General features: G+C 36.0%; 1 protein-coding gene across 1 annotated transcript; it reads left to right on the top strand.

Moving 5' to 3' along the window:
* The first annotated feature begins 49434 nt into the window (after positions 1–49434).
* TYRP1 (tyrosinase related protein 1) lies at positions 49435–67574 on the top strand. Its single transcript, XM_014565031.2, has 8 exons — positions 49435–49604; positions 50042–50506; positions 51590–51912; positions 54426–54630; positions 58524–58691; positions 60922–61101; positions 65574–65720; positions 66526–67574. The coding sequence occupies exons 2-8, from the start codon at positions 50122–50124 to the stop codon at positions 66729–66731; spliced, it is 1614 nt and encodes a 537-aa protein (XP_014420517.1). The 5' UTR covers positions 49435–49604; positions 50042–50121; the 3' UTR covers positions 66732–67574.
* Positions 67575–72089: the final 4515 nt, after the last annotated feature.

The following is a 72089-nucleotide window of genomic DNA, read 5'->3' as shown; positions in this document are numbered from 1 at the left end:
TGGGTTTTCCCTTTCACCAAAGTAGCTAGACTCTGGTGGTACTGAAAGTATCGCACTGAAAAACACTACCTGGGGCGTGAGGCAACCCCCAAAGTTACCTTTAGTGGGGAGCAGCTGAGGGGAAAGTGAAGGGAGATCAGTCAGAAAATGCAGCACTAACATCAAGGAATGGGAAGTTGCAGTAGGCAAGGAAGTAGAGGAATGGTTTCCTAAGGAATTAATAATAAGCACACAGGAACCAGCATGTTGGCTCTGCTATAAAGAGGGAAGAGAAGGTCTCATTTTCTTAACACTAGTCATACACATCTTCCTTGACCATTTCTTCCCTTGACCCCGGCCATGACTTTGGAGAGGCTAGAACCCACATGCAAATGGCAGATGTGGAAGGTCACGGAGATCAACGACTACAACAGCAACAAAATTAGACCCATAGATTTTAGTTTTTTTAATAAAAATATAGTAAAAGGTTGAAGTTAATGGTTTTGATAAAGAAAATGTCAAGATTACACAATATAACACTACTGGCTTATGAGTGAATACATTCTTTCATTCAAAAACACACAGAGTGCTTAGTGTGTCTGATTACCATATTTTACTTTTACAGTTAAAGAAAATAAAGATAGTAACTTCTTATTTTAATGATTTTGAATCTTGAGAAAAAATTTAGTGTAGATAATTAAACAGCCACCAACAACACACATAAACACCAACACGTGCACACACAGACAATTTAAGATGGCTTTTCTAAAGATATATTGCGGTCTAATGATCCAGAGAAACTGGTGTGATGAGTGATTGCTCTGTGGAGAAGGTAACCTTTACACTGAATTTTGAAAGATGACAAGAAGTCACCCATGCAAAAAGGAAGTAGGGGTAAGGCAAATGAGATATTACCAGGTGAGAGTTTCCACATTAGAGTTTAGTTGAAGTGTTCTGCAACTTAATAAAAAAAAAAATCAGGATCCATGGATCTTGAAAAATAACAGAAGGCACATGAACAGACAAAAAGCACCAGTAATAGAAAAAATACTAAAGGATAAGATAAAGAATGATAAGTCACAATGATGAAGGACTTTCACCACTACTGATCTTTTTTTGAAACTCTTCTTCCTTTGTTTCTTTGATTTCTGATTCCTGTTCTCCTCTTACCACAAATTGCTTCCTGATATTCTCTTTCCCTGACAACTTTTCCTCAAGCCACACCTTAAATATTCATTCATAAATTCATTGTTTCAATAAACATTTTGACTGCCAGAAAATAGACAAAATAATAAGAATGTCCCACTTATAAGGAACTCACACTATAGTGAAGAGAACAAATATGGAGACCAGATAACTTGCATTATGATATGAGACATGCTGTCAATTGCATGAATAAACAGCTTTGATTTCCAGAGAATGAAACTGACCTAAAAGAAAGAGCATGGTCTCTGGATTAGGTGACACATACTCAAATCTCATGTCTGCCATTTGTTAGCTACGTGCTCTTGTTTTTGCGTTTTGGGTTTTTTTCAGTTACTAGCTCTATCCACACCTCATTTTTCTCTCATGTGCAATAAGGAACAACAGAAGCATCTGCCTCATTGCATCACAGCGAGGATTGACTATGATTAAGGATGTAAAGTGTTCTGCAGTGTACCTGCCACAGATAACCACTGGATAGGTCACAGTGATGGTGATCATAATGGAGAGGAGAAGGAGGAAGAGGAGAAGCAAGAAAAATGGAAGAATAAAGGTAAGTTTCACAGAGAAGGTAAAGTTTAAGCTTCGTTTTAATCCATGAATAGTAGTTCACCCTTGAGTGAGGTGGGAAAGGGAATCCCAGGCAAAGGGATGGTGGTGTCCCAAGGCTGTCTGTTCAGGTTAACCTAGCCATGCTCTCTTTGAGAAATGACATCCCCCACTATTTTGACTTAAACTCTCAACTAGCTAATGTGTTCTAAAAATGACAAAATGATTTTTCTTCTGAGCTTCCTATTAGACCTCACTATTTTGATGTCCTATAACCACCACAAACTCCAACACTTTGAAAGTAAATTCATAATCTCTCTCCCCTACTGTTTCTCTTCTTCTTATATTTCCTTAGAGAACACAGAAATTTCAGGGCTGTCACAGACTTTCCCCCTCTCTGCCCCCTGCCTTCTCCATTTAAATCATCACTAAATTCTATGTCAAATTTAGCTTCCAAATATGATTCCCTCTCTCCAAATCCATTCATCAACTCTTGCCTGAACATCTTAAATAGTGGTCCAGGTATTCTACGTCCAGTATTTCCTTTATCCAGCAACTGGCCAATTATATTTATCCATGCATGCCACAAAGATTAATTGAATCACTAAAATAAACCAGGAATTCCTTCATGTGCTAGAAAATCAATAATGAATACCTCTGAGCTACTAAGGTTATTTCTTAATACTGTCATAGTATAATCTTCTCAAAACTAATCATGTCAACTATTAAAAATCTCAACTCCATTCTGCCTACAGAATATGACTAAGTTCAAATTCCTTAGCATGTCACAGAAAGTCCTTTACATTAAGAAGTCAGTCTATTTTAAAGAAAACTTTTTTTTTTTTTAAACAATCAATCCATTTCCAACTAACCAAACTATGCCAAAGTTCTCTCCAATCTCCAAGCATTCTATGCTCTTTCTGGTCTTTGTATATGGTAATTTTAACCTTAGCTCTCCCCCATCCATCTCTGTGTGAGGCATAGTCCAACTTTTAATAACCTGTTTGATATCTTCTTTATGAAAATGAAATCAGTCAATGAGTTTCTACTCTACCTTCTTCCTGCTTTCGTCCCATTGCTAATCACTGAACCCATTAGATTTTATTTTCTGGCTGTTGAGCTTAATGCTTTCTGATGACCAATAGAAAACAATTCTCTGCATCTCCCACTCCATTTGATCTTGTCCATACCTTCTGCTACCCTGTTTATATTCAGAAAATACAGGCCTGCATAACAGTAATAAAACATACAGAGAATGACCTAAATTGATCCACATTTGGGGAGATTTCTAAAACTATAGAGCACTTTATTCTCCTTTTCCAAAATGCAATTTCTGAAAGAGAAATCAATCTTATGTTAAGACAACTCAAATCTTAATGATAAGTTAGACACAGAATCAGTATTAAATATAAGATAATCACTTAGCCGATCATGGGACTATTCAGCTCTGTTACTAAACACATTCTTCTAATTTCTTTAAATGAAGGAGATTTAATGACTGAAATTAACCCCTCGCCCACATAGTGTATACGAATACTGAATTCAATTACTTATTCAACAAATATTCTTCAGATAATTACCATGTTCAGAGCATATTATGAGGCCTAGTACATATGGAGTTAAATATATAATCTTTGCTCCCAGAATGCTCACAGTTTAGTAGGAAGCTGAGAAAAGAAAATCAAACAAATACGACATAAAAATGTAACTGCTGTAATAAAAGTCTACATGGCGAACTGGGTAGTCAAGAAGCTGAACCAACAAAAGGGAGGAAGAAGTGTAGCCGGGGAGAAGAGCATTCCAGATCAGGTAAGGACAGGTGTCCAGTGCACGCAATTACAGAAGAGGGCAGAAGTGTTCAAATGGCCCAGGAGAGGTGCGTGCACACGAGCTTACCTGTAGAGTCCCTCCTGAACTGCTAGTTCCTCGAGCTCAGGGAGGGCGTCTTATCCCTCTCTGTTTCGTCCGCACTGTATTGACTAGTACATGCTCCACAAACGTTTCTTAGACAGATAAATAACTGTCTAGTAAGAGCTAATAAGCAACTGATAGCTCCCAACTTATTTGAAAATTCTAATATGTGAGATGGGATTAAGGTCTCTGACTAGGAGTAGCAATGCTTATATAAATACCTATTTTTTAATTTGATCTTTAATGTTTGCCTGGACACTGCGGATTGTAAGTTTGGGGAGTGACGCTACAACAGAGACTATCAAGATCAGGCTCAATTCATAATAGACCAGGGGGCTTTTTGGGGGGTTTTTTTTTGTTTGTTTGTTTTTAATTTCCAGGCAGAATTAATTAATGCTGTCAAGGTAGAACTGAGTAAGGCAGATACATACCAATGCAGCAGAAATTAATTAATTCTTTAGATGAATAAAATGTATGTATACCTGTATATGTTTATACATACACACATACTTGTTAAATGTAATAAAAATAGTATAGTTTATTATAAGCCTAACAGAGTGGTAAAGTGATAATTGGGAAGAGTTTGCCTCCTCTAATATTCAGTCTGGAATGATTCCTATAATGCCAGGTAAAGTGGCCACAATTCATGTTTTGTCCACTAATGTACTACCATTATTGACCTCCTTCCCTTTAAAACTATGAAATTCTAAAGACACCCACACAGGTAGACAGGCAAATCATTATTACTGTTACATAGGCTGGTAAGGGTGGAATAGAAAACTGTGGAAACAACATGGATATTGGAGTCAGTTAGACCTAAGCTATAAATCTAGATCAGGACTGAATGACTTTGGGTACAGTGAAACCCCATTCCCTTCATTCCTTTTCATATTCCTGGCTAATTCTAACTCATGTTTCAGGTTCAACTAAAATCCATGCTCTAAAACCTGAGTAGTTCCAAAATGGAAATCTTTCCATTTCTCCCCACTCTCCCTCCATTCCCTATTGCCTCAATAACTTGCTTCTGTAGTTAGTAAAAGTATCTATTTTTTACCCCATTTCTCAAGCAAAAATCTTATGTGTCTTTGCTGCTTTCTTTCTTTGATTCAGACACCATATTCAATACATCAAGGATTCTTGGCAACAACATCTTTGACATAACTTCCAGCACCACCACTTTAGTCCAAATCCTCATCACTGCCCGGATATGGTAACACCTCCTGTCTAATCTTCTGCCTACACTCCTGTCATCCTGCATGTTATTCTTGACATGACAATTAGAGCCACCTTTTAAAATATAAATCAGATTATGTTACTTGCTTGCTTGAAATCCTCCAAAAGTTTTCCATCCCAATGGAAAGGAGAGGAAAGGAGAGGAAAGGAGAGGAAAGGGAAGGGAAAGGAGAGGGAAAGGAGAGGGAAAGGAGAAGGAAGGGAAAGGGAAAGGAGAGGGAAAGGAGAGGGAAAGGAGAGGGAAGGGAAAGGGAAGGGAAAGGGAAGGGAAAGGGAAAGGGAAGGGAAAGGGAAAGGGAAGGGAAGGGAAGGGAAATCCAAAGACTTATCAATTCCTACCAGACCCTACACAAGCCGTCCTCTGGCAAATTCTCAAACACAGTTTTCCACAGTCACTTCCTCACTCTAACCTTGGCTGGCCTTCTTGCTCTAATTTGAACAATGCCAAGCATACCCTCACCTCAGGCCATGACACTATTTCTCAGATCTCTCCTCAGGTCTCCACATCTTGCTTGCTCTTGGCGCTCAGGTCATAGTTGCCTTCCCAGAGAATCCTTCCTTGCCCACACCATCACAGGCAGCCTCCCTTCCCCTGCCCTGTTGCCTGTTACACCAGTAACTCTCCCTTATTTTTGCCTAATGTTACACATCTGTTTTTGTTTACTATGCATCTCCCCTGGATAATAATACCTAAGATAGCAGGAGTTATGCCTCCTGTGCACCATCTCAGTAGTAATCATAGTACTTTGCACATAGTGGATGGTTTGTAAATGGTTTTTGAATAAATAAAGTGTTCTCCGGATTGTTCCCTCTATGCCCTCCAGAGACGTATCCCAGTGTTCTCTGTGACGTGTGTCCATTGTAACCAGTATATCTTTCTTTTCCCCCTAGCACTTACGATGCACCTGTTTACTCTTCTTTATCCATAATTAGGTTATATTCTCTTTAGGATCAGAAGATCACATCTATCGTGTTTTACCACTGAGTGTCCAGTGTTGACCTCAAAACTCCCCGGCATATAATAAATGTTCAGTAAACACTGTAGAAGAAAATAGTGCTTGATCATGGTGTACAAGACTTGCTCTGTCCTAAGTAAATGAGGCTCGTGATAATAACAACACAAGTTCTCACTGTATACAACTGGAAACTTCTGAATGAGTGCCTGCCAAACGAGGGGGGAAAGCTGATTAAGAAGTAAATATAGGTGTGAAAAACAAGACATTTGTCATTTGTATTTTAATTTTAGAAGATGCAATCAACTTAATTTAGATTTATCATCCACAGGGAAGACACTCGGAGACAAGGAAGATGCCTACTGCTTATTTCCAGTACAACGGAAGTCTTTTCCAGTCAGGGAAAACAACGGGCATTAGCAGCAGTATATTTATTTCTCCTCTCTTCTCTGTATCACTGGACGCTAAACAGAAGCATATTTTCAGTCTAGGGCTGTTGTAATACACTTGCATTCAATGCAGGGCTGAATTTAAGCATGTGTTTATAGAATGCTCCTGACTAAACAGAAAGAAAAAATAAAGAGGTAAATTACCTTGCAATTGAAAAGTGATTTGCTAACCTATCAGGAAAGCTGTCAAGAGATTACACCATTATTTTCAAGAGTAGAGACAGGTGATGATCTTAATCTCTAGAAAGACCTAAGTCAAACGACCATCAAAGCAATGAAGTAAAAATCTGAACTATGTGACTCCAACACTGAATCATTTTGAATTGCTGTTTGGGGTGTTTACTGAAAACAGCAACGTTTTTCTTGGAAAGCTATCTGAGTTTTACATTAGGGTATGCAGAATTTGGGGTTTCATGTTTGTTCTCTCGTAGAAATTTCTAGTAATATAAATTACTAGAATTACAGATTCTGGAATTAGCCCAGGTCCTCTGAACAATGCAAGTATTCATTATTAAACTTTGGGAAGAATAAACATTATAGCAGTCTGCTATGTCATTAGAGTGTATGAACAAATCCTTCAAAGGACAAAATCATTTCAGTGCAACCGAGGGTACCAAGCATTATTGTGTTGTTATAAAAACACAAAGAGCAGATGGAGATTTCAGGTCCAACACCCTCCACACGCAATGAATCCCTTTCTTTCCTGCGTGAACCTCAGAAAACTTTAGTCACTTTTCAGACTTCAGAGGATCTTTAGTCACTATCCACCTTCAATCATTAAAGACATCTTCAGGAAAGAGTACTTTTCATTTTGAAGACGTTGGAACACACTCAACGACAAAAAAAAAAAAAACTGTTTCTCTCTGCTGACACCAAAGTATAAGTCCTGTGAGTCCAAATGAATGAAATGCAGGTCTTGGTTTGATACAGTTTCTCTAGCCCCCTTGCTCTTTTGGCATTTCAAATCTAGGTATGATTGTGAACTTATTTACACATCATGGTACAAAGCTTTTGGCTGGAATCTTGAAAATAATGTGAAGTGTTGCTAATGCATTATTCACTGCAGGTAACACTTTCCAAATAAAGCACTAGATACACCATAAGGCAACGGAAATTCTGTGGAGACCACAAAATATGCATTGACTCCTCTAAATGAATTAATTTCCCTGTTTTATTTTTCTAGCAAAGCCCCTTTCCTCTCCATTCTTGCTTTCCAGAGTCTTACCAGTTTATACAAAGTCACAGAATTAATAACTTCAGATGATAATCCATTTGATAGTAATGAGACAAATGCTTTCAAAAAGGGTTAGTTTATGTCAACTTTTGTACATATTTCTATGACATGAGCTTAAAATACCGTAGGAAACATTTGATGCCTTTAATATCTGTTATCTGTTTACCAAAAGACCTTCCCTAAAGAATATACATATAAATCTTAGGAGGCAGGATATATGTAACATTTGATGCAATTGTGTCACATAGTTGTTTTTTTTTTTTAATCTATTTCAGCCACTCAGCTTCTCTTTTGTTTCCTTAGTTCCAAGCTATCTGCAGTGTTCCAGGAAAAAAAAACCTTTGGTGTGTCAATTAATATTCTAGGGCACAGACATACTTGCATACGAAAACAAACCATCAAACCTAGTTAAAAAAAAAAAAAGAGGAAATGTCCCTTGAATGGTACAGTGATGAGACAGGATGGAAGCAGGCAGGGAACAGCCATTCAAGGAATGCTACAGCAATTAACATCAAAATGGTGAAAGATTCAACCCCCAGTAGGCCCTGAGGCTCAGATGATTTGAGATTTAACTTCCAGCAGATCTTGAGCTTCATTATACGCCCATTGTCATATATTAACATGGTGAATAACATGCCCACAAGCACCACAGCAGTCCCAAGGCTAGCCACAAAAGGTCAAAGAGTGGGAAATGGCCAACTTCCTGGGAATCCCAGCCCCTTCCCCAGGCTACTTAGACTGGTCCTTCCACTTATTAGCATATGAAGCCACCAAGCCCATAAAAACCAGCAACACGTGCTCGCAGCCGCCCCTCTCTCTCCCTCTTCGAGATGGCCCACATTCTGTCTATGGAGTGTGTACCTACTTTTAATCTGAGCACCCAAATCCCACACCTCGTGGCCTTTCTCTTGCCTTTCAATGTATCTCTCTGAATAAATCTACCTTCACTCAACTGTGGCTCACTCTTGAAGTCTTAACTGCGTGAAGCCAAGGACCCACACTTGGCGGGGCACGTCCCACGGGCTCAACCGAGACCTGGGACACAGCCCTCCTCACGCCCCACATCTGTTTTCCTACATCAGTGATACAGCAATAAAATGGCAGGAGTCAGAACTTTACAGTGTTGTCATATTAAGGTTACTGTGAATCAGGTAAATCAATATAAAATGTTTGTTTTATTATTTGTTGTTTTCATTTTTTAGTTCCTTACACTCTTTGAAAAATTTATTTTTAAAAATTTTTGAAAGAACTAAAGGAGGAGCAGAAGGATGTACCTTCAACATATCAAATCCGCTTGCCCCCAAATGACTGCTTTGAAAAGCTATTTCTTAGCCTGTCGTTCCAAAAGATAATTACTAACGCTTTGCTCCAACCTTAATTTCTCTGCCTCTGTCTCTGTCTCGCTCTCTCTTGCTCTCGCTCTCTCTCTCCCTGTCTTTCATTACCAAAGGTACTTGGAAATAAGTTAAAATTCTTAGGGAATAGGAACCATTATTAAATAATTCCAGACACCTAACATGACAAAATATGACCTAAATTTATACTTCCTATGCTCAGATCTAAGTTCAAAGCTCTAAACTAGCAGCTATAGTATCTTTATAGATTCCAAGGGCATGGCTATGAATTTTTTACCTTTAGATGTATTTTTTTTACTGTTTGTAAAAGTAGGCTCTCATAAATCTGCTAGTTTCAGAAATCTGCTGCTTTTTGAATAGTGACCCTTGTATTTCGATTTAAACCAAATGGGACCAAACTTATTACTTCTATTCTGAAAGGTCATTTTTCATCAAGATCGTATTAGAAAATAAATCATTTAAAGCCATCCTTTGGATGGTTCCTTGCATGAATGTCTTAAGAAGAACATGTAACAACAAGAGGCTCTCTGCAAAGCAAAGCTGATTTGTTAATCCAAAGTGGTCTGAAGCTGCCACCTTCTGGCACTTAGGTGACACTTCTCTGAATTCAGTATTCTGCTGAGGGAACATGACATAATTAGAACATTCACAGTACCTCCATCAATATCACAGAGAACTCTGTTAAGCACAACAAAGGCAAAATGTCAACATCGTGTATTAGTGTGTGTGTGTGAGTGTGTGTGTGAAATATTAAAATGCTATTAATAGAAAGAAGTTGCAGTGGTAAAGACCTAGAAACCAAGGAAGTTACTACTAAAATCAGACAAGCTCTAGGGTGTTCACAGATGCCTCAGGAAACTGTAAGTTTATGTGGGATGGAGGTGGAGTTTTTAATTTTGTTTTTTATTGAAGTGTAGCTGACTTACAGTGTTAGTTTCAGGTGTACAGCAACGTGATTCAGTTATACATATACATACATTTTTTTCAGATTCTATTCCATTGCAAGTTATTACAAGAAAATGAATATAGTTCCCTGTTCTATACAGTTGAGATGGAGGTTTTCACTTCGTTAGTGTCCTCTTTCCAGGCTGGTCAACGTAATTCCTTACTGAAGAATCGGATTTTAAACTCAGAAAATACTTAGAAATATAATCCAAAATACTCTCTACTTACTACGTATTCAAAAATAAAAATCCATACTGTTACAAAATTTTAAGTATAAATAAATAAATTACTAAATTAAAAAAAATCAGTGCTTTTCTATCAAATGAAGTCTGGTTGACTATACTGATAATTTATGACAAATGATAGATTTTTCTCTTTGGAACAAACTCGTGGGATCATCTAGGAGAAATGCTTAGAGCCTGAGTAAATAGGTCAGCTGTGAGAACTTCCTGAGCTCCACAGATGACCACTTTCTTGTTTTCCCGAGGTCATTTTCCTTTTGTAATAGCCAAGAGGATATATGAAGAGTGTCACTATTTTTTCCATTTTCCTGTCTTTCATATAATGCTCTCCTCTAAGTGAAGGGCGTCAGGGTTAGATACTTAGAATGTATAAAACAGCTCCAAGAAAAGAAACTGGCAACTTCTGTGATGCTGAGTAATTAAACAGCCCTACGGAGCCTGCTGGAATCACAGAACATAAGCGACGATTAATGAGGCCTGAAAGTGGAGGGCCCCGCGGTCTCTGAACAACGCGCAAGGTGTCTCACTTCAGCTCTCTCCGCGTGGAACAGATGCCCATTTTCAAGGCAGGCAAAACTGTCTTTGTTCCTGCATTCATTCGGAAACAGTTCTGTAAAATCTTGGACAAAAGATTTAGCTTTAAAAAAATTAGTTTTTTTTCAGTTCCCACACCACAGTACTGGGCCTGGCCTTCAGGCTAGAGTGCACGGTGCCGGTGAGTGGTGCATGTGTGCTCTGACGTTGTTTCCTACTTTCCTTCCTCACCTGGGTGACCACAGGTCAGGAGCTTACACGCAGCCCCACCGCAGGGTGCAGCAGTCTACACAGGAAATACGGCCTCGCGTCATTTCTCTTCTCCTGGCGCCCAGCCCTAGACGTGGAGCTCCCTTCAGGGAGCTTTGAAGGTTTGCAGTATCTCTGATGAAGGAAACAGTGACTACAGGAAAAAAGTGGTTTTCTCAGATTTGTTCTGGATTCCTGATTGTTGCCACAAACTTATCCCCAGAAGACATGGAAAAATGTTTTGTCTTATTTTTAAATAGTTATGACACATAACAATGTCATCTGACTATACTACGGTAAGGACTTCATGTGTTTAATGTGTCTTTTCTTGTTATCAGAAATGGGAGCTTTTTATAAGGGCCTCTAAAATGTTTTTAAGCCCCTTTGTTTGTGTGTGTATCTATATATCTATATAGATACACACATACACATTTAAATTAGGATTCTTGTATGTTCAAATTTAACCTAGGATTTTTGGATTACTGTCTCCTTCCTCTAAACATTTAAGCTCAAACCACTCAAGTGTTGGATTACGCAGAGATATTTCGTGCTGGATCAACATGGCCCAATACATGTACATATTGAAAACATCATAAATTCAACCTAATAGCAGACACCACTCTATGAACCATATAGTACAAGCAATAAAGCAAATGAAGGCTGACTGTTTATTCAGATCGTTTCATATTACTTCAGTGTGCGCTCAGGTTTCCTTGCACTCTGAAAGGGGACTTCACACTCTTACCCCCTGCCCTATGCTCCAGGGAGCTCTCAAATAATCCTTGGCTACATGTTCAGTCTCTCTCTCTCTCTCTCTCTCTCTCTCTCTCTCTCTCTCTCTCTTTGTCCCACCCCTTCTCCTAGATATCTGAGAAAGACAAATCTAGCCAACAAGACTGCACATTTCATGAAACACTCACGCATAATCTGTTGATTTAGTGTGTATTATGTACAGTGTAACATTTAATGATACTCATTATAAACACCGCTGATCATTATATTTCTAGGCTTTTATATAGTGGCAAGAACATTACTTTGGAATTACAAATTAACTCCTTTATGAAATGTGCAAGGATGTGCCCTGAAAAGTAAATGTCCTCCAAAATGAGAAACCTCTTGAATAATTCTTGGTAAGGAATGATGACAGGCTGTAGACAGAGATTCTGGTACCTCCTCCTTTGTTACAGTTATTATCATAGAACCTCATATCACCGTATTTCCTCCTTTCATTATTTAAGTTTGTACAAATATGTAAAAAAAAAAAAAAAAAGGTGACAATTCTGTATGGTATTCTCAACCTTTACAGATGTATTTGTTCCATTAGGATAGAAAACAAAAATTATGTGTGTGTATGTGTGTTTATAATTCTATTTAGTTCAGAATTTTTTTAATGTTTTTGAAAAATCACATGATATATTTACTTAAAAACTAATAATTAAAATTAAAGTTTTAGTTCTTACATTCTTTGTTTTATTCTCTCAATACTATTTAACATGCTATAATTTTTTTCAGCTAATTTGTTAAAACTCTCCTTCAATTTCCCATTTAAGAGCAGACTATATTTTATATTTAAATAAATGTAAAATTTAAATACATTTTTATTGAATTTTGATTAAAGACGGCAGTCAGATAGACTCTCTTTTGTTCTAGGACTTGCCAGGATTTTCTGATCAGGCATCTCATTAAGAGAAAAAGTTTCTTAGCAAGCACTACTAATACATGTAAATGTATTTACTTATACATGATACATACTTAGCAATCTGTTAATATATTCTTTAAAAATCACATATAGAAATGTGCAACCTATAATCATTGATAAGATGAAATAAGTAATAATTATTTTATTTGTTTAATGTATCAAATATTTCAAAAAAGATTGAGTAGGGTTTTTTAATCAAAAGTGTTTAACTCTTTGTGACATAAGAATTCAAATATCTGAGTCTATGGTTTGATAACTTTCATTGCTGAAAAGAATTATGTAAACCCAAACAGTAAAAAAGTCATTGTTGACTGTTCATACCTAAAATATTCATTTTTTAATTTCAGCCAAAAAATATTCAAAGAAATTTGCCAAAATATAGTTAGCAAAAGGACATCTTTTTTTGATTTCAATCAGTTCTGACAACCTACTATAATAGTTTTTATTTTATGTTTTTTAAGCTGGGTGAACTCAATTATGATTTATGATCATGGACATAATGACTAATGAAAAGAAACAATGTCAATCTATATAATAAACATAAGTTATGCTGAATTACTTTTATTTCATCTAAAATATGTAAATTTAAATTTAAGGTATTTCCTTAAATACCCCAACAGAACATTTGCATGCTGATGAGGAAATCTGACCCTCATAATCAACAAATCTTCATGACCTGAATTCTCAAAGTTTGAAAACTCAGCCAACAAAGAAATCATTAACGTGTGAAACTTCTTGGGACAAATCCTGTGTCTTTAGAGACCATCTGTGATTTAGTCCCCAGTACAAATATTGTAATCCCTTTAGGGACCCTAAATCTTTATAATAAACACTGTGTGACCTCTTTTAAATACATGCTTTCCACTCCCGTTCAAATAGCCTCTATGGATTTTGCTAATATAGAAGTCTAGATTATACCTTTTTCTCCTTAATACAGTACCATAATTGCACATGCCATCTCCTCCACTGCTAACCACAGGCACATCTTAGAGGGTGTCTTGGATGCCACTGGAATGATAGCCTGAACTTGTGATCTCTTAAGGGACTGGGGTGTAGGGGTTCCAGCTCCAACTGATGATCACTCTCCACCATCACACTGCACGTGTCTTATAAACAGGCTAGTCTTGCATTTAAATGTTGAGCCTGTGCCTATGATGTTTTCTCCCACGGTAACCCTGTTGGGCAGGGGGTGGCGGTAAGTGGGCGGGGGTATTTCATTTTGAGATTCACTTATCTAAAAGTGGTTAGTTTAAAAAAACTTTTTAATAGTAAGTCCATTTGCATTTAAAGAATAATTAAATACCACTTCATTCTTATTAGCTAGGTAACAAGAAAGCTCTTATAAATGAATACAATAAAACTTAAAATGTCAGTGTTTCTGAAATCCTATCCCTGTTTAGTAATTTCACTGTGTGCCTTTTTCCATCACAAACGGTGAAAAGGTCACATCTGATTGAAAACCCCATCAGAGAGAGTATCAGATTCAACAATACAGTAACCAGATGATAAAGATGTCTAATTCAGCTGACAGTCATGCTTGGTTATTTGATGTTTGTCGGCTTCCAGAAACCTTATCTTTATTTGGAAGTACGTACTAAAAGATTCTTCAATGACTTGCTATCACAGCACAAGCATTATTGTGCATTTAATGTGATTTCCTGCTGTCTCTGGGAAAAAATGAAAACGAGTTCAAATCAAGATGTGAAATGATGTGAATGGCATATCAAAAAGTCAACAGCCGAGCTTTAAAAACTGTTTTTACTGCCCAATAACACTACTAAAATGACGAGAAATTTTTAAGCGTAATCTACAAAATAGACATATAATAGACTTCTACAAAGTAACCACATACATATTTCAAATAAGAAGAAATGAAATTTCCTAGATTTTTTTTTAATTTTGAAAGGGGAAAAAAAAAGTAATCTTGGTTGAATGAGTTTCACATGCACAGCAGATTTGTCCTCCATTACCCAGAATGTGAATCAAAATTGCATGATACATCACTGCTTATTCAATCTATTTCATGCAAGCATAAACAAGAACGCAACAGACAGCAAAGAAACTACTGCCAGACTATATTTCTAGGCGTTTCGAAAATTATTTTACATAGTATGCTAAATATATCAAATCTCATAGGAAATAAGAAGTGAAGAAATGAGACTACTGTCCAGATAACTTAGATTAAAATCTTGTTAAAATTCAAAAGAGTTAATAAATGATAAGCCTGGTTCTCAGATGAGCGCTACCAGTAGACACACAGTCGGACCAAGTTTTATTTCCCGATGCCACTGTGTACCCCTCGTGTTGAGGGATTGTCAGGCTGGGTCCAAATATAATCTGAAACAGCCTCAAATGATGTGCCAGGACCTCACTGGACCTCCCAAGAACTTCCAGGGACTGGAATCCTCCCTTACACCCTGGCCCTCAGGGATAGGTTTCGGAAAGATATTTAAATTTGAAGTTAATTACAAGTGATGAAGAGAAGACTGGTAAGGCATGTTTGTTTCTGTTGTTTTGATTATATATTTGTGCATATTGTAATCATTTGTATTAAAAAATTAATATTCTGAAAATACCAAAAAGCCTCAAAGAAAACCTATGTTTTTATATGTATACATTCATAGAACAAATTTTTATTTACTGTCCAATGTGGGACCAGGATTGTGCAAGATCTAGTGAGCAACACCTAGTCCCTGACCCAGGGATTTTTATTCAAGAATGAGATACTGATGAGAAGGTAGGCAGTTATGTGCCACAATGTGTGTCATAAAAGATAACCAGGGACGTTTTTTAAAAATTATTCAGTTCAATTTGGGCTGGGAATGAGATTAGTCAGGACAGACTTTCTAGTCTAAGTGATTCTCAGAAGACTTAAATGAAAGGAGCAGAGAAGATGAGGAGAGAGGTTTCCAGATGATGTAAACTGTTCATAATCCAACAAGCACAGAGCACTGAAAGGGTGGGGATGCTGGAAGTATTTAATATGGCTGGAGTGTGGAAACTGAGAGGGAACTTGGCAAAGATAAAACTGAAGAAAGAAGCACAGGCCTTTGAACTTCACCTTGAGAACAGAGATGAGCCGTCTCAACAATGCTCAGTGATGGGCATTATTATGTGTATTGTATAAAGAGGAATTTGAAATACAAACCTCAAAAGGAATTTTTCAAGGTAATTTAGTGTATCAGTCTGAGTTCTGGCAGGAAACAGATGGCACCCTCCAGCAAGGTAACAGAAGAAGGTTAAACAAAGGGACTATGTATTTATAAATGCAAGTTCAGGATACAGGGAGATCAACAAGGTGCAGGTCCTGGTAGGAAGTGCTTACTATCTCTAGGCTTAAAGGACCACAGGGATAAAAATTACCAGAATCCAGAGAGAAAAGATGTGTGGAGGGGACCATGTGACACTCTGTAAAGAGAACTCCCCTACCCACTATGAAGAGCAATTTTGAAAGGAGCAGGGGAAATGAAAACCTTTCTTGAACCCAGCAGGAAACCAAAGTATAAGGGATGGTCTTAGGACATAAAAGCATGGTAGAGAAAAATAAAAACGGGGATATAAAGAGGTAACTAAGACAAGCAGAAATTAAGTAACAGAGCTTAAACATAAGCCTGGTCCTCTGTCTCCAATTCCAAAATCACTAGGAAAAAATCATTAAATTATAAAGAACAAAAGTTACCTTTATAGGCCACTATTCCTTTTCCATTTCAATATAGTTAAGAAAGTCTATTAATAACATATTCAAAGAGTGAAATTATTTTTTAAAAAAATACTTTGAAACTCCTTGATAATTTAGAAGTGAGTCATAGAATTTGGGCAGTAGGATGCAAATTTATGTTCCTACAAAGAATACAGGGGTCTTGGTGCTGCAAATAATAAGAGAAAATAATGAATTTATATTCATTTTAAATGGAAATGACTATTAAAGTAACTTCAATTTCATGATATAATTTAGAAGATAATCAGAATTTATGTCATTTCAAAATCATTTACTTCACTGGTAAACTAATTTGCTTGTGTAAATGCCTTAAGGAATGAAGAAAATTTGTTTTATTATTTCTTTTTTTTCTATAAGATACTAAAGTATGTTTTCTACTTGCAATAAATTAGGTAAGTTTAATTTCATCATGTTGATCTTTAGATAAATTTAACAAAAGTGTTAACTGCAAACTTTATTTTCAAAGGATAATGTTTAGCCCAAAACAATATACTGTAATAAAATTAACAAAAGCAAACTATTAATAAATTATTTTAATAATTAAAAGGATAATCATTCTTCCTGAAGCATGCTGTATAATGGCCTCAAGGAGGAATAACAAAATTAAGGTACAGAACAGAGAACAGAAGCACTTGACTGGGAGACCGGAGGTAATTATTTCATTTCTACCAAGGCATAAACTAGCTTTTTAGCATGTTCAGTTCACCTAACTTCCCTAGGCCTTAGTTTTTCCCTTTGGAAATTGAGGAAGTTAAATTAAATAACTGCTCCAGCTCAGAAATCCTATGATTCATGGATAATTAAAACAACAATTAAATGTGTTATACCAGTAATACAGAGGCAAAGAGCCCTGGGTTCCGATTCTTCCACTTAGATGTTGGTAATAAAACTTAAAATCTTAAGGCTCAATCTATTTGCATGCAAAATAGGGATAATATATTAAATTCTTCATAGAACTGTTGGGAGAATTAAATGGGAAATATATATATATATATAAAGTGAGTCTAATAGTGAATATTTTCATTTAAGAGAACTAACAGATGTCACTGCCACTCTGAATTTGAAATAGTGCACCAAATATTCCCTACCCAATTTCTGAAGCTCGTTGATAACAGTTTTTTATCTCACCGACTGTTGCTCCTAGTCCCTCCGGGAGAAATTACATGTGTTTTATGGTCTTCCTATGCTTGATCAGAGAGAGCATGTTCACTAGAGTAAGGATAAAGAGTATAAACATGGAAATGCAACTGAGAATAAAACAGCAAACTAACAGGAGCTAGTGTTTTTTCCCCTATTTCCCCACCCCCAACCTCATCCCAATGATGACCCAGTGATGTCTTCAAAATGTGATGAAAGTTTAAAAATTGGAAAAGCTAGTGAAAATCTGTCAGAATTTTCCAGGGAGACAAAATGTATTTGAGTCCTATTCTTGGAGATGCCCAAGAAGAGAGGCAGGTAATACCAGGAAACTTTCCCTGCGGGAAATATTTTTGCTTGTACTTTTTTTCTTTTATGCACATTTCCCCTGGGAGGATGATCGCCTGCCCTTGTGGCAGAAAAGGCGCCACAGCACCTGCTACTGCTGTGCTCGGGTGGTGGACGGGAGAGTCACTTCACGTGACACTCATTCCTGCCAGGTGGTGGATTAACAAGAGGTACAAGTATTTCCCACGGCCCTTAAGGGCTTCCTCCACCACCTCTACTCCAAAACACAAAACTAGATCTCAGTAAACTCTTAAAAATGGGCATTATCTGAGGCAGCTTCTGTCTGAAAAGGAAGCACATGAAAAATGACAACACAGATTATACCTCCAGAGACACACCACTCAAGTATTACAAAAGAAAACAATCACACAAAAACATACACACAATAAAGCCGAACTTGAGTTCTCAGGGGAACAAGACTCAAAGTAACTCTGAATACTCTCAAAGAGAAAGAGAAAACAGTAGGATGACTTATAAACAAGCATTTGAAAAGAAGAAAATTGGAAATACAGGGCATAGAAATATTTTAATTTTAAAATTTTGAAGCATGGAAAAGAAGTGTCGAAGAGCTAATGAGTACACGAGACTGCATCTGGGAGCTGGAAGACACACTAGATAGACTACCCAGGAAATATTCGAAAGGGATGAAGAGGTTATAATGTCAAGTTAAGACACAGATGGGCAGAAATAGAAGTGTCAAAAGTCTGTACAGAGGCAATCACAAAAAAGAACGTAAAATAATGAAAAGGATAAAATATCTGAAAATATATTAAACTCAGAAATTCCCAGAATTAAGCAAAATAAAAAGTAAAAGGTGAAAAGAGGAAAAAGCCCAAATACTTGTAAATCACCAAGTAAGATACATAAGAATAAAACCTAAACAAAAATAGTAAAATTTTAAGACTTTTAAAATAAAGAGAAACCTCTAAACACTTCCAGAGAGAAAGAAATGGTCAAAGAATCAAATATTGCAACAGATTTCTCAACAGCAATAGTGGATTATAAGAAGAGAATGATGCGGTATACACAAGGCACTGAAGGAAATTAAGAACAAATTCAGAATTTTATGTCCAGCTAAACTATTATTTTAGTACCAGAACAAAATACATTCTCGGTCATCTTAGGTCCCAGGCTGTACCCAAAGAACAACTTTGAAAATGATCTTAAAATGTATTGGCAATAAGAAGAATCAATCCAAGAGCTACATCAGAAAGAAAGATAAGTAAATAAAGAATTTGAAAAAAATGCAACTCACCCTACATCTGGATCATACTGGACTTGTGGTAGCTCACCTCGGCCCCTTAGAACAATTCATCTCCAATACTTTACCACAATGCACTGTTACCGCTTTGTTGCTAGTCTGGTTCACCATGTGACGGGAGCCAATCCAGAGCAAGGATACTTGGAAAATTTTAGTTATATAAAATTAATAAAAAGTGTTTATCCATGGGTAATACTCAACAAATGATATATTTAACATGTGTAAATTTCACCTGATAAACTTTTCTCCAAATGAAAAAATTAATGCAATATCATACTGTGGGATTAGTGATAGACATACAGTAGTCAGGTTCTTTTTCTTCTGCATACTTAGCAGTGATCTGAGCTTAAGCAAAAGAGAGGAAACGTATCAAAGAGCTGATAAGTCAGCGAGCATCTGTACTTTGAAAGATATTTGTACATTGTATTAATTTTCATCATAAATAAAAGTCAAGTGCCTCTTCTGGCTTTGACTTGAACTAGAGGCTTTGCTCCAATACCTTTCAAGAGTTTTTCCCTTTTCCTTGATTCACCAAAAGCTTTTGAAACCTAAAAATTTTCAATCCACTTATCTTCAGCTTTCACAACATACACACTATAATTCATCATTAATATGAAAATAATGCTTCTTGCATAAATTACAGACTCTTCCATAGACGCAAAAGAACATACATCTAAAAAAACAGTCCTACTCACGTTGGTATGACAAAAAAGGTGACAGTCATAAACAACCACCTGAATAATTTTAGAACATAAATTTTTTTTTCCATTTTTATAATGATTGCATACATCTTGTCTCTGATTGTTAGTTAAAACTTTTCCCTAAATTACAAAAAAATTTCTATTTAGTTGTAAAGGGTTAGGAGACTTGATCTGGGTCTTATTCCTAGAAATTCTCTAGCATATGTTTCACATTTTAAAGAGTATGCATTTTACTTACTTAATCTAATTTTTAAAAATTTAGATTTTAAAATCAAAACTATTAGATATTTCTCAACACGAACTCACACTCTGGAGAGTGAGAAAAAAGAATCATTACAAAGATGCTAAGCTATTTATCTGAATCAACTGATTTTTTTTTTCTCACTCTCATTGAATTTGAAAACTTATAGCCTAGAAAGGATAGAAAAACCATTAGAGACAAACAAGATTAGTCATTGCCCACCTTCCATAATCCATGTATCATTTTAAATTTAGAGACAAGAAAAACATTTTTCCTTAATCACTTCTAATATTGGTTTTAAATTATTACTTATACTCTTTTTAAAAATTATCCATTGTACCACTTGCTGCTAAAAAGAGCTTTTAGATTTTGAAGCTTATGGATAGTCAAAATCAAGGACAATCCATAGATGATCTAGAAGAAATAGTCTTAGGAATTTAAATCTCATGTGTTCTTATTAACAATGAATAAATAAAAGTTTTTATTTATAAATAATTTCAAATGTACAGAGAAATTTCAAGAATAGCATAAAGAACACCTGTTTACCCTTTACCAGAGTCATCCAGTGTTAAAATTTGTCCCCATTTGCTTTATAATTTGCTCTCTGTCATATCAAGATCAGTCAATAGGCATCTGGACATTCACAAGAGTACTGTTTTCTATCAATTCTCATTGTAAATGATATGCATTAAATGCATCTTCCAGCTTTGGGCTGGATGAGATCTCTGCTCTAATACCAGTGTGCTAGTTGTTTTTATAGAACCTAACAATCTCCTTTACAGTAATTTCTCTCCAGTGTGGGATCAGGCTTAGGATCAGGTGTCTGTGCAGTTCCCTTTAATTGGAATAGTTCCTCAGTTTTTCTTTGTCTTACATGACATGAAAATTATTTGCTGAATAGTCTCTACCCGGATCTCTTTTTAAAACAGAACGTTCCTCATTTTGTTTGTCTGATGCTTCTCTGTGATTAGATTTATGTTTTACATTCCCAGCTGAAGTACAACATAAGTGATGTGTCCTTCTTAAGGTATAATGTTCAGAGGTGCATTAACTCATCATATCCCTATTTCTGAAATTAATTTTGATTACCTGCTGTCCTATTCCCCTACTATACAATATTTTCTCTTTCTACTATTAAGGGATCTGTGGAAGAGATTCTTTAAGATCAAATATATATCCTCTCTCCAACAAAATTTCCATGTTAAATGTCTACTGATGATTCTTGCCTGGCCCAATCTTTACTGTGATAGTTACAAAAAGGGGATTGTCCCACCTGCAGCATTTCTCAGTATTTAGCAGTCAGCAGTTGGCATTCTATTGCAAACAAGATCATCCAATCTCCCTCTTCCCACATTTACCTTTAGTCTATCTATTAATGATATGGATTCTAATTTTCCCAGTAATTTATAATTCATCACTCTCATTTGTTATTTGATGCTCAAATTGTCCTTGATTTGGCAGGAGGAAACCAAAAACAATTTGCGCTCAATGAAAGAAAGACTACAAATCAACAACAACAACAAAAGACTTTTTTTTTTAAAACAATGTCTACCAAGCTGCTAACATAACAAGTACTAGAAAATTATCAGTAACCTTATGTGGCTTCTTTATTTTTTTGAGATATAACTGACATGTAACATTATATTAGTTTCAAGTTTACATGATGATTCAATATATGTATATATTGCAAAATGATCACTACAATAAATCTAGTTAAGATCTATCACCACACACAGTTACACATTTTTTTCTTGTGATGAGAACTTTTAAGATCTGTTCTCTTAGCAATTTTCAAATATACAACATAATATTATTAACTATAGTTACCAGCTGTATATCACATTCCCATGACTTATTTTATAACTGAAAGCTTGTACCTTTGGACCCCCTTCGCCCATTGCACCCAGCCCTCAGCCTCCACCTCTGGCAACTACTAATTTGTTCTTTATACCTGTGAATTTGCTCTTGGTTTTGGTTTGGTTTGATTTCTTGATTTGGAGTTTTAATATTTGATCCTCCTACATACTTTCTAAAAGTTCCCCAAATGTAATTCAATAAGAAAACTATCACATGGGAATAATCTCCAATTAGCATTTTCCCTCAAGAAAATATTTGGTGACTCCTTCATGAACACACCACACTGAACAGAGATGAGCAGCAATATTTCTCTCACTCGCTGGACTATAATTATCTTCAAGGCAGAGATTACTTTCTATTTCTCCTTTTACTGTGAACCTCCACATAGATTCTAGTATATAAATATTCACATAACTATAGACAACAGCTGAAATGAGGCAGAACAGTACTCCAATCCTCTACCTGATTACCCAAATTAATGATATGGATCATTTATTCTAAGAGAAATCAACCTGGCTTTTTCCTCCAGGGAAGATACAGTAGGTTACAGTCAACTGTTGTTCCCAAGGCAATCAATGAATAAAGCAGGATAAATTACAAAAATCGTGTTCTTAAAAAGAATAGCTGACCTAAAACTCTAGAGAACGAGAAGCCTTCTAAACTAACCTGTTAATCCTATCCATTTTTTCCCTAGAGGTATTTGCTAATTCCAGGCATTGGCTGTGTTACTGGGATTGATTTAAGCTTACACATTCTACTGGGGAAAAGGAAAAACAGCCAAGCTTTTGTCGTTTAAAACGCTCCATGTAAGAAACTGAGCAATTGGTAGGCCAAAAACGCATAGTCAGCTTTACCCTCTAGAAACGTGCTGAAATCTGGGACTTCCTGGGAGACAGAGAGGCCAGAGTGAACTTCGCTGAGGTCTCACCGTTCTTATCCTAAGTACAGATCTGCTAGGAGAGAGGTCCTGCCGCACACGTCTAGTCTCTCAAGGTATCAGACACGTTTTTGAACTATGAGAGGAGAGGGCTGTGAGGATAATTGTATGCATCAACGTGACCGGGCCAAGGGGTGCCAGACAGTTGCTCAGACGTTGTTTCTGGGTGTGTCAGTGAAGGTGTCTGTGGAAGGGATTAGCGTTTGAATTGGTGAACTGAGTAAAGCAAGTGGCCCAGCTCTACGTGGGTAGACATCCAATCCTTAGAGGGTCTACACAGAACACAGACTGGGAGGAATGCTGTGTTCACCTTCTGTCTGACTGCGTGAGCTGGGGCTTTGGTCTCCTGCCCGGACGCTCCTGGCTCTCGGGCCTTTGGACTGGGACTGGAACCTACACCATCGCTCTCTGGCTATGAGGCTTTTGACCTACACCGCAGGTTTCTCTGGGTCTCCAGCTCGCAGAGGGAAGATCATGGGATTTCTCAGCCTCCATAACCACATGAGCCAATATCTTATAAAAAATCTCTTTCTAGATATGTATATAGATATATATTTGTATTTGGATAGGTAGATATCTATATATCTATGTCTATATTCTATTAGTTTTGTTTCACTAGAGAACCTTGATTAACACACAGGTCTACACAGCTGAGCTGAGAAAATCTGAAGGGCGGAAGTGGACTATCTCTGATATCTTAGGGCTAAGGAGACAGAGAACCTCCAGGTAATCAGCCAGACGTCAGATGAGACAGAGGTACACTGAGTCTTACTAGAGCATCAACATAAATCTGCAACAGATCAATTCCCAGTTCATGTTCTGAACCACAACTGTCTCTTACACAGACTGTCCAGACTTGCACTTTGCCCTTCTGCTGCTAATACGAGTCTGCATGCATGTTTTCAATTCTGGATTATTCACTACATGAAAACAGAGCGTCACATCCTAAGATCCTGATTATCCTGTATTCTCAGTTTCTAACTCAGTGCCTGGCAGTAATATGCATACAACAATCAACAAAAAAAGTGATTTTGAGGGATTCATAACATTTATTACAAACATATAACCTAGTGCAGTGCCAGAAAATAGCATGTTTGAAAAATACTATTTTTCTTTCCTTTCTAGAACACAAGCTAATTTTATGCTTTAATATTCAGTAATTACAGCAAACTGTTTCGTTCTACGACAAAATTCTCTCTGTGAAATGCACCGTGGTGTGTATTCTCTTTTAATTAACTGGATTCAAAGTACATAACAGAATTACTGTGTTGGTCAAATAGCAAAATCTTAAACAATGCTGACTTTCCACTGAAGGTGAGCCAGAGTGATCTGTTTTAGTTACTACAACGCAATACTATCCAGGGCATAACACTTTATTTTTTAAATAAATATTGTTAAACAATGACAGTGCAAATATATAATAGAAAATATTTACAAACCGCCCTGGAATGATGGAAGTCTAATTTGATTAGACAATTCAGTTATTTTAAATGAATTTGTGAGTAAAAGACTGACCCTCAAATCATAATTAAGATTCTATCTGTTTATTATAATTACTGCTAGGCTATGTAACGTAAACAGTGTTTTCTTTGCATGGATCTGGGGCAAAGGAGGGCTACACGTAAAAGAAACAAACAATTAGCATTAAAAGTAGCTGACAGGGAGGAAAAGGAGAGGCCCTTGTATTTCCCCATCAGAAGCAAATGGCATGATTCCAATATGAGCTTTAAACTGTAATTCACAGGGACAGACACAAAATTACTAGCATTGATTTGTGATTAAACTGCTGCTCACATGAGCAATTCTATGAAGTATATTTCTCGGGTGAGTAGCAACAGGAATATATTCATTTTATGATGTGAAATTATTTTCCTCAGGAATGACTGGAGAGGTCAGCTAATCAAACATAAATTCATGTGGCTGAGAAAAGAGCTGAGGGGCTTATAATACTATGGGGAAAAGAGCTACTCCCATGGGGTTAGTCATCTATGAAAATGATAGTGTGTTGTCGGGTTACTTTTTAATACACTACAATGACTGCTATGTGAAACAGAAAATTTTTAAGTAGACTTTAAAAAATATCTAGCAGAGAGATCTTAGGATAACCACAATAACTTGCCTAGAGAATCTGCAAAATTTTACTAACTCTCCAGTTTACATTTAATGAGTTGTCTGTGTCTACGTGAGTATGTGTGTGGGTGTGTATCTTCCTGTCAAAGACACTTACTTTATCTGTAGCAAATAAGAATGCAAAGGTGACCCCTCTGTTTTGACATTATCTCCATATACTTTCCTTCCACTGAGACATTATTACAAGTGCATATTGTATTTATTTTACAAATAAACCAAAGATAAACTTAGCCAAACAATTATCTGGGAAAGTTATCGCTACTGCCTCAAGAAACAAACTAGTAACATATTTTACTTATATGTTACCACAAGATAACAATTAATTGCTAAATTTAAAAAAAAAAAAAGAATACTCATGCTGATATAAAAATATTGGTGTTTCTTCACTTGCCAGGGTCAGAACATCCTGCCTTTATAGAATCTATGGAGGCAGGAAATACCTTAAAAGCATTTTCAAAAGGTATAGAGCCTCTCTAGCCAGAAACAATTCAAAGGCGGAGGAGTAGGAACCTTCTCAGCAGATGGGATGGTGTAATGTGTCTGGGGCTGGGGATTTGCATGAATATGAATTACAAATAGCACAGATAACATGGTGTTCAAAAGCTGTTACGAATCTTGAATGTCAAAGTCATTTAGCTGACATTTGGAGGGACATAATTACCTTAAGAACATGGAAATGGGTTGGTCTAAATTGCATGGGCAGAGAATCACAGGACACACAATGGCATTGCTTTGGCAATAATTGTGACAAGTGGGCATGGCCAAGGAAGCCAAGAATGGCACACATTAATGCAGTGACATTTTTCAATGCATGCTGCCCTTTCAGAAATATGCATATGAGGTCTACATAACCTCTGACCCATTATAAAATAACAGGAGGCCAAAAGGAAAAAAAAAAAAAAAAAACCTGCCATAAGCCCTACTACTGGCAGTCTAAAGAAAAGTGTTCATTCACATTTGATACACAGACTTACATATTCCAAACACTTAAGATGCATTTAACATTCCTAGACTTCAAAGTTTCATCATCTGTAGCAAGTCACTAATGGTACCTAGAGTATTAGCTCTGAAAAGACTGACAGTTCCTGATTGTAGAATATGATGCTGTGAACGAAAATGATTTTCTATATTAACATAAATTATCAATCAAAAATTAAATATACTTTTATAAAGGAAAATTGTTTTTCATTACTTTCTTATTCATTCAGGTGTACTTAAAAACAAAAAAAGATGTTCGAAATGTGAGGCACTGGGAGATCCTGAGGAAGTCTACGAGACACGGTATATACAATAATAGGTCAGTTCATGGTTTCCTGGAGGACATAATTTACCACATTTGGCAGGACCCTCAAGAGAGCATATTTTTACTCCCTAATTTTTGTCACTGGTGCTAGACCTTTGGTATCAACTGTGATATTGGAGGACACTGCAAGAAAGTAATGAATGCCCCATTAACATTTCATCAGCTAGCTCACTTATCATGTCTGAAGTATTGATTAAAATTCAACACCACTGATGCAATGAACACTTTCCTATCTACCCACTAAAAGCAAATTTTTGAACTCTAATTAATATTTCATTTTCAAAACTGAATGAGATACTTGATTTCTTTACCAGATCAATATCTCAGGCTGTAACATCTGGAGAACAGCAAGCAGACTGCAATTTACACTCCTGTTTACCTCCACTCTGATGCCAGCCCTGATGAGCTCCAGCCTCGCTGATCACAATTCCTCCATCTCCTCTCATCTTCAATGGCACCTGTGGTCTATTCCACAACTTTAACACTTGTTCACCCCTATACTGTTTGCTAATCTTTCATATACATCGGTATTTCCTTCTTAGTGGAATTATATAAATTATTTATGGAATGAATAGTATTATGTTAAGAATGTAATAGTTACTGATAGAATTTGCTGATAGATTAGAAAGACACTGATTGCTGTAAGGTGATGAAAACAGCAAACATGGATTGCCTATTGCATGCTAGGAACTGTGCTAAAATATGGACAAAAAAAGACAAACAACATATAGTGCCTTCTAATGGAGAGCAAAGTCTGGTAAAGTCAGAAAATAGGTATACAGTTAGAAGTTAGAGTGACTGAGAGGTAGACATGATGATACTACAATTGAAAAACATTGTGATAGCACGTAATGTGGAAAATTCAAGGAGTCTCTGTTAGTGAAAGGAATAAAACCACCCATTACAGAGAGGCTTCTTTTTAAATTGTAAAATATTTCAAGGTCAAACTTGAAGAATAATTCAAGATCACACAAAATAAAATTGACATAGCATTTTAAGGAATGATGGAAATAAAATCAATATTTTATCTCTAATGAGTTGAACAAAATATGGAAGTCATCATAAGATATCTGTAAGGTATTCTGCCTTAAAGGACTTGATTCTGAAATACAATTAGCAGAATCAAAACTGGTTCATTCATTCAGTGAATGCATATTGAGCCCACACTCTACTCAGACAACATGCTAAGATACTGAGACAGAAAAGTGAGAAAGACAGACCCAGTTCTGACCTCATAACTATTTTCCTTTGAACAAAATTGTGCTTATTTTGTTTGGCTCAGTATAACTCTAAAATTTCAAATGATTATAGTTACATTTTCTTCAGAGTAACAGTAATACATGTATATTGTGGGAAAGTTGGAAAAGAAAAAAGTGTAAACAAAACTGTAAAACCACCGCTTTGATACTTAGTAATTTTATTTTTTCCTGGATATCTCTATTTATTTAAGTTTAAATATATTTTAAAACCTGATGTCTCACTGTATACAGAATTTTTATCATGTTTTCATATAGCTTTATGTTTCAATTATTCTCCCCATAAATCTTCACAAGCATGAGTTTAATGTGTTCATATTATTCCAATTCATTCATTCAACAAATACTTGTTCAGGGCATACCGTGCTCCTGACATGATGTTAGATGCATTCATACAGAAGGGGACAAGGCAGGAGAGATTCTTGCTCTCAGGGATGTCTCAGTGGCTCATATGGCTTTGCTGCAATTAATTCTTTCATTCACTGTTTTTGGACAAATATTTATTATTTAGCATTGAGTAAGGAAGTGCAATGAAAGCCGTGTATAAATATGCCATCATACGCTTGATTATTATCAAATGGTAGAGTCCCTGAAATATCATGTCATAAGCATGTACAGTTTAATATTTTTGATACATTCTGCAAAATTTCTTTAAAGAAAAATTTCATAAATATCCACATGCCCACCTGCACTACCACACTCAAGTTTATTAAAGATGTTTTTTAAAATTTTTGCTAATTTAATAGTCAAAAAACAATATCTAAAATTCACTTCATTATAAGATCGCATAGATTTCTTAAATGCACTAGTAACATGTACTTCTGTTATTTAAACTGCCTGGGCAAAACATTTGCTTGTTAGTCAACTGATAGTATCTTTAATGGATTTGTAAGTGCAATTTGTGTGGTTTAGTCTGTCATTTATTATAAATATTTTTCTTTTAATAAAATGGCTTTGTGCTGGAAAAGTGCTTTCCTACTTAAGTCAATTATTGATCTCTTTTTATAGAGGTTTCTATTTTATGCTAACTGCTTCACCCCATTTAGTCTATTCTTCTTATTGATAAAGTATATGAAATAAATATCTAACTTGATTTTCTCCCTCATTGTCACCATCAGGATAGCAGCAGCATCATAAACTTATCTCTTTATTCCCATAAGGTACACATATTTTTCTCCTGTCTCATGGCATTAGGTAAAACTTCTAAAGCAATGTTCATAATAGTGGTGATAGCAACCACAATGATTTCATCTTGATTTTAATAAAAATTACTAAAGTATTTCCTGTTTAACTGCAATGCTAGTTGTTGACTTATATACGCATTTTAACGAAGTTAGGGAAACAGTCTTCTGTTATTACCTCATCAAGAGTTTATTTTTATCAGAAACAGGTATTAGATTTTCTTAAATGCCTTTTAAGCATTTACTAAGTACTTCTTGGTGTTTTTATTTTTATTTTTTGATAGACTACAATATTCATTTTCCTAAAATTAAGTTCCCATTTGTATAGCCTAAATAAATTCTTGATTAAAATTTATTCTATTTTAATAAGCTACTATAATTTATTTACTAAGTTTTATCTGAAACTTTTGTGCCTATATTCCCACCTGAAATTTGTCTATAGTTTTGTTTTTACACAGTCTTTGTGAGGTTTTGGGATTAGGGTTTTTTAGAGCTTCATGCAAGAAATTTGAAAGAATTCAGCATTTTTCTGTTTCTCTGCAATTTAAAATGCTAATGATTTTCAATGGTCTTAAATCATTGTCTGAAACCTACGTACATCTTGCCATTCATGGATGAGAAATTTTATCAAAAGTGGGAAAATATCTGGAAATATTTGTTGGATTGGTGAAAATCTATACAATGTTTCTATGACAGGTAGAAAACAACTGGGACCAGGATTATTCTAACTTTTCTTATAAGCTTCTAATAACCATAAAACTTAAGTTTATCAGGGTGCCCAAATCTCTCATCAAATACTAAGGAGCACATCTGGACTCCAAAGAAATCCTCCATACCTGGAAAACCAAACACTGCTGCTATTTACAATATATGAAATATTATTTCACATGGCGCAGAGTTTAGTCTCAGGAAACCAACAACCATAAATACAGTCATATATTTATATACAAATTTTTGTTTACATTGAGTCAGAGGTTGCTCTTTAATGTAGACCCAAGCAGACATCAAATAAGTCATAGTTAATACACACCACAGATTTTACACATGCCTTTCCATAGCAAAATAATATTTGTTTTGTATTTCTTTTGTGTGTTTTGTTTTGTTTTATCACTATGCTTAGTAGTTTTAACAGTTCCAGCCTGGAATTATTTAGAGTGGGTTTATTTATCAGCTTCAACAGTAATAGATTTACCAGATTCCTTTTAAATAACAAATGTGATTTTTACATCTTATAGATGTTCTTTGGCATCAATGATTCCCCAGAATTAAGTGCTATGAATGCATAATTAATGAACTAATTGAAGGTGAGGTATCACCTAAGTAGTTGGCAGAGTGTCTTTAAAATTAATAATCTGTTCTCCAACTATCTGCACTTATTTCAAGGTGCTACTTTCTTTTTAAAGTCCTTAAATCTCAGATAACTATACATGGAATAAACTCTGACTGTGGCATGACAAACTTAATTAGAAAAGAGGAAACACGGTGCTGTAGAACTTTTGAGAACACAATATTTCCAAAGTTTAGACTGGTGACTTTCAAACTTGCAATAGAAACACAGCATTGCATTGTCTTGCAGGTCATGGGTTACTGGTACATATGCGTGCGTACATGACTGACGTCACTTGGCTCAATGAACAATGCCAAGTTTTCAGGGCATCCATGAGAACTGCATTTATGAAATTCTCTCAGTTATTTCCTTTTGTATATATTCCCTTGGCATTTCCTTCCATTTTAAAAAAGTAGAATGGTTTTAATTTTCTTACTCTGGAATCTCTCCAATTTGACTTGGTCAACATAATTAATTCCTTTTGTGTCTTTTGAGTCTCAGTTTCTTCATATTAAATAGATTCCGTTGGATTTGTTGATTTCCGAGATCTGATCCCCATGTAACATATTATAATTAATAGGTGATAAAAGATATGGGCATTGCAGACCACATTAATGACCTGGAGGTGAATTCGAGATTGTGATTTTTACTAACCTGCCTTTATTCATAGCTAATTCATTTAAATCCAGTAAATTTCTTCATATGGAAAATAATGACAGTAATAGACCCTATGTCATAGGATTGTGGGGAAGTTTTAAAAAATATATGCTTACTAATGCTCAAAATCCAGTGGTTCTCCACTTGTTGCCACACATTTGGTTCAGGAATACTAGTTTGGTTAGGATCCTGTGATTCAAGTCCCACCTCCCCAGGTGTACCGTGCTACCAGCCCTTGTGAGGTTTTGTCTCCTCCTAGTTTCTCTGCCACAGATCACTTCCTAGGTCCCCATTACTCCCTGGACAACATCCCCCACCCCCATCAGACTCCAACTCACCCTCACCCTACCTCATTCCCTACCCAGTGAAGCTTCTTCATTAGCTTTTAAAAGATACCCTCCCCTTCCTTTCTTGCCAGTAAATCAAACTAAATCTCTTCAACTGACTTTGAATTTCTGAAACCCATTTTCTTTCAGGTTATTCTTTCGGTTCACATAAAGATTCTCAAAGCCAGGCTGCCTCAAGTGAGAGGGAAGAGAGAAATAGATTTAAAAACTAATGAAAACTAGTATTTCAATAACAAATCATACCTTTTACAAACTATTTCTGCTTGAAAGGACTGTCTCATTTTAAAAGTCATATGAAAATTGTGGCAGCAAGTCACTGACAAATCAGAAATATTGCTTTCTGAGTTTTCTTAATATTCAACTCATTTTTATAATAAATGTCATTTAGTTAAGAATAAAATATAAGACATGTAAAAATATAAGACATATTATGGCAAATTAATGGAGAAAGTCAAAATGATTCAGACTGTTTTTAAGGCTGAGGAGCAGAAGGACTAAAACTATGAACAGATTAAGTTGGTGAATGTAAAATCCTGATTTTGCTTTGTTCAGAGCTTTGGAGGAAATTAACTGTAATATTGCAACAATATGATCATATAACCAATAACTGTGGCTCAAAATGTCCCTCTGTGGCTCTGAATGTTCCTCATCTCGGAGTCTTACAAGGGCCTTCTTAATAGGTCAACCACAGTATTTCACTATAGATCAATTATTTTTGATAATGAGATGAAATCAAGGGTTCAAAATACTAAGCAACAGTAAGAAAGATGCACTGATGGGTGCACCTGTCTTTAACCCTACTGTTATTTGTTAGATAATAAGGTACAAAGTTTCCTGAGAAAGGACCTTTAAAGGGACTGGGCTCTGGGAAGCTAACTGCATATTGCTGGCAAAGGGTTTCAATATGTTAGCAACTAGTAACAACTCTGCTGGTGAAGAACCACTATTAGCTCTGTATGTAACCATTAAAGTATCATTCTGTGAGCTAAAGAAGTTGGGTCAAGTAAGTTCAACTATGTGTTCTTTGCTTTAATAGTGGAAACAGAAAATTTAAAGAAATTGATTACCTATGTTACATAGGTAATTATGTTATATATGAAGGCTATAACTTCAAATTCAATATAAGGACACCTACTACCTTAAGCAGTATTTTAAGACTTTTAAGTTAAATGCCACAGCTTCACAAAAACCTTCTGATCTCCTTGTGAAGAATTAAGTACGCTTCCCAACCCTCCTCTGTTAATCTCTTTCCCATCTCTGGGTCTATCTCCTTCATATCATAACCCAACTTGTAATAGTTTTAATTTATACATCTATTTGTTTTACTGTCAGGGTTTGGTGTTTATTCTTGGTGTGTGTGGAGGGGTGGTGTACATCTGCACTGGTTCTTTGACTAGAATGCAAGCTACTTGAGACCAGCACCACTTCTGCATCCAACATGGTTGTATTCCCTTGGTATTTACAGTGCCTGGCATGTAGGTGATCAATAATTTGTTAAATAAAATAATGATCCTAGACGATTAACCAAAATTAATCACTCCATGCTCTTATATTCTCATTTCTTTGGTCATTTACCTCCATGTTTGCAATTAATATCATGTGCCTTCTTTAATGATGTGTGTTCCCTGGGGATGGGGGCACATACCTCATTTGCCTGTGTATGGGTACCAGTCTGTTACCCAGCTCCAGGCCCAGAGGTAGAGTTATTAAATGGCAGCTGAAATGAGAATAGAAGACAGAGAAAGCTGCGTCTGTTACTTCCCCACAACAGAGACACACTTATTCGGCCAGACTTTGAGATGCTTAACTGCTCAAAGGCTGAATCTCAAACTCAAAACACGGAGTGTATTCCAAGATCATATGAGTTATAATGAAGAAAGAAGAAAGGAATGCCAACTATTTCTGCCCAAAAGCATGCTCTTATTCTAAAAGTCATATGAAAACCCCAGCAGCAAGTCACTGACAAATCACAAGCCTGATGTCTGAGTTTTTCCAGCTATACATTGCAAACACTTTGTGTTAGGAAACTAAGAAAATAATAACATAACCTAATGCTTATGGCCCTCCCAATTTCTGGAAAGCTGAGAAATCAATTAGTTTGAGAAATCTGCAAATAGTTAAACCTTTCTCCACCTTGGAGTCTAAAAGAGAAACTTGACTTTCTCCTGTAAGGCTTTAGATTTGGGATTGATAGGAGGATTACATTAAATTTAAAATAATTTGACACAATGCAGCATCTACAAGAAAGAATGTGGTGAAATGGGGGAAGTCCCACAGTAAAGCAGATGCCCAGGGTGGGGACCTGGGGCTCCACTGTGCTGTTATGACACACTGCCTTAGACCAAGTGGCGGCAGCTGGTTCTTGGCACTTCAGTTGAGAAGCAATGAGTTCATCAGTTTTATTCATGTCAAATTATCCACAATCTTTAAGAATAATCTAGGAAAATAATAATGCCTTTTTTACCTTTCAATTAAAAATTGCATTGCTCTTCAATAATATAGAATGCACTGTGATGATGAAATTATAGACGCAGCATGTGTCTTAATGACTCTAAGAGATGCCAGCTTTAGCAAATAAACTTACAGCATTTCCAGGTAAATCTGGGGACCAATAAAGAACAGTTTTGTTTTGTTTTGTTTTAATTTGATTTGTTTTGTTTAGTATAAGTATGTCCCATAAAACATACACTAAAAAATATTTCTGGTTGCATGAAATTCAGATTTATCTGGGAGTTCTGTAGTTTATCAGGCAACCCTACCATAAGTTTAAATTCCAATTTTTCTACCAATTGCTTTTGGCTAGTAATTTAATCTCTGAGTCTTCCTTATCTGGAAAATTAGAGTAGGCATAGCTATCTGGTTTTTTGAGATAATTAAATGAGACATTGTGTTTCCTTGTAGTGGACACTAGATCAGAAATAAACTTAAGCATACTTTTCAATATTAAGTCATATAATTAGTCAAGGTAAGGTAAAGCATATATTGTGTTAACGATGTCCAGATCTCAATCTCCAAACACAAAGAGTTCATTTCTCACGCCTGCAATACCACTTTGGATTCCACGTAGCTTCTCAGGAGTCCAGACTGCCTGGATCTTGTAGTTCTACCATTTTGCCATGGAGCCCCCCTACACTTGTCAGGCACAGGTAAGCAAGACATAAGACCTGTGCTAGCGATTAAATGCTTCAGCTTAGAAGTGATACAATTCACGTGTTGCTGTGTGTATGTACCACTTTTATTTTGAAAGAATAATTTTACATGGAAAATTTCTAACTTAAAAAAAAAAAAGCTTAATAACTTTGACCAATTTGGGGCTGAATCAGTAGCTCCACTAGTCAGGTAAAAATGTTTAGTGCACCACATTATGATTTGAAAAATAATAAACTGCAATGATGGCAGGGCATAATGCTTTATGGATGTGACTTTTCTTTCTTAGAGATTAAAATAATAATAGGAATACTTAATATATTCCTTCTATGAATAGAGAACATAAGTTATTTTGTAACTAGATTGCTATGCTTCATCTACTCAAAAGAAAAGTTTTATTTGCTTTCCATTTGATCTTCCCTACTAATTAGTATCTGGGCTTAATTTTCTTTCTCATCAGGTTCCTATTTTGTTCGTTAAAACCTTTCATGCTTGTTGGAAGAAAATCATCGAGCACTTCAGAAAGCATCTAGAGCTCTATTTCTACTGACCTACTTACAATTCTGAATAAGAAAATAACCTACTGGTAGAACTCACTTCAAATTACAGGAAAAGATTTAATAATGACCCCTGACTAAAAGGAGACTCAAATAGCACCTGGAACATTACCCCAGGGTTAGACAAGGAGGCTGATACTAAAAGGTTATAGTCATTAATTACGAATACAAGTTATTAACACAGCCTATAAATGAGACAGAGCTAGCCATCAGTTGACTGCTTTTTATAATTCCCTCTTCGCATGCTCCATGTCCGTACTTTGCCTGCAATTATCCTTTTATTTCAAACTGTATAACACAACCACACTCAGCTGTAGTGTTGCGGACATATTGATGGAAATGACACTAAGAAAACACGTTCAGTTCCAATTTGCTTCTTTACTGGCACCCAACGTTGTTACTGAAGGCAAGTTTGTGTGCCTGCCGCACCGTGAGGCCAAAGTGAAATATGAGTTTGGAGCAGAGAAAGGTTTACTACAGGACTGAGCAAGGAGGACGGAGTGGCTCATGCCCAAGGAAAAGAACACCCAGAAGGATTTCAGCAAAGCACATTTAAAGGCCAGGTAAGGTAAGAGGGTCACAGGGTACGTGATCAGCTCATGCACAATTCTCTGGCTGGTTGATGTCAACAGAACAGGGCAGTCAACACTATCAACCCCTAGATGCCAGAGGTCTGGGGGCCACATGCTCTCGATCATCAAGTAGCTAATTTCTTCCCTTTGCTGGTGATTTTTAGCATCTGAAAAACTCAGGAAATACGTATGTGATACTATAAGCTGGTATTTCGGAGAGGAGCTATCACAGAGGATATGGGGGAGGGGTCTGACCCTGGAAAACCCCACAGGGTCCTTCTGAGTTACAACCTGATCATTGGTTGTAAATCATTTTAGTTTTATGAACCTCTACGAGTAAGGATGTCTACCTTATAGAGTTCGTGTGAGAATTAAATGGCAGTTATGCTACAAATTGGTTTGCAGTTGTTAAGTACTCTGAGTTTCCTATACATTTTGATGTCCACAGAGACAAAAAGGTTCATTATGAATGGTTAATCTATGCACGTCCTTACAATCAACAGTCTAGATAAAGAGTTAGCTCCTAAAACAAGCAAATAGCAAATATAAAAATTGAAAAATAGAAATTAATGAACCTTTGAAAGATAGATAATATAAAACAAGGGGTGCTAATAGTTCATTACTACTGAAAAACAAAATGCTGTTTTCCCTACAGAGTCTGTATAAGCATATACAGTCATACTCAAGAATTCTTAAAAATATTTACAAAGGTACGAAGTCACTGTTGACATTAACAAGGCCTTTTTGTAGATCTCAAGAATTCGTAGATGCTGAAAATAATCAATGTGAATAAACGGACACAACAGCATTTGTAATAAGTAGCATGTCCCACTTTCTATGAACTGCCCCACTTTCTCAATGTGACCCACTTGAGAAAAAATAAAAATTTCTCTTCCACGTTTCTCCATGAGCATGCATTTCTGCCTGAGGACAAGGGCTTCCTACCTACCCCCTCATACCGAAAATTCCAGAACAATCAAGTGCAGAAATTCTTTAATATTACTGATAGCATTGGTAACCTTCTGCTGTGACTCTAATGTTAAAAGGCAATGAGGTAAAGACCTCTTAATTAAATAAAATTCACCCAGTTAAAGACAGAACTTACTTTAACCATCCACTTAATTTAAAGTTAAGTGATGTTTCTCAACCACAAAGAGTCCACAGGGTACCAGGGATTGAGAATGCCTTCTCTAGTCTGCATTGTGTGCTCAGGCGTCATCCCTCCACGCAGACCCTCATCCTCCCAGGACTTAGTCCTTCATAGTCACCTAACAGGACATTTGCACATCCTCCCCTTGCTGCCCTCTGTCCCTCCCCCAACACTTTAGGGCTCTCAGTTTCTTCATTCCACCCCCATGTGGTATAGCTTCTGATGTTCAGTCTCTGTGGATTGTCAGATGGGACAGGGAGGAAGGAAAGAGTAAATTTTGGTTCTAGGGAAGAAGTGGAAAGGTCAGGGGAGTCTCCACCATGGCCTGACTTCTGGAAAGTTATCTAAAAATTGAGACATCTTTAATGTGAGTGTTAACAAAACTTGGTTGTCTCTTCAAACTTCTTATGGTTAAAATAAAAAAAAAAAATAGTGTGCAAGCAAATAAAAAAAAAGAAATAAAACAAATAAACAAAAAAGCTCTATCTTCTTACCTAAACTGATTTACATAACCAAATAAAATGGACCTTACAGATGTCACGGTAAGGAGTGTGTGTGTGTGTGTGTGTGTGTGAGAGAGAGTGTGTGTGTGCACTCGCAGAAAAAGGGAAAAAGAAAGAGGTGATAATCCATCTAAATATTTCAAAACTACTTGCAGGAAATAACAGTAGTAATCATATGTGTGCACAAAGTCCATCAGTATTGATCATGCTTTTCATTTATGTTTCTGGATCCCCTAATTTTAATTTCTTAAATGTCTCGCTTTTCCCATCTATAAATCAGAAAATTATATAAGTTAATTGAATAAAAATCATGTATTTGAAATAGAGACAAATAACTAGCTTGATCACACTAGACCAAAACTAGGTGATCTTCCTCAGTCCATTACTGCACAGATGTGTCACCCTACTTTAGTAGTAAATTCGACAATGATTATGATATCCTTCTGCAGCCTCACTTCTTCATTTGCATATTTCAAGGTTTAATTGTAATTTTTAAGGTAACAATTTTTTAAAAGTTCAACCTTTTATAGGATTTCAATATTAGATTTAAGACAATTTAAACATAACTTGGCTTTAAAAAGATTTAGGGTACTTAGGCTTTGGGTAGATCTCTTTTATACATGAAGCTACTTTTGTAACCATATGATGGGTCAGGGAGGTGCCTGAAGAGCTGTCTTTCAGCTGACAAGTAGTAAATAACGTTCTATTTAAAAGCAGTAAATGAACTTCCTCCTCTGAGCTTCCCGCATCACCTGCTCTTGAATGCACTGTTTCCACTTGATCAGTAAATTCTCTTGATCTGCTCTAATTTGAATGTCTCTGAAATTACCCAAAGCTACTAGTTTGTTCTGGTCTCAGAATGATCCAGTGTCCTTAGTAATGAGGTTTCTACAAGCACCAAGTGAAATAGTTACCAACTGTCCTTCAGGTGGACAATAAGGATGAGGAAATGAATCCAAAACTGAAGGAGTCTCTTTTGGCTAGCAGTACTTAATTTCTAGTAGCACTAATTTTATTGCATTTTGGTGAAGACACTAAAATATTTTGTCAATGGCCCCAACAGGAGTGTCACACCCTTTGTAAATCTTTTCATGCTTGTTACTGTGTTATCTGTAAATAGGGGCCAGAAGTGTTTTTAAATGGGAAATGTGATTCTGCCAACAATAAGAAGTCCTACCATCCTTGGCTTCCTGTCTTAAAGAGATAACAATTGATTTCTCACAGTTGGAAATGTCCCTGGTTTCTCCAGCCCATGTAATTCCCCCAAATTTTATAAATTAGACTAAGGTCTGAATTTTGCTTGTGTTTTTCAATCAACATCTATTTGTCTTCTAAGCTCCTGAGATCCTCCCCTTCTTCTGAGCTTCATGCTTGTGGAGGTGGTTATCATGGTATCACTAATGCAGTGTGCTACTTTGCACTGAATGCTATTACAAGCACATGACATCCATTTCAGTGAAGTAACAGCAACGTAAGCACTGAACACTGTCTTGGCACCACAGCAGCACTACAATCTCCAAGCATCAGTATGATGTTTTCTTCATACTCTAGCCTAGAAAAGAACCCTGATCATGTATCAGTCCATAATGATCTTTCTGTTTATTCAATTTCCATTTCCTTTGTAGTCACTATCAGGCATTTCAGCAAACACGTTCTGAGGATCATAATTCTGTGTCCCAAGTTAGAGGCAGGCTCATTGAGAAAGGGAGCCATTTCCTCCTCTTCTTTTATGGTTGAGGTACCAACTGATACGTGAGGAATTTTACCCATGGGATATAGCCATTTATTTAGGAGCTCTGTCAAGCCACTTCTAAAGAGTAGTATAAGCATAAGTCAGATTTTTTTTTCAGACAAGAAAACAAAATCACTAATAAGCTCCACATATCAAAAGTATGATAGATCTTCCATCTGAAACAATAAATACATATTTATAATTATTATGCTGGCTATGTTGGAACCTTCAAAATAGCTAATGATTGGTCACTGGAATGGAGATGACTAGTTGATCATCAAACCTACTTCCTCTTTTTCCTTGGGATATAGTAGATGACATTTCCCAACCTCCCTTGTAATAGGATGGGGACAAATGATTAATTTCTAGCCAACAGAATTTTGTAGGAAGTGATGAAAGCTACTTTCAAGTCTGGTCTATAAAAAAATCTACCTTATAATAATAATTCATATTCCTCCCATTTTTACTATATTTATGCAATTGGCATGGTGATCTTTGAAACCATGTGTCAAAGATGTAAGATTCACAAAATGAAAGTAATATAAATTCTCAAACCTAAAGGAGAACCACTCTTATTAGAAACATTCGTTTACCCATCACATGAGAAGGAAATGAACAATTATGATAAGCTACGGTGTGTCTGAAACTTTTCTGTGGCTGCAGCTAGAGTTAAAAATATAAAGTCAGTCATCGTTTTGGGTGTGTGTGTGTGTGCAAGGGATCATACTGGAAGGAGAGGAGGAAGAAATGTCACCACCCAACCTCCAGCCTCACCTCATCCATGAGGCCAGATTGGTGCACCACAGAAATTAGAGGGCTCTCTCCCATCATTACGTAAGGTGTTCTCTCAGAAATAAGACTCCATGTCCATTGTACATGCACATCAAATTAGACAGACTAAATCCCAAACTGATAAAGCAGTCACTCCCCAAAATTATACATATGTATATATACATATACATATATATACACATACCCTAGTATATATTACACATCTCTATATATTATATATTACATTATACATGGCTACTATATTTTATATAATGCATATCTAGATATAACTATTATAAATAATATAGTATATATGTTAAAATGACATCCCATACATTAAATTTTTCAAGCAGTTAATAAGAAAAAAATGGTTTAGTATTCGCTCTGTATTAATTGACATCTTCTTTACTGTAAAATGCTTACGGCTCCTTAAATCTTTTTTTTTTTTTTTTTTTTTGCTAGAAAACTCTATCACTATTCCTATACTTTATATTTGAATATTGTATTAGAAGTTAAAGCAGAAAGTGTCAACAATATTGATCAATTATATAGGCTTGATATTTTGCTCATTTCTACATAATTTCAAAATACGATTAGAAAAGTTAAGAAGTGAGTCAATGTGTCCTCTCTCTCTCTCTATACACACACACACACACACACACACACACACACACACATAAAAGCTATTTTATAACCACTTGGAACATAATGGCTGTACTACCCATTATTTTCAGAGCATCAGCCCTGTTTCAGCCCCGAGCACTGAGTAGATGATAAATAAGAGGATATGGTTATGATGATGCCTTATTCTTGTATTTAAAAATCTCAAAATAATGGAAACTTTATCTTTTACAAATATGATAGTGCAGATATGATCTTTGGAAATGTGCACAATAATTTTAACTACACTACTTGATTTTACTCCCCAAACAAGTGTTTTTGATTATTATGACTTAGACGCCTAATACACATATATTTTAAAATTGCTTTGTAGGGAACTCTTACAAGGTCTTTTGTTACAAGCAGGATATAAATCACCAGTAAAAGAAATACTTTAAGTGCTTTCATCTTAACTTAGCAAGAGAGTTTCACTACACAGAAACCAAATTATTGTTAACTGGCCCTACACCAGCATTTGCAATGTTGTGTTGAGTTTAGAAAACTCAATTAAGAAATTAATGGCACTTTTTATCATAAACTATATTGTCTGAGATGTCAACTCGAAATATTCTTCACTAAAATAGCAATGTTATGTTTGATAGGAATCTCTGCTCAGTGACACAAAAACATAGTCCTAACATTCTTCCTCTTTGCTTTCACAGAATTTAAGCTTCTCCATGAGGCAGAAACACATGACTGGCCTAACAGATGACTTTCAGTTGCTTTAATGCCTTTGGAATTCTAGCCACGAATCTAAGCTTAGTACAACAAAGCATATAACTTAATAACTTGTAATCCAATTGAATAATGAACATATTCAGTACCATTTGCCACAAATGATCACTAAAGATATTAATATTCATCAAAAATTTTTTTCTGGAAAAAGAAAGATTCTCCTGAATCTCTTTTTCTTCTCAATTTAACCTAAATTCCTGGTATTTATCATTTAGCTTTTCGGTTACATATTTTGTAAGTAGCTATTGTAAAACTTCAAAGTAAGAAGTAGGAAAGAGAAAGAAGCAAGATACGGGCATTACATGGACTATGAAGGTAGGGCATGCACACCAGTGGTGGTTACTAATAATTCTTATTATGCTGCCCATATGTGTTTATCTGAAAAGCCCAGTTCTTAATTCTCTGTTGATTACTCTTCATTGTGCTTATTTCCCATTGCCTTCAAAGCTATTTGTTTGATTTAACACTGCTTTTTTACCGAGAGATCATTTATGCAATTCAACAGTATCATCTATGTAAGAGTTGGCACATTTGTTATATTAAACTGGTAATAATAGGTATTTTTTAATATACACAGGTATTATTTGGTTCATGCTATAGATAGATGCAGGCAGATTTAGACTTAGCCCATTGTCTCATCATAAGGCAAAACTACTGTACAAACTTAATTTCCATCAGAGAAATGTTAGAAAAAAATTTCTACAGCGAGCCAAGGAATGTGGCACATATATTTTGACATTCATTTCTGGCCTATGCTGTGAACAAATTTGCTAGATTACAGCATTTTTAACCACTCCATGATGTTTGGTCATATAGGGAAGACACAAGCACATTTTTCTTTTTACACCTTGCCCCAGCCTCCTGCATTAGAAAGCACCCATAAGCTGAGGAGCGATGTCAGTACATGTGGTAGAAAATACTGCTGGCAGTCTACTGCCAGGTGCTCACAATTAACAGAGACTGGCATTTCAGCTTTCCCACTTTCTTCAATGTTTAAAATTTTTGTTTCACAGAATTGCTCATAAATCTGATTAGATATTTGGTAATAACAAAGGTATGGTGTAAAATGTGTTCCAGTGTACTCAGGTAATTATGAAGAAGATGTTAACTTCAGTATTTTTCTTCTATGTTAAGATTTCTATCTTTGATTAATTTGCTTATTAAACTAGTATTGCTTGCCTGCACTCTGCTGGTTATATATATTTATCACATAGATTTTATAGATGAGGGACTGATACTCAGAAACAACAGCACTTTCTCAGTGAGGCAAAGCTAGTATATTTTATGACTCAAAACACAACACACTTTCCATTCTCCAGCCTTTTTTTTAGAATGTGAGCAGTTCTTACAAAGCACAAACATTTTAGAACCAAACTAAGTTGCTTCCAAAACCTGAAATTGCCATTTACTAATTACACAATTTTTGAAATTTTTTAATCTTCATAAGCCTCTGTTTCCTCATCTGAAAGCAGGAATAAAAGTAATATTCTAATCACATTTTTAAAGAATGAGAGATAATATATGCATAGCACTTAGGGAAATAATGGATGCTCATGAAAATAATGTTAATAAAAATACTGGAGGTAGGTTATATTTATTCCTTCTAGTGGGAGTTCTGACTAATCACTAGACTGGGAGTAAGTCAGTCTAATGTCTAGTTCTAGTTCATTTCAAAAATGGCTATCTGGCTCTCTAGAAACCTCTCTGCTCAGCATTGGAAGAAAGACAAAAGCTTGCCTTCCGACAAGGGAGACAGACGATAAACAAGTACAAAATGAATGAGTAATGAAACTTTCAGGCAATGTTTAGTACTATAAAGAAGACTTAGTCTTATAAAAGAGTACTGAGTGATGGGGTTATGCACACAGAGGTCTATTTTAGGTCGGGTTGTCAGTCAAGGCCTCGCAACGTCGGAACAGAGACCTGAATGAAGTGACGGAGCAAGTCATACAAAGACGTGGGAAATGGCAGAGGGACTAGTAAGTGTAGGGAAGGACGTGGTGAATGGAGAAGGTAAACAGGGAGGGCAGTGAGAGAGACAGGAGGGGCCAGATCATGGGGATTTCTGCAAGCACTTGGCTTTTATTCTCTAGCTCTGTTTGGAATTCATTGAAGGGTTTTGTTGATAGCAGTGGTAATCAGGGATCAGTAATAAAAAGCTCTCCCAGGCTGCTCAGTGAAAAATAAAATCTTGTGTGGAAAATAAACTTTGATTTTTTGCCAAAGGTCAGGTGAGAGAAAATAGTGGCTGCAAGAGAGACTCTGTTAGACCAACTGATGGATGCAGTTTGTGTGAAACAAAGAGGAAGAAGCAATGGATTCTGTATGTCACCTTCTACGTATTTTTTTTTAAATATTTATGTGTTAGCTTTCTGACAGAAATTTGAAGGAAAATATTTTCAAGGTAATCTGTTTACTCTGTTCAGCGTCTGCATAAGGAATAGCAAATCCAATGAATTTTTAGGCTTTTCTAATATCCATGTCAATATAACAGGATTGTGCCTTGTATAAAAAATAATATAAAAATATATTCTGAAAGAAAAGATACTATGCAAAGTTACAGCACCATATATGAGTATATAGTATACACTTTTCAAGAAGAACTACATATTTCATGTAGAAACAAGAGTACAATGTTAGCATAGATACCAGAGAAGATACATTAATACAATTGAAAACAAAGGAAACTAAAGCTTGTAGAGGCATACTTACAGCTTTCCACTAAGAAATAGAATACAAAGGAAAAATCTGCAAATAATAACTCATTTTTATAGGAAAAAATGTGCTTTCCATGAAACTCTATTCATAATAAACAGAATTATGTTAATACATGACAATAATTATATAAGAAAAAACACGGATAAAAAAGTATCTGAAATTTTTCCCTTTGCCTATAAATTGTAACCTTAATAAAATATTTGCTTCCTAAACTTTTAGGAAGGTAGAAAAAGCCAATCATCTCTTTACAAAATCTAATGATTCATACCATGAACCAGTCTAGTGTGGCCAACTGGCGATTAAAAAAAAAATTATGAGCTCAGTCCAGCTTACTCATCCTTGGCTGTAACCAGATTTCTCCCTTCTGGTCTCAGTTCCAACATTCTAGGTATAATAGCTTATTTTCTTAATAATTTCTCCTTTCCCAAAGGATCTCTTCCTTTTCCCATTTACCTGTATATAGGTTCTTCCCAAGTATATCATAAAGTGATAAAAAGCAAAAATTGGTGTTATCTGTTGATCTGGCTCAACCACCAAACACAGTATAGATATTTATTTGGTGACTTTTGAGGTAACTAGCATTCTTCCTTTTCTTTTCTTTTTTCCCTACAACTGTGCAGTAACAGAATAACAACTTAAATTATTGATCTGAACATTGAGCCTGGTGACTTAAGATTACCAGTCATAGAATTGCCTGTTAAACATATTGGTATATTCCTAGACCACAGCCTTCAGGGAAGAGAGGCATTTTATACTATAATAATAAAACCCCCAGCTTGTGTTTTATGATTCTAATAAATTCAGGCCTAGGCTGTTGACTCAATTATTATTGAGTCATTATTATTTTCTTTACATATTTTAATATCATTTCAATGATAAAAGTCAATTTCCACTTGACTTTAGGAAGCTCCAACTGACTGATACAACAATGTTCAAAAACACTCAACAACTTATATGGATCTTCCAATAGAAACCATTCACCCAGCCAATGTATACAAAATAAAAAAACAGAGGAAGAGGTATGAAGTATGGAATGAGAACATATGCCTATTCATATGGCCAAAAGAAGTAATAAAGACTGTGGAGATGAGGCAAAATTTCAAGAGAAAAATCACTGAACTATTTCCAGAATTGACAAAGTCAGGAATCCACAAATACCTAAAGCAAAAGGTAAACTAAGTAGAATAAATAAAAACAGATCCATATCTGTACACAATCTATAAAAGCAGAGACAAATAAAGATGATCTTAAAAGTAGTCTGAGAAAGAAAAGAGAGAGAACTTTCAAAGGAACAACTGTTAAGAAAGACAACAGATTTCTGAATAAGCTCAACATCAATGAGAAAACAGCACAGTGACCTCTTCAAAACTACCACTCAGGAACTAAAGTAAAATAAGCCATGTGGAGATAAACTAAAAGTGAGAGAACTTTCTATATGACTTAAAAAAAAAAAACAAAAAACAGAAAGCAGGAATAGTCATACAGACATTGAAGATATTTCATCAATATTAAAAATCTTTCCACAAAGAGCAGCAGTCCCAGATAATTTTACAGGGGTTTCTATCAAATTTGCAAGGAACAAACTGTCTCAGTATTACTCAAATATCTTCATAGATTAAGAAAATAATAAAGAAAAACACTCCACAATATATTCAATGATTCCAGAAAAATTTTGTTTCCAAATACAGACAAGGAGGGTTTGAGAAGGATACTTCAGGCATAACTCACTCATTAACATAGCTTCCAAAACATTCTAAAAAAATGTTAACAAACCTAAGGTTAGAAAACATTCCGAAAGAACAATTTGGGAAGACTTTCTCAACTACAATAAGATCTATTATAAAGTACCAGTAATCAAGAATATCTAGAATTGACAGAGGAGTAGTCAAATTCACCAACAGAGCAGAATAGCAATGCCAGAAATGAATGCATTCAACCATGAAAATCTTAAAGAGTAATACTGCAGATGATTAGAGAAAGGATGGACACTTTTGTAAATGGTGTTCAGAAAATTTGGGTATTTATATGGAATAAAAAATTTAACTGAGATTCCTAATTCACATCAGACACAAGACCCAATTCCGTATCTGTTTAAACATTGAAATATAAAAGTCAAAATTTAAAATACTAAAACAAATATAAAAAATAGTCCATTGCTTATGGAATGGGAAGGGTTTCTTAAGCAACACATGGAAACTACTAACAAAAGAGTGATACAATGACATTAAAATACTACACAGCTACAGTAATCAAAACAGCATGGTATTAGCATAAAAACAGACATATGTATCAATGGAACAGAATAGAGCGCCCAGAAATAAACAAACCCACAGACCTATGGTCAATGAATCTTTGACAAAGGAGCCAAGAATATACAAGGGAGAAAAGACAGTCTCTTCAGCAAGTGCTACTGGGAAACCTGGACAGTTACATGTAAATCAATGAAGTTAGAACACTCCCTCACCCCATAAACACACACACACAAACCTCAAAATGCCTTAAAGACTTAAATATAAGACAAGACATGATAAACCTCCTAGAAGAAAACATAGCCAAAACATTCTCTGACATAAATCTTAGCAATGTTCTCCTAGGGCAGTCTACCCAGGAAATAGAAATAAAAGCAAAAATAAACCAATGGGCCTTAATTAAACTTATTAGGGCACAGCAAAGAAAACCATAAGCAAAACAAATAACAATTTATGGAATGGGAGAAAATACTTGCAAATGATGCAACTGACAAACGTTTAATTTCCAGAATATATAAACAACTCATACCACCTAATAACCAAAAAAAACAAACAACTCAATCTAAAATGGGCAGAATATCTAAACAAGCAATTTTCCAAAGAAGACATACAAATGGCCAATAGGTACATGAAAAAATACTCAATATCACTAACTATCAGAGAAATGCAAATCAAAACTACAATGAACTACCACCTCACACCAGTCAAAATAGCCATCATTCAAAAGTCCACAAACGATAAATGCTGGAGAGAGTGTGGAGAAAAGGGAACCCCCCAATACTGTTGGTGGGAATGTATTTGGTGCAGCCAATATGGAAAGCAGTATGGAGATTCCTCGAAAAAACTAAAAATAGACATATCATACGATCCGACAATCCCACTCCTGGGCATATAACTGGAGGGAACTCTAATTCAAAAAGATATATGCACCCAATGTTCATAGCAGCACTATATACAAAGCCAAGACATAAAAGCAAAAATGTCCATCAATAGATGACTGAACAAAGAAGTTGTGGTGTGTCTATAAAATGGGATAGTACTCAGCCATAAAAAAGAATAAAATAATGCCATTTGCAGCAACACGGATGGACCTGGAGATTGTCATTCTAAGTGAAGTAAGCCAGAAAGAGAAAGAAAAATATCATATCACTCAACATGGAATCTAAAAAAAGAAAAAAAGAGGACAGTAATGAACTCATCTACAAAACAGAAACAGACTCACAGACATAGTAAAAAAATCTTATGGTTACCATGGGGAATGGGGAGAAAAGGGACAAATTTGGGAATTTGAGATTTGCAAATGTCATCCATTTTATATAAAAATAGATTTAAAAAAATATTTGTTCTGTATAGCACAAGGAACTATATTCAATACATTGTAATAACCTTTAATAAGAAAGAATATAAAAATGAATATTTGTATGTATATGCAGGACTGGGACATTGTGCTGTACACCAGAAATTGACACACTGTAACTGACTATACTTCAATAAAAAATTAATAAACTACTAATCATCAGAAGATTGTATCAAGAATGCAAAAACTAAGCCATAAATTAGAGTAAGATATTTTCAATATATTTATCAGACAGAAGATTAGAAACCAGAATACAGAAAGAACTCATCTATATCAAAAAGACAAAAACATAATTCTAAAATGGGCAAAACACATGAAAAAACATTTCACAATAAAGGAAACAGAACAGATAAAAGCTCAAGAGCATATTAAAACATATTAGCTATTAAGATGAATGAAATATCTATATCTATATATGTCAATCAAGTCTACCAAGCGTTAGGAAGTTCGTGAACCAATAAGAAATCTCACGTATTACTGTTGGGAATATACACTGATACAACCACTTTGGAAAACAGTTGAAAATTATCTTACAAACATTCACAAATCTTATGACTAGCAATCCACTTTCTAGATATTTACCACAAGAAATTCTTATATATGTGTTCAAAAAGAAACATTTACAAGACTATAGGAGCACTCTTTATAGACCAAAAAAAAAAAAAAAAAAAAAAAAACCAAATTAAAAATCTTGGAAAATAACCCAAATGTTCACTAACAGGAGAATGGATATATATCAAGTATATTCTTACATTCATGTATCAGTTAAAAATAAACATAAAATATTGCTATAGGTAACAGTTTGGATACATAGTATTGGTTAAAAAAAGTCTGGTCACTGAAGCCTACTTATACAGTAAAGAAGCTAGCTAGCACTTCTGTGATTCTAATGCCTTAGAGATCCAGGGGGAAAAAAAGGGACCTTCGGTTTCTATGTATGGAATAGATCATAACAAGGATTGCTTTGTTTTTCAAAACATTTAAGGAAATATCCTAATAGATATTCACATTAATAGACTGTTATATACATGACAGACCATAATATGAAAATAAATTTAAAAAGAGTAACACTTAAGATTTACAGACACAAATCTTAATAACCATGGCTTGATACAGCTGTAATAAATCACGCTGATGGCCTGGACAAAGAGCCATGTCCTAGAAATCCATCTTATTCTTTTTTATCTTAATTTATAGACACAGCCTTGGCTGGCTTTTTGTTTGTAATCATATACCCAAGTCCCTTATATCGGTTCCTGGACAATTTTCTGGCTGAGACTCAAATAGCACAGTTAATCCTGATTATGAATTCTGATAACTTTTGTACAGTAATTATGTATTCCAAACTAAAGATTAGTTTTGAAGGCTGATTTCATATGTATGGGTTCTCAGCTCCAGAGGAAAACTCATCTTTAAATACATGACTCTATTGCCCTTAGTTCATTGACTTAAGTCTGCCTGAAGAGAAGGTAGGAAAGAATAAGCTAATAGGTGGTCATTTTCTCAGCAACAGACGTAGCAGTGACCCTGTGATGCTCTGTCACAGAGATGAACACCACCCCAGTGGAGTAAGGGATCTGGAGTATCACCTGTCAGTACTGGCAGACAGCCATGATAGCCAGTGTCATGGGGGTTGGTGTAATTGCATCTGACGATTTTTCTACTGCAATTATTCTCCCTAGAAATTTTAAGAATGTCAGTATCTATTTTCAAGACTGAATACAACCAAAAGCTACCATCAGGTACAAGCACTAGCCTAGTTAGCCTTTTATCACTAGGAAAACATAAGTAATCACATTTTATCTTCAAAAGGTATACTGTTGAGCTAAAGATCTAATCTGTTCTTAGAAACAATAATTAGTACATATATGTAAACTAAAAAAAGTGCAGCATACTATATATATGCATTTACATGCAATATAATGTGTATGTGCAGTCAAACTGTAATAATTCTACCTAATAAAACTGAAAAGGGAGAAAAAAAAAAAGATACTGTTGGGGCGGGGAGGGTACAGCTCAGTGGTAGAGTATGTGCTTAGTATGCACAAGGTCCTGGGTTCAACCTCCAGTGCTTCCATTAAAAGAATTTTTTTAAATAAATAAATAAACTGAATTAACTTACCCACCCCCCCAGCCAAAAAATAAAGATATACTGTCAAAGGAAAAAATTAAATCTCTACAATGAAAACAAAAGCTCTCTAGTTTCTCTGACTCGTTGTATTCCAAACTAATGGCTCTGACCTTTTCTTAAAACGTTAAGCATCACAAGGAAACCAGTGGGAAAGCAATCATGTGCTACCCAAATTCTTAAAGAGCAGAAAAACTTACTGAAGTGAAAGGGGATTAGTAAAGGGTGGAAAAGAGGACCAGCCCCTGCCACTTTGGGTGAAGAGCTTTGAGATTAGTTATCAGGCAGAAACCCACAGGCAATTAACAGCTCTGACATCAGGGAACAAGCAAATATAAAACACTGAGATCTAAGAGAGGTTGAGCAGAGAATTCCCTCTGGAGTTCAAGGTACTGTTGGGAAGCTCTATGGGGAGTGGGTAGACCCCTGCTAAAACTCCAGTAGGATATGGGGGACTTGGAATCATGGAAATTAACTGGCCAGAAATCTGCTCCCAAGCCTTCCTCTTTCAGCTCCATGCTTAAATGTCATTAATGGTGGCGACCTGCTCATGAGTGCTTTTCATAAATGACCTCCAGGATAACTATTTTTTGATGTATAAATAGAAATTTAAAATGAAGAAAATTAAATAACTAGGACAGGGAATTCATTTTGTAGACATGATAGCTGTTAAATTTTTAAAGGTAAATTCTTAGTTTTAGCCTTTTTTTGAAATGTCATTTCACAGACAGGAAAAGCACTTTGAAGGTGGGTTGGGCAGGGGCTCCTGCTATTTGTAACAGTTCAAAAAAACTTGCATAATTTCATTTTGCTTTTTCCTTTCCAGCTTGATTTTCACGTGTGCCCCAGTCTCTACACAAAGGGCTGCCAACCAGAGCCTCATCCTGCATTCTGACTACAAGCAGAATGGAAGCCTGGAAACTCCTCTCTCTGGGATACACCTTCTTGACCCTGCTTTTTTTCCAGCAGGCCTGGGCTCAATTCCCAAGAGACTGTGCCACCCCTGAGGCTCTGAGAAGTGGTGTGTGTTGCCCAGATCTGTTCCCACTGTCTGGGCCTGGTACTGACCGCTGTGGTTCCTCATCAGGAAGGGGCAGGTGTGATGCCCTGACAGTTGACTCCCGACCCCACAGCGCCCAGTACCCACACGATGGCCGAGATGACCGAGAGAAGTGGCCCACACGGTTCTTCAACAGGACATGCCACTGCAATGGCAATTTCTCAGGACACAACTGTGGAACTTGCCGTCCTGGATGGAGAGGACCTGCCTGTGACCAGAGGGTTCTCACAGGTAAGTGGAGGTGTGAACAGATACCCGGTTCTGCATGGGACTCCACACACTCAATAGAATCCTAAATCAACTGAGCTGCTTAGAGAGGCTAAGAAATGTATTTGATGTAAAGAGTTGAAATTGATGCTCAAGTCTTCTGACTGATAACGTTTCCTTCCAAAACATTTGTTGAGCAACCAATTGAAACTAGGAGCGTGCTAAGTGTTTACAATTGGACCTTTTAGTAACTTCTCAAGGTCATTGTGTTAAATGTCCTAAGTTAGACAGGAAGGTCAAATCCATGTAGCCGGTATGCGGGAAACCTGGAATTCACACTGAGATCTGTCCAGCTCTAATCCATGAGCTTCCCCCACTACCCTGGCTGACCACAAAGGCGTTTCCCTCTCTAATGATCAAGTTCAGTCATTTTACACAATGAGCCTAGCCTGCAGCCTAAAGAGCAATGAATGACAAGGCTTTAAATAGTAACAGCCAGCAATACTCCACTGTTCTCTGTATATCAAACATAGGAGCAAGAGTTTAACAGAACGTTGATGGAGGCTTTTTTATGAGCCAGGCTCTGGTCTAAGTGCTTTGTATGTGCATACTCTTTAATCTTTCCAACTCTGTAAGGCAGGTATTTTCCCATGCACACACGCCTGAATGAAAAACTGATGCTTCAAGAAATGTGGGCAGAGTCATGGAACGAGGCTCTGGTATTAACCACTATGCTATACCACATACCATGGCTTTGCAAAATTTATGATATTAATAAGGTAGGAAATTCCAAGAAATATGCCAGTAGTGAGCAGAGATAAACACAACAGGATCGCAGAATCATAAAGTCCACCGTCAGATTAAGGAAAGGTAACAGGAATCCTCGAGTAAGTCAGAGAGAGAGAGGGAGTGGAAGGGAGAGAAAAAGCAGGCCTGAAGAAGGGATTTTAGCCAGGGGTATTTTTAACAGTCTAAGGTGATGTGAGCAAACATGCAGATTATCATTACTGGGTGAAGGCGACATGGTGCTTAACGATTATTTAGGCTCATTCTCTACCCACGCTCACAAGGCAGATGTTTTCACGTTTGAATTCTGTATCCCTAAAGTCAGGAGAAACCTATTGGACTTAAGCACTGAAGAAAAGAACCGTTTCATCCGGGCCCTGGATATGGCAAAGCGCACAAATCACCCTCAGTTTGTCATCGCCACCAGGAGATCAGAGGAAATACTGGGGCCAGACGGCAACACGCCCCAATTTGAGAACATTTCCATTTATAACTACTTTGTGTGGACCCACTACTACTCCGTCAAAAAGACTTTCCTTGGGGCAGGGCAGGAGAGCTTTGGTGAAGTAGATTTCTCTCACGAGGGACCAGCGTTTCTCACGTGGCACAGGTACCACCTGCTGCAGCTGGAGAGAGACATACAGGTACGCACCAAACACTTCCACTTTCACAGCCTTTACGCAGGAGGCGCCGTGCTTGTAAGTCGTCTTAATTCACTGTGTTCCGAATGATCAAAACAGGCACTGACCAAGCAATTTCACATTATTAATCTGCTTCTGACATTCTGCTAAGCTTCTCCCTATACTAATTACTCCCTTATCAATTAATCTTTATCCTTTGCGAAGTGAAAAGAAAGTCACATCAATGATGAGGAAGCCGATGGAGACATTTATAGGTGTGAATTAAAGCACTGGATGTATTCTCCAGCTCTGTCATTGAAAAAATGACCCTCGCGTGGTTTGCAACAAAGGAATCTCATTTGATATGTTTTCCTCCCCAAATGTAAACCAGTACCTCCTCCTGGTTTGGATGAAGCTAGTGTTATAACTTCTCATTCTTCCAAATCCCAACTGATGATTCTTTCTGGCATGGTATAGGGGTTAAATTATAAAAAAAAATACTTTTTCACTTACAGTGTCATATTTTAATTGAATTCCATTTTTTTTCTATGCCCCCTACAACTTTGAGGCTTATAGAAGAAAACTATTAAAAACATCCTGTCTCTCAGACATCACTTTCATTTAAAAGGTGTAGGCTTTTTTGGCATAAAGTGAAAATCAAACCAAACACAGTTATTTCCTGTACACTTTTAAGGAAATAAGCTAAAATCACATTAAAATATTAAAGTATACTAACATAAATACTTTGCTATTGTTTGTTTTACTAACTGCTCTGTATCTTAAGAAAAACATTGTAATTTTAAAATGAATCTTCAAAGTATTAGATCTCAACTAGAAAATCCACAAATGGACTGTTTCATATGCAAAATAACAGCAATGAATCTTTCCCCCCAAATTAAAATCTGAAAATTAATCTAAAAATATCTGAGGGCAGAGAAAATATCTGAGGGCAGATTCATTAACTGATTTGTGGCAGGCTTGTCCCCAGCACTATCTGAGAAAATAATGGCTCGAAGGGAGAGATTTAATGCACAAAAAATACAGAACAGAATATTCATACGTAAGTAGTCCATCCATATGCAGTTTGAGAGTGAGTAAATGAATTCATTTGATATTCAGAACTTCCTATTTTATAGCTCTGATTTCAAGTAAGATATTTAGTAGATTATGAGTAGATAAATCTGTCATTTATAATCGACCCTAAATCTTCATGCCTTCAAGTCATTTTCCCATAGGCACACCAAAATGAAAGGGCAGGTGGAAAGTATGTAAAAGCTGCAATTTTGCCTGAGTCAACTTCAACCCCTATGACTTCCGTTTTTCAAACCCAACAGCACAAGGGATCCAGTACATTACAGCCTAAATGCAGTGCACAGTTGAAATGCCACATGAATATTCTCCAGCTCCCAAATGTCAGTTGCGAACCACAAGCTGACTCTTAATGATCCCTTGGAAGCTGTCACTAATTTCTGTGAACCAGAACAATGGCATCTAAACGAGTACTGCAAACCCCTAGAGATCAGTAAGTGGGTATGCTCTGGAAAGCTTCTGACCCTCTACAATACCCTGAGGACAAGGAAGTGTTTCCCAGCAAGGGTTTATAGTAAAAAAAACAAAAATGTACTAACTGCTTGCAAGGTGAGATAAAACAATGGCTATCCCTACATTCATACCCACATTTTAAACAGAACTCCCCCAGAGCCAAAAGGAATCAGAAATGACAAACACAATAAATGTGTGTTTTAAGGAACCCAATATTAAAAAAAAAAAAAAAAAAAAACAGCATGTGATCTTAGTCCAGCATTTTTTAAACTGTTGAGATCAGCACTAAATGGAAACTAGGTCCTGGTCTAAGGAACCATGTGCAGAAAGAACTATTTTGTGTCCCTTTAGCATTCCCTGTCTGTATTAGTTTCAGGCAGAAGCCTGCATCTTCATAGGTTACAGTCCGAAGCGAGGTCTCTGAGGAAAATGCCTTCAGTGCCCAGGTGGATAAAGCAAGTGGGAAAGAGCCTCTGTAGTCTGTAGTCATACCAGAATCTAAATGCCTAAACCCATTCCAGTTAAATAAAAAAACAAACAAACAAACAAAACCAAAAGCACTGCTTCACATAACATATCTCAAGGCTGGATCTGGCTCCAGCCTGAGTTAGTGACACTTGAATTAGAGATAGGAAAACAGAAGGATGTGGAAGTGTCAAGGAGTAGAAGTTACTGATAATTTTTGGTCTATCCAGTTTTAATTACCTGCCTAAAAAAAAGAAAAGGAAGACACCTCCTCCAAAGCATTTGCAGAAATTTCTGTACAATGAGTTGGGTTTCATTCCTTCTACTGCATAAGTGACCTCTTGTACTAAATTAGAGGCTTTGCTAAATACGGTATTTACTTCCTCTAGCCCTTCAGACACCACTGACACACTACCTGGTTCCCATGTGGCTGCAGAGAACTAATAGAGACAGACTGCCAGGGAGCAAGCCAAGCAAAGGGAGAATTTTAAACAAAAGCAGAGAATGCTAACAGAGTTTCTGTGATCTAGGAAATGCTGCAGGATCCTTCTTTCTCCCTTCCTTACTGGAATTTTGCCACCGGGAAGAACGTCTGTGACATTTGCACCGATGACTTGATGGGGTCAAGAAGCAACTTTGATTTCACTCTGATAAGCCCAAACTCTGTCTTTTCTCAATGGCGAGTGGTCTGCGAATCCTTGGAAGATTACGACACCCTGGGAACCCTTTGTAACAGTAAGTTCCAAATGACATCTAGAATTCTGAATTCCCTCTTAAGTAAAGAGACTAAATGTGCTGCCCGAAGACTTTTCATTCTACTAAGGGCTTCACACCAAAATCCACTGTTATTCTGGAGAATGGATGTACAGATACTTACTGAGCACCTAGGATAGTCAAAGCAATCTGCCTATACACTTTTATACTGCTTTTCTTGAGCAGTCTGGTCAGTGCATTGCTCCCTTCTTATTTTGGAAATGTCTATTTGCATTACTTAATCCTCTTAGTTCACTCACCATTGCTTAGCAGTCATGTGTCCTGTGTTGGAATTTCACAGAAAATGTTTCCCTAGGAAATCTGAAATATGCAGAAAGAATTGGAAGTGCCATAAATACATGCATGCATGCATAAATACACACACACACACACATATACACACACTCTCTCTTTATTATTATATAATGGTATTATTACATAATAATGGTTACTATTTTGTTATTTTAACTATTTTGTTGACTTCTAGTCAGAAGGTTAAAAATAAAAAGGTGATATGCAGGATACCTTTAAGAAAACAAAGATGCTGTACAGAAGTCTGCCAGCTTGCTCTTTCCAGCTCTCCCAAAGTGAACCCAGAAAGAGAAGGCTTAACCAGCTGCCCTAGCACCCTTTTTCCAGTGATCTGAGTGCCACCTGTGCCATAGGTCAAGTTTCTCTCCTATGTGGGTCTGTTCATGTGGAGCTTTCTGTGATTGTCCTTGGATCATATTCATATCTGTCCCTTGCTACTAACACAAGGTCTTAATTATCAGGGTCTTTCTACCCCATCTTATTTTTCTTATTCAGGCATGGTTGGCTATTTTGAACTTTTGTTCTTCCATATAAAAACTAGAATTATGAGAATTTATTATCATACATGTAACGTTTATTCTGCATATGTTCTTTAAGCATCAGATATTCAATTACTTTGTAAACTTAAGTTGAGAATATTTTACATAGAATGAAGAAATTAGGTAGATGTTTTCACCACTAGAAGATTATTGAAAGGAGGATAAATTAAGAGATTGGGATTGGCAGATACAAATTATTATATATAGAATAGATAAACAAGGTCCGACTATACAGCACAGGGAACTATATTCAATAGCTTATAATAATTTATAATGAAGAATAAAAAAATATATATGCATAACTGAATCACTATACTGCATACCAGAACTAACACAACATTGTAAATCAACTCTCCTTCAATAAAAGAATATTATTTAGCTGAATATAGGAATAAGCAAAATAAGTACATAAAATTTTCTACTATAGAAGTTTAAAAATTAGAATAAAGTGTTATTTGGCCTGCTGAATGAGCACTCCCACCTTGTGGCAGGGAGATGAAACTGAGGCTCAGTGTATCTTTAAGACATACCCAAATACTCAGCTCTTTCTGCCTGGGCTATTGAATTTTGACCTGGGAGTTTTCCAGGTATTTTCCACTCATACGGATGATTGAATATCAAAACAGAGCATGATTTAAATGGGTAAATAAAATTACAGCACAGGATACAGGAAGAAAGGAGAGAAGATTATGTCACAATTTTTCTTCTCAGTTACAGTAACAAGTCTCATAACTCAGACACCTAGATTCATGAAAAATTGAAGTTACATATTTTAAGTGAAACAAATTTCCAGGTTACCTTTTGATTTACTTCAAGATGTAAATACCAATCGTTTTATTTATTAGGCCAGTAAAAGAAAAAAAAACTAACATCTTACTGAGCACATATTATGTGTCTGATATGGTGGCAAATGCTTTAATAAGGTATCTTACTTAATTTGCATAGTAATTTTTTCCTCTCTCTACTTTTCTTCTTGGATGAAATTATCCATTTCTGTGGTTCCACTCATCATCTTTTACAGGGCACCCATACATGCACATCTTTAGATCAGATCTTCCTTAGACATCCCATGCTTATGTCTTCATATGCTTTTTGGACAGTATCTCACCATTATTTCATGACTGCACCAAACTCAGTATACTGAAAAAATTAACTATTGACACCTAACATTCTTTCAGCCACTAAATTATCATCTTTGATTCACCATTTGAAAAGCACACTTTTTCTTCACAATACTTCCCAAATATACTTTCTACTTCAGACATTCATTCCTGCGTAGAAATTCCACATGACTCCAATCCATCCGTAGGATGTTAGTTGGTTCAATGACAGAAGTTGTCCAAGTGCAAACAAATTTAAAAATCATTGGATTAAAATGAAAAAGGTTTAACTCATTTCTTTACTATCAGAATTCTCCACTACGAAACTCCATGTAGGCAAATTAGGCTGTTGTGTTTTCAAAACTCACGTAATCAGTACTTTTTTCTTGGGATGGACTGACAGCTCTCTGAACAGTAATCCCCAAAACATCAGCTTGAATTGACAGTTTAGCCAGTGCTTTCTGAAGGTTCTGATGATAACATACATCTAAAAAATGCACATATACTTTCCAGCCTCACTATAGGCATGTGTTTTATTTTTGTATTCTATAAATAAAGTTAGCTATACTGATTCGTCAAGTACCAATCATTACATTAACTATAAGGTGTACAACATAGGAGATTGCATCAATCAGTGAAAATAAACAGAGGTAGATGTTGTAATATCACCCCTCCCACCCCACTGGATTATTCTGCATCTTGCCCTCGAGGGCACCAACACTCCTCTCCGGTGCCTGAGACAAACTAACGCAAAATGTTCCTACCCAATCTCCCCTTCTCCCATTTACCTAAGACCTCTTCCCACTTCCTGATGAATTAAATGTAACTGTCTCATCTTGCTTTTTGACTTCTTCACAATGTGGTTCTGGTGTAGCTTCTTATCTTTCCCACTGTCCACTACTCCCTTACATTGCCACATTACCTCAGGCAAGCTATTCCCCAAACAGGCCATCTTTTTACAGTCAACCCAATTTCCCCACATAACAACATACACCAAAAAACTAGTTAGTATCTATTATATGCCAGGCACGGTGTCCAGACTGAGGGACCTACCACTAATCAAGAACAGAGTATTTAATGGGGCTTAAATTATAGGTAGAAGAAAGCTTATCATCCCTTGCTATTACCTCTACCTAAAATGTTTGACTTGTAAAACTTCTCCTATTTCACCTATGGAAATTCTCCTCAGTCCTTCAGGGCTCTTTGCAAATTTCTCTTCCTAAATGAAGCCTTCCTGAAGGCCTGGGAAGCCCCCATCCCTCTCTGTGGGAAGGACTGGTCTCTCTCTCTCTGTCTCCCCCTCCCTTCCTCCCCTGAGCATCTATGTGTGCCTAGGGGTGCGTATTATCCCCCGTATCACAGCTCTTTGTTTACCTGTTTGTCTTACTGACACTCGAAATTTTTATTTCTCACATTAATTGCTGGAAAGTATGTGTTGGTTGAAACATAGACCACTTCCCAGAGAGGTTGAAGGTTGTTTTGCTTTATTTCTCTAAAGGCTAGAAACAGACAGCACTCAAGTACAAAATTTCAAATATGTGTGAAATATGGATTTCAGTGTAGAGCTTCAGTTTATGAGATTATTTTGGCCACATTCAGTTTCCCATTGAATTTTCATTTTAGCACATTCTAGTGAAAGAAACAGATGTTGATTTAATAAATACCAGGACCTCTACCTGTTATCGTGATCATCTTTTTCTTCAGGTGATTTTGTGTATCACATATCTTCCCTAATCACAGAAGTTGGACATGGCAACTTGGGTTTTTCTCACTTTAATGCCACTAAATATGCATTCAAATTTTTTTTCTCTTTTACCACGGAAAACCTGTCTTTCAGTGTTCATGTTATGTAGACAAATTTAAAAAGCAATGATAAGATCTCTGAATGTTCTCTAAGTGTTTGCCTGTCCCATCTTTTCCCCAGGCACTGAGGGTGGGCCAATTAGGAGAAATCCAGCAGGAAACGTGGCAAGACCCATGGTGCAACGCCTTCCTGAACCACAGGATGTCACTCAGTGCTTGGAAGTTGGTTTATTTGACACGCCTCCTTTTTATTCCAATTCCACAAACAGCTTCCGAAACACAGTGGAAGGCAAGTAAAGGCAACCGGTGCTCCGCACTGCTCTAGGGGTCACAGGAACCTGAAGTATTCAAACCCAGACTGGGTTCAATCCCCAGTACCTCCATTAAATAAGTAAAACCTAATTACCTGCCCTCCCCAAACAAACAAAAATAAACAAACCAACCCAGATTTCTTTGGAAACTTTTGAATGCCAGATTGATCCTGTGAGTTTATGTGAACAGTCCTGCCTGCTATGATATAGTCACAATTCCCTGATCAAAAAAGAACTTTCATAAAGAAAAGTTATGAAACTCTTTGTATCGTTAAGAGAAGCCCTTGGAAACTACTCTTCATTCTCTTAAAATGCTTAAAAGGTATTTAAACTCAAAGTTAGGTTGCTGGCCAATATGTGTATAACTATACCAAATTCTAGTACAGGCAAATAATATCCAAGGCTTTGAGAGATTATTAAATTTTTTCCTAAAAAGTTAACACTAAAAGATCCTAAGTTGGGTATATGTTTTATTTAGGTATTGTCCTGGAACTTTTTCTTTAAGAAATCTATTAAAAATTCAAACTAGCATCTAGAGATATTTAATTTGGTTTTCCTTGTTTAACTCAAAGTATATTAAAGCTAAGAAACTGAGGTCCAATGAAGTGAAATGAATTTCCAAAGATATCCAGCTAGTTAGTAACAGAGCACAGATTCAAATTCAAGTTTTCTAAACTAGTGTCTTTATAAAATAAATTTTGATACTTCTAATGATATGCATGGTACATATTTAAAGTCTTAAAATAACAGAATCATATTTAACTTTCTAATAAACTTGTTATTATCAAATTTTACCTTAAATACAACATTGCACATGCTAGAACCACCCCCCCGCAAAAAGAGAATAAATCTCTCTTTTCCCATGATCTAAGATACTTGATGTATAAATCTGATAGTTATTTTCAATTATCTCCCTTTTATCATCAAAATTATATGTCATTCTTTCCCATATTTATGCTGATTTTAATAACTACATATGAATGCACTGACTTGGAGATGACTCAAATAATCACTGTATTTTGACTAAGCTGGTATATATAAACTAAGGCTATAAGTAGTGATTTCATAAATAATTCGCAGCTTGTGTCTTATTGATGCCCAGTCAAAAGACAAATTATACTGATTTCCTGACAGAATGTATAGAAAGACTAGGACCTAACCATGTCCTACATTCATTACAGGCCATCTTTAAATGTTTTTTGAGTCAAAAAATAATGGAAGAAAATATATGAAAAATGAATGAGTGACTATAATTACACAACTATAATTACACATCCATTAAGTTAATGGATTTTAAACTCTAACTTTGTTTGATAACATATAGCTCTCCCATCGCTGGTCGTTCAAGCCAGCTGGACACACTTGTAGCTCCCCCCCACATCACAGACCCTCTTTTTTGACCTATTTTTGTCCTTGCCTTAATATATATACATGATCAATATAATACGGGGATATATGTGAGAAATACACATGCTATATATAATAATATGGGAAATATATATTATACATAATGGAGATGCAATATGTATAGTATTGGGGATTATATATGATATATATGAAATACATATACAATATGGAAATATATTTGGAGACTATGTGTGTGTAATTATATATATATGGAATAGAGATTATCATCAAAATTTCTATAAATGTTTCGATAGCAGTCTTTTCAGATATTTAAAACTAGTGCAGAGATGGCAAGAAAGCTCTGAGAAATTGTAACTTCTTCATAAAAATGATTTTCCAAAAATAAACATGCTGATAGTCACTCAAAAGGAAGAAGGTAGGGGACTAAAGTAACATCTGGCAATTTAACTTCCAGGCCAGTCAGAATGGTGTTCTCTCAATTGTATCAGCACTTTTTTGTAGAAGCTGGAGATTTCCACTATCTTTATTTTCGTGTAGACCTATGTTTGCCTTGTCAAAATAGAGTGTTCTATATATTTTGACTGGTATGGTTTACAGGTCATTATTTTTAACCTAGAGGCTACATTTAGAATGGCATGCCACTAGCTTAAAACTAACTTGGCTCTCAATATAGCAAACAAATGCCACCAACCATAGGTACAGAGGAGCCATGCTATTAAGGTAAAAATTGGCCTGACAAGCTTGGGAAAAATTGTTTCCCAATATCATCACTGTTTTTGACTTGAAAAATAAGATGTTCATGATGGTTTTTACTATTCTCATCCTTATTTTTATATCTAGGTTACAGTGATCCCTCAGGAAGGTACGATCCTGCTGTTCGAAGCCTTCACAACTTGGCTCATTTATTCCTAAATGGAACTGGAGGACAAACTCATTTATCTCCCAATGATCCTATTTTTGTCCTCCTGCACACTTTCACTGATGCCATCTTTGATGAGTGGCTGAGGAGATACAACGCTGGTGAGACTCTTTCACATGTTTTTTGCAGGCTCAGCAAAGGGGACTGTCCAGGCAGCACACTTATCACTTTAGGCTAAGCATGTGACACACTCAAACTACACTTTACAATAAGGATAAAATAGCTATAAAATCTAGCCATTTCCAAATATCCCAAACTGCTTTGAAAAGGCAGACAGGAAGTCTGTCAGAATAGTTAGTATAAAATGATACTTATTAACATCCACTAGAACTAAAAAGGTAATCCTGTCTCCTTTTTTTTAAAAATTGAAGTACAGTCAGTTACAATGTGTCAATATCTGCTGTACAGCACAATGTCCTGGTCATGTATATATACACATATATTCGTTTTCATATTCTTTTTCATTACAGATTATTATAAGATACTGAATATAGTTCCCTGTGCTATACAGAAGAAATTAGTTTTTTTATCTATTTTTCTATATAGTGGTTATCATTTGCAAATCTTAAACTCCCAAATTTATGTTTTCCCACCCCCTTTCCCCTGGTAACCATAAGATATCCTTTTTTTTTTTTTTTTTTACTATGAAAAGATGACTACCATGTTTCCACAATCTTCCTTTCTCGTATCTTCCAATGAACATCCTCATTGCTTTTTAATATGAATGTGAAAATCTTAAAGAACTCTTCTCCGATATCCCCACAGACAGAAAAATTATATTCATACTACACAGTTTTGATTTTTATTCCTTTATGGCCTCTCACAAATGGAAATTTTATTCAACTTGAAAAGTTAATGCTGGCTTTTGTATCATGCCATAGGAAATCTCTTTTAAGTTCGTCTTAATGCATTCTTTAAAATATTATTTCAAGGCTGCTTTCTCCTCACTTCTACTCAGCTGAGAACGTCGTATTACTTTTCAAACAATGAATGTACTTCCACTGGCTAGAATAGCATAAATTTTCATATTTTAAAAGTGCTCTAAAGGTTGACTTCTGTGCCTTCACTTCATCATGCACATAAACATAATACTGGAGATTAATTATCTATTGACTCATCCATCCATTGGGCCATCTATTATTTCTGAGTGAGTGGGTGTGTGCATGTGTGTGTGCGTGTGTGCGTGTATGTGTGTATAGAAGCCTCTGATCTAACCTGTTTAGGATCATTAACTAAGGAGTTGGCCAAAATAGTTCATTTCATCTGAAAATTTCATCATTTAAGAAATAAATAGCTTAAATATCAGTATTTTTTCACTTGTCACTCTGCTATCAATGCATTGATTGGAGTTCCACCTTATTTTCCATGTGTGTTTATGTACATGCATATAATCATAATGAGTTATCTATAGTTGATAGTGTCTATTTCTTTAAAGTGAAACAAGAAACTAACAATCCTAATGCTGCAATCTGAGTATAGCATTATTCTAAAATTTCATAATGCTTCCCTAACCCTTAACAATCATACTTGCCCACTGTTAATTCTAGGACAATACTGCAGCCACTCATCCTTAACAAATCTTTCCAAAGCATTCAATTTATTTCTTATGAAAATGACATCCTTCTCTTTTTATAATCATAATCATCAATGTATGTATGTCTTGGTAGATTACTTTAATTTCAGTAACAAGTAACTGGAATTAATAGGTTTAGAAATGAACAAAATAAATTTTTATTAAACATACAACCTGGAAACTAGAGAGAAATGCGTATGCTGCAGTTATTCAGCCATTCACAATGCCATGAATGTTAGTTCTTCAGAGGAAATGAGAATCTTGAGTGATCTGGCAAGTCTCTTAAGTGGATTTTTCTTTCAACTATAAAACATGTATTCCTCTGTCTTGCATATCTTGATTGAAAATATAATTATTTCATACTCATAACAATTTGTTAGAAGTTCTCCAGATCTTAATCTAAAGATCACTGATGAACCAGAAAAATACCTCTGTTTCCTAGTTATTTTCCTTCTGCTCCCTCTGTTTGTACTACGCATGACATAAAGCCTCTGAATTACCTGGACAGTAGTGCAGGGAGAAGTACCATAAATGAAAACTAGATAAATAACCTGCAGCATTATTTCTGATAAAGTGTGGCCACAAACTTATAGGACAGGCTAATATAAACACTTATAAATTATATAAAAGCTAAACTCAAATAATTTATCACCTTCTTGAATATTTCAGGCATATGCAAATATTCTTTAGAAAACAGTGTCATAGGACAGCTATGTTAGAAAAAAAACTTGGAAGCATTTCTAAAATTATCCATAAAGCAGAGGTATTTACTGAAAATAAGTCTAGGAGTAGAGAATGGAATTATTTTTCAACATGTATCAGAAGGTGTATATGTGTGCGTGTGTGTGTGTGTGTGTGTGTGTATATATATATATGTGTGTGTGTATATATATATATATATATATATATATATATATATATATATATCTTCTTATCATAGAATTTTAGAATTTTAAGGGTCAGAATGGAATAGGAATTACATTTTATGAGGGAAATAACCCATCATTCACAACGTAATGTCCATTACAGAATCCTCTCATTAGGTATAAGATTTTACAGTGTAAAGTATCCAAACTCTATTTAGTATAATGTTACTTTCTATCCGTTAACATTTTGTATCCTTGTACACATTCAATTCAATTTATTTATTTTAAAACTAAGAATCACATGAATTAAGTGTTAACTATAGCAGCCCAGAAGTTCAGTGCATTTTTGAGAAGATGCAGTTTATACATGTCCCAGACCAGTCACTACTTGATGTATTATGCCCTGAGAGAACTGAAGCACACACACACTTAAGTTCTCCCACAAATATTATTTGATTCTGTATCTTGGCTACTGTGAATAATGCTGCAGTGAAAATAAGAACACGGATTATTTCTTCCATTTACTGATTTCATTCCATATGGATATACATCCATAAGTGGGACTGCCGGATCATACAACAGTTCTGCTTTTAATCTTCCATACTGTTTTCTACAACGGTTTCTGTGAGCAATTCCCACCAACAGTGCACAAGGTTATCCCTTTCTCCACACCCTTACCAACGCTTGTTATCTCTTGTTTTTCTCATAATAGTCATCCCATCAGGTATGAGGTGATATCGCCTGGTTTTTAATCTGCATTTTCCAGTGATTAGTGATGTTAGCTATTTGTCAATATCTGTTAGCTATTTGCAAATCAGTATGTTGTACACTGTGCCTTAATAAAGCTGAGGGAAAAAAATATTACTGAGCACCTGCTATTTCCTAGGCATTATTCTAGGTGTCAAAAATACAGCATACAAAACATACAGAAATACTCTCCCTCTTGGAACTTTCCTACCTGTCGGTAGGATTGTTGAAAAGCGTACACAAATTGGTGATGAGGAGCCATTGAAGGGTGTGACCTAAGGAAGTAACATGGCGATCTACTTGTTATTGTTATGTTTACCAGTATCCCTCTATTCCTGCATTTATTTTAATGGACACAACTTTACACACAGCTGAAACTGACCTGGGCTGAGGCGGATCAAGTCAGAACTCAGCAAAGATGAAATGGGAAGTTTAAAAAAATATTTAAATTATTAGCTTTAAAATCCAACTGTAATAAATAATTAACATGAGTTCCTTGAGGGCAGGAATCTTGTCTGTTTTGTTCAATGCTAGAACCCACATGCTTAGATCAGTGCCTGGCCCTAGAAGGGGCTCAACACACTTTCATGGATAAATACTTAATTAGCATTAATTCATAGTAAATTTAAAAATCACCAAATTTTAAAGTAACTAAATTTAAACTTACAAAACTATTAACACTACTTGCCATTTCTATTATCAATTTTTCTTCAGAGTTGATGCTAAAACACCACTCTTTTAACTCCTGTCAACAGAGCCTCACTAGTAATATAAATGCCTATGGTTTATATTTAAGTAGAGAGATAAGAGGTGGCAGTCAATAAATCAGATTCTACGACCTTGATTCAAAATGTTAAGTGATTTTTGCTAACAGCGTAAAACCCAAGGGAAAAATTAATATTTATTTCTCTGAAAGTAAACAGAAAAAATGAGAAATACTCAATAGAAATATTCAGTCAAGGACAAACCTCCGTTAGAAACACAGTCTCTCAAATTTAAATTATAGATAATGTTACAGCATGTTACAGGTCTGTCTTTCCTTCAGCTTTGAAAAAAAAGTTTAAGGAATTTTATTCAAATTAGTTTCTGTAATTTAAAAGTGAAACAAGTAATGATAAATCAAGAGATGAGAAAATACGAAAACTTCCTTACTATTCAACTTTCTTTTTCCGTTTTTGAGTACTATACTCAAAGCACTTGAGCTCTGTTTTATGCAATTCCCTGGGATGCTGTAGTGAAACTTTTTTTTTTTTGTCTTTATTCAGTGTAAAATATGAAAGAATTTTTAATGTTATCCTTGAATATTTTGGGTCACCTTCAGAACATAATAATGTGTTAAAACTAACTTTATTATGTCTACTAACAAGGTATCTCTGACATATTTTAGATATATCCATATTTCCATTAGAAAATGCCCCTATTGGACATAATAGACAATACAATATGGTGCCATTCTGGCCTCCAGTTACCAACATGGAAATGTTTGTTACTGCTCCGGACAACCTGGGATATACTTACGAGGTTCAATGGTCAAGTGAGTATTGAAAGTGGATTTTTACTGTGGAAATTTCCAAAAGCAAATATGTTACCCTTATAGTCATCACAGGTTCCTGAGATGAAGTAATCCAGTTTTCCTCTTGGATTTAAAAGCTTTCACGTAGATTTTTATTTGGGGATAAAGGGAGTGAATTTCAGAAAGTGAGTTTGTTGAGAGCCCCCCGACCTGGTATTGGGCTGACTCTAGCACACTACTTCATTTAATCCTTAGAAGCCCTCTGAGGTAAGCATTAGAATCCTCATTTGACAAATAAGGAAGACGAGGCCTAGAGAGAGTAACTGTCAAAGATAACATTTCTAGTAGTTTTCAGCTTAGCCCTGTGTAATATGCTCTGATTTTTCTAATACATAATGTTGCCTCCATTTATTTATCCTTAAAAAAAGAGATGAAGTGAGGTATTCTGAGCTGATTTTTCCCGAGGTTTTGAAATCTAAAACCTTCTTATTTAACTGTAAATCCCTTTCTTAACAAAGGCAACAGGGGGCAGTGAAAGAGCACAGGATCTGGACCCCGAAAGACCTGGGCACCAAAGGCACCAGAACTAACCCTCCTGCCTACCTACCAAGTGAGCTTGGGCGAGTGGCTCCAACTCTGAGCTGTCATTTCCTCACCTTTAGAAGGGAAATAATCACTTCCCCAACAGGGCCCCCTCACTGTAAGGAATTAGGAAGTGCCCTGAAGATGACAGGTGTCTGCAACAGTGGCTACATTTAGGGTGTCCAATTGTGGCTGGCAACCATTTTGCCATTTATGTTTTGCTCTCATTTTCTTTTTCAAACAGGTCAGAGTTTTAGCATTTCTGAGATCGTCACCATCGTGGTGGTTGCTTCGCTGTTACTGGTTGCAGTCATTTTTGTGGGTGCTTCATGTCTGATTCGTGCCAGAAGCAACATGGATGGAGCACATCAGCCTCTCCTCACAGATCACTATCAACGCTATGCTGAAGAATATGAAAAGACCCATAATCCTAATCAGTCTATGGTCTAATGACAAGCAGCATATTCTCCTCTGCATTAGTATCTTAAAACCACATGGCTGAAAAATAACTGATTGACTTACTAACTGTTATTTTCTTTCCTTCTGTTACTTCCTTCCTTCTGCATGCACAGGTTGGAATTAAAAGCTTCAGATATTATTTTCCAGGACTGGAAAAAGTCACAGTCTTTTCAAAGGCTTCTCTTTACAGCTCTATTTAAAATAGTAGGTTGCACCCATTCTGTGGTATTTAAGCAGATAGTGTGAAGATTTGGGGCATGTTCCAAAGGTCAACTATATGACAATGTAAATAAGTTGCTATACGTTGTTTATACTGTAGAGAAAATCCTGACTGATAGTAAATCCCTGATTCAAATACGTAAGTAGGCATTTCTATGATGTTAAACGTAACTACACTTCTATTTATTGACCCTGACCAACAGATTTAAAGGAAATCACATTTGTAGTTAAAATTAATTATATGAAGCTGTAAAAGGAATCTCAGTTTTTTCAGACTAGTTTTCCCCTTGGGGCATCAGCATGTATTATGTAGTCTAAGATTCAAGGCCACAGCAAAATGACAACGTTTGTCACACTTTCGAGAGGTAAAAGCTTCATTTTGTTTAAAAGACAGTTGATACTGCCTATGTTTGTTAATGCTGTTCTTCTACATCTTAAATCACTGAAGAAAGAACTGCCTACCCGTATATTTCACCTTCCAATTCCTCCTCTAATATCTTAGAGGTGCACAAGGAAGGCATCGTGGTAGAGAAGATATGTGCCCTGCAAGCAGCACTCACTACATTGTGTTTATTTCAAATATCATTTTCTTGTCATTTATCAGCTTTTTTTTTTCAAAATAAAACATTATTTCATCAGTCCCCCTTTTCTGTGCAAATTCTGCAAGACTATCATTCTTTAATATCTTCCTATCTTTTAACAAAATAGTTTTTCTCTTTTTGATCTTGTACTACTGAAACAACATTCCCAATGAAGAACCCCTCTAGACTGGTCATAGTGAACTAACATTTTAATTAAAATGTGTAAAAAGAAAGAATATCAATAGTAATCATACACTGTAGAAAATGAGTAGTGTGGTATTTCCAGTCAATAAACAGAAATGAGATTAAAGTTCTATAGACCTGCTTGGTTGCTGGGTCTCCCTACATTAAGCACTCTTAGGGCGATGCACACAAGATAAACAGGCAAAACATGTTAGCGCAGGAGGATGTTTATAGCAGGAGTATTGTTTCAAGTTTCAAAGAGCATTACTCAATTGGTTTTCTCGAATACGTTTTGATTTATTAAAATGTTATGTAATCAAAGGTTTTCAGGTACATTATTAGATAATGTAAGATTTATTTTTATACAGACACCAGTGAAACGAAGTTCCTCGCTTCATACTTTGGAAATTTACTAGGTACTCATTTCATACACACGTATTAAACACACACTGTGGATCTGGGGAAGGGAAAGTCAGGGACATAAAACTAAGGTTACAGTTGACTTGGTCCTTGAGGAAGGCTAATGGATTTGCCAATATAAGAGTAGAGAAGGGCATTCCATGAAGAGTAGAGAAAGGCATTCCAGCATGACCAAAGCCACAGAAGTTTGCAAGAGCATGGAACATTCAAAAACATAAAGCATGTCAGTGTGGTTAGAACATATTTTTCACTGAGGCGAGTAGAAAGACAAATTGGGAATAAAAGCAGTGTCCTATATGCAATTCTAAGAAATTTGGAATTCATTCTATAGGTAAGAGGGAACAGGGGAGAGTCACAAATAAAGAGTGTTTTATAAAGATAACACTGGTGGTAATATTTGTGAATAGTGTTGATTAAGAATGATTTGGAATGGCCAGAGCAGAAGCTAAGAGACTACTTAATATCAAATAGTTCATGGGAGAGAGGAGAGTCTGTCCCAAAACGTAAGCATTAATTCTAAGAAATCCTAACTCTAAGAGAGAGCTCCATCCATTACCTTATAAATATAGCTTTGATAATTTGTCTCTAAACGTGTTGCTTTATTCTCCTTTCACTCAAGGATTTCTATTTGTTTTAGAGCTCCGTAAGATCTTAGGAGATCTCCTGATCAGGTGACCATGACTCCCCCCATAATATGCTATATTATTCACTGCAAATGATACTCTTTTGCAGTCCTGGAGATCTTCCACTGTTCTCAGTCCTCCAGTCCTCTGATAAAACATAGTAAGTAAAATTATTACACACTCTGGAAAGCACACTGCATGCAGTGAAACCCACTCTTTCCTGTTGCTTAAGCACCCATTGCATTGATCTAAGCTTTATAGCCTCAACAGAGTGAGTAAAAATGCCTGAGTGGAACCTGCTATACAATCAAGAATGAAAAGCTATTACTTCCCTGCCCTTCTAAATTTATATCCTGCCTTCTTTCCTAGAAGCAGATTTCAGAGAGCAGTACTCACAGCTCCATGTAATGTTTAAAACTGGATGCAGGGAAAAGGAAGAGCTGTCTATCAAAACAACTGTTCCAAGGACTGGTTACGAGACATTTGTTCTGATCTCAGTCCATTAAGACCCAATAACATCATATATTTTGTTTGTTACCATTTCCTAGCCAAAAAATTTTTTACAAGCCACCGACCAACAGAAGATCCAGTTGGGCAGAGAGAGTTAACATGAAATTAAAAAAAAAATTAAAACTAGATGAACTAAGACCAGAGCTTGCTATGAAACAGATAAAATTTTAAAGAAAAAAATGCAAAATCTCACACTAAAAGCAAAACCAAAAATTTAAAGGGTAGAACAAGACAGAAATTAGCAGATTTCAGTGGATTTCAAGTTTACTATAAGTCAGTAGTGCAACACAACCAATAAAGGGGGGAAGAATGCTATGCACTAGATAAAGAGGAAAGAAATACTATTCGGGGGCTAAAGTATGCTTCATTAATACAGAGAAAGAAATCTTTGGTGTCTGAGTCACGCCTGGAGTATTTATTCGACTTAAAGGCCACAGTTTAAGAGGAATGTTGACAAATTGGAATATGTCTCCTCATCTTTTAAGTAATACAATAATAAAATCACTATCCCAAGAGAGAAACTGGAAAGTCACCCTTGAATTCTATCATTTCTCCCAACCTGCACATCCAATTAATTAAAACTCTCGTTAATCCAGTCAGTATCTGTTGATCACTGTATCCTGAGTACTGAACCCAACACCTAAGGCAATGGTTCCCAAATGGAGGGCAATGTACCCCCAGGAGACACCTGGAGTTGGGAGATGCTACGGGCAACTAGTGGGGAGAGGCTAGGAGTGCTACTACACGTCCAACAATGTACAAAATAGCTCCCAAATCAAAACATTATCCAGCCTCAAATGTCAACAGTTCTGAGGTTAAAAGACCCTGATCTAAGGCTACAAGTATAAACAAGCTTCACAGTGCTCCTGGCCTCACAGAGCTTTGTATCTAATGAAAGAGAGTGACAAAAGCCAACACACTCTACTGGGAATGCATTATTTTCTCACCAACTGGGAAGTCTGACAGGTAATGAGTCCAAGGTAAGCAAGGCAGCACAATGATGCCTCCAAGAGCACAGGGTCTTTATAACTTTTCTCCGCCCCCTTCAGTGCGTGGCTTTTACCTTTTTACTTACACTGTCAGTACCGTCAGGGCTGCAGTATGGCTGCTCCACATTTAGACTTTTTAATCTATCTCACACAGAATTTTTCTTTTTATTCAGAAATGGATATCCTCCCAAATTCTGCCTATATCTTATTAGAAGTTTATCTACATGGCAAGGGAGTACATAAAATTGACGGTTTTGTTGTTGTTGTCGTCACTTGTTGGTTTGTTGTTCGGTTGGTTACTATCCTGAATAAAATCAGAATTCTAATCCTAAGGGATAAGACAGAATGAATCTGGGATTGTGGCAGCTGGGAATATTGCCACAATAATAAACAAGTGAACAATCAAGATACAGAATAAGTATAGCAGAGTGAAAAAAAACCACATAGTGTGCTTTCCTTGAAAAAACAATCTGGTGTGTGTCAGGTGGTAAAGAAGAGAAAACGAAGCTGAAGCCTGGAGGCTGAGAAAATTGCTGGAAACGCTAATGGGACTCCAATAAAAGGGGAATTCTCCTCATGCACAGGAGTGTGTTAAAATATGTAACCCCTAAATTTTTTTTGAAGGTAAAAAATAGAAGTTTAAATAAATTGTTTAGAAATAAGGAGGCAAAATCAGAAGAAGCAAGTCAAGGAGATGAAAATTACAGTATCCAGGAAGGTGAGTTGTACATAGGGAAGACGGGGATGGAGGGCTTTGTAGTTCTTCATGATCCTTGACTTTTCGAAAGGTAATTTTAAAGAGAAGAGTGACTTTCTTTTTTGAAATCTCAGTAAAGAATGATTGATGTCAAAATTTATGTCACTAAGCAGAAGTGGGTTCTTAATTTTCCCCTTGTGAAATAGGAAACTTTAGCCTTTTAATTTGGGAAAGAGGGAAAGAAAGAGGAATGAATAAAATCTGTCATGGACTTCAAGCAGACACTGTTAGCAAAATGAGTTAAGATTGCTTATTAATCACTTATATTCAGTTAATTACATGTGGAAATATACTTTTGTATTTTTTTAAATGTAGGCTTCAAAACAGAGCTTCTGACATGTACTAAAATGTATCTGTACAAAGTTCCTTCCTTCTAGTCTTTGGATTCAGTCAGAATTTCATTACTATACCTACTAAAAATTGAATAGAATCTTACCACAAGATGGCAGCTTTGCACACATTTCAAAATGTTGATTATGAACATCAAATGTCTCCGACTGAAATGAACAGTGAAGACATCTGCTATTCCTCTCCTAGCTTTTTACAAAAAAAAAATTTCGTGTGATCCTTGAAAGCAGAAGAAATGCAATTTTTCATTTTGGTGGAAAAATGGCCTGTAAGATTAATAATCTCCCCATGGCTGAAATCCCCAACCAAATAATAATGACAAAAATGTGTCGTCTTCTTGACTAGAACTCTCTGGTATACATTATCCTCCTTCATCGTAATCACTTATCATCAGGCCCTTCTGGGCCACGAAATGAAGAGTGAGTGGCAGATCACCCAAATGGTTTCACACACAATCAATGATTATGCCAGCACCAAAGACACTGATGACTTGTGACAAGGGTGAAAGGGCCAGTCAGCTACGGGAATCAGCTCCTCGCTGCCACTGAAACTACATGCAGTGAAAGTCGTGGCTAACTCTGGAAATGCATGCCTGAAGCTCTCAAAGAAATACTGGCTTAACAGAAGGCTAAAATGAGTATCAGTCTATTCTAAATTACTTTAAAAAGAAAATCCAGCCTAGAGAATAGTTACAAGACTACAATGAACTCCTGCATACA

This window comes from Camelus ferus, chromosome 4, assembly GCF_009834535.1.
Source record: "Camelus ferus isolate YT-003-E chromosome 4, BCGSAC_Cfer_1.0, whole genome shotgun sequence".
NCBI lineage: Eukaryota > Metazoa > Chordata > Mammalia > Artiodactyla > Camelidae > Camelus > Camelus ferus.
This window is presented reverse-complemented; position numbering and strand designations above follow the sequence as displayed.

Excerpts from the sequence above, each read along its gene's own strand:
- TYRP1 (XM_014565031.2), top strand. The coding sequence starts at position 50,122 with ATGGAAGCCTGGAAACTCCTCTCTCTGGGATACACCTTCTTGACCCTG. Across the intron at positions 54,631-58,523 it reads CCTGGGAACCCTTTGTAACA|GCACTGAGGGTGGGCCAATT; the intron begins GTAAGTTCCAAA and ends TCTTTTCCCCAG. Across the intron at positions 58,692-60,921 it reads CTTCCGAAACACAGTGGAAG|GTTACAGTGATCCCTCAGGA; the intron begins GCAAGTAAAGGC and ends TTTTATATCTAG.